The sequence below is a fragment of the Carassius gibelio genome, chromosome B19 (genome assembly GCF_023724105.1).
Source record: "Carassius gibelio isolate Cgi1373 ecotype wild population from Czech Republic chromosome B19, carGib1.2-hapl.c, whole genome shotgun sequence".
Lineage (NCBI taxonomy): Eukaryota > Metazoa > Chordata > Actinopteri > Cypriniformes > Cyprinidae > Carassius > Carassius gibelio.
Genome location: NC_068414.1, coordinates 8,721,046 through 8,793,134, shown reverse-complemented (window position 1 = coordinate 8,793,134; position 72,089 = coordinate 8,721,046). Strand labels below are relative to the sequence as shown.

Below are 72,089 nucleotides of genomic sequence, written 5' to 3'. Positions count from 1 at the left end.
TATGCACATAAACTTCTGTTAGAGCCTCAATGCTCAGGTTTGTCAGTTCAAAGCATTCTGAGATCACTAATGCTGAAACAGTGTTTCTGTTAAAAGGAAGTGGAAACAAGCCCAAATATGCTAAAAACAATCTCTCTCCGAAGAGAATGTTGCTTCATTCAATGTTAAATACAAATCTTGCCAAAATGAAAGATGTCTCTGTCTTGTGAATAGAAATGCTTTTTGCAATGCAGAGAGACAGTTTTTAATGTGTTAGAATTCCTATGCACATACACTTCTGTTAGAGCCTCAATGCTCAGGTTTGTCAGTTCACAGCATTCTGAGATCACTAATGCTGAAACAGTGTTTCTGTTGAAATGAAGTGGAAACAAGCCCAAATATGCTAAAAACAATCTCTCTCCGTTAGAGAATGTTGCTTCATTCAATGTTAAATACAAATCTTGCCAAAATGAAAGATGTCTCTGTCTTGTGAATAGAAATGCTTTTTGCAATGCAGAGAGACAGTTTTTAATGTGTCAGAATTCTTATGCACATAAACTTCTGTTAGAGCCTCAATGCTCAGGTTTGTCAGTTCACAGCATTCTGAGATCACTAATGCTGAAACAGTGTTTCTGTTAAAATGAGGTGGAAACAAGCCCAAATATGCTAAAACCAATCTCTCTTCATTAGAGAATGTTGCTTCATTCAATGTTAAATACAAATCTTGCCAAAATGAAAGATGTCTCTGTTTTGTGAATATAAATGCTTTTTGCAATGCAGAGAGACAGTTTTTAATGTGTTAGAATTCCTATGCACATAAACTTCTGTTAGAGCCTCAATGCTCAGGTTTGTCAGTTAACTGCATTCTGAGATCACTAATGCTGAAACAGTGTTTCTGTTAAAATGAGGTGGAAACAAGCCCAAATATGCTAAAAACAATCTCTCTCCAGTAGAGAATGTTGCTTCATTCAATGTTAAATACAAATCTTGCCAAAATGAAAGTTGCCTCTGTCTTGTGAATAGGAATGCTTTTTGCAATGCTGAGAGACAGTTTTTAATGTGTTAGAATTCCTATGCACATAAACGCCTCAAGGTTACGTATGTAACCCTAGTTCCTTGAGGGAACGAGACGCTGTTTCGAAAAACGCTTTGGGAAACGTCCCTGACGAGACCGACTCTGAATATCGTGTGCAATCTGTCCAATGGACGGGCGTGACGTCACAGAGCAGGTTGACGTAGGGAACAGGAAGCTATATATGCACGTGCCATGCAGCTGGCTTCAGCTTCGAGTAGGGAAGCAAGCGCCGGCAAGGGTGCCGGGAGTATGGCTCTGCGACGCAGCGTCTCGTTCCCTCAAGGAACTAGGGTTACATACGTAACCTTGAGGCGTTCCTTTTCGGGAACTCGAGCTGCGTCGAAAAACGCTTTGGGGAACGAGGTGCCCACGCTGCCAGACTACCAAATCTCTGCCTAGTGTGTATCCGAAGAGCACAGCTGAGGCAGGAGAACAGAAGAGCCCGGAGCGGCTCGCATATCAAGATCGTAGAATCTGACGAATGTAGAAGGCGTGGACCACCCCGAAGCGTTGCAGATGTCCACGAGGGACACACCTGCTGAGAAGGCCTTGGAGGCCGCCATACCCCGAGTAGAGTGAGCCTTGGCCCCCAAAGGAGGGGGAAGACCAGAGGACTCATAAGAGACGTTGATAGCCTCGACTATCCAACGGCTAAGGGTCTGCTTGGTGGCAGGAGAACCCTTGTTAGTAGGACCGTAGCAAACAAGCAATTGGTCGGACTTTCTCCACAGGGCAGCTCTGTGGACGTATGTGTCGAGTGCTCGCACTGGACACATACAGTTTAGCTTCTCTTGGTCTGGCTCTCGAAAGGGAGGAGGACAAAAGGCCTGCAGTACGATAGGCTGTGGTGTAACAGAGGGAACCTTTGGAACATAACCCGCTCGAGGGTATAAGAATGCTTTGGCCATACCAGGGGCAAAGTCTAGATAAGTAGGGGCCACCGAAAGGGCCTGGAGATCTCCAACTCTTTTTAATGAGGTGATTGCCAGTAGCAGGGCAGTTTTGAGTGTCAGATGTCTATCTGAGATATCTTGTATTGGCTCGAATGGAGCTTTACAAAGAGCCTCTAGAACCACAACCAAATCCCATGGGGGAATACGGGACCGTACTGGAGGTCTCAGCCTCAGTGCACCTCGGAGGAAACGTGTAACTAGGGGGTGCCTACCCACTGACTGATCATTGAAAGGGACATGGAAAGCAGCTATGGCCACCACGTACACCTTTAAGGTGGAGTGGGATAACCCCGCAGAGAGCCTAGCTTGTAAAAACTCCAGAACTGTACCAACTGGGCAGTTAACAGGGTCAAGGTGGCGATCTCTGCACCATGAAGTGAAGAGTTTCCACTTCAGGGCGTACAGTTTCCTCGTAGAGGGAGCTCTGGACTGGAGGAGGGTCTCAACAACCTCGGTTGAGAGACCAGCTGCTAACAGTTGTGCCCCCTCAGGGGCCACACCCACAGCTTGAACACCTCCGGGCGAGGGTGGATTATCGTGCCCTGCCCTTGTGAGAGTAGGTCTTTCCTGATCGGTATCTCCCACGGAGAGCCGTCGAGGAGCGAGACTAGATCTGAGAACCATATTCGGCCCGGCCAGAACGGGGCTACTAACAACAGACGGACCCCGTCCTGGCGTACTCTCGCCAGAACTCCCGGGAGCAGAGCGATAGGGGGAAAAGCGTACAGACGAAGCCTCGGCCAGGTCTGTACCATAGCGTCCAGTCCCAGAGGAGCTGGATGAACTAGAGAGAACCAGAGGGGACATTGCGATGTCTCTTGAGTCGCAAAGAGGTCCACCTGAGCTTTGCCAAACACTCTCCATATCTGCTTCACCACCTCGGGGTGAAGAATCCATTCCCCGGGCCTCGGCCCCTGCCTCGACAGTATGTCTGCTCCCACATTCAATCTCCCAGGAATATACAGTGCTCTGATCGAGAGGAGTTTGCCCTGGGACCAGAGAAGGATCTGGTATGCCAGCTTGTACAAGGGGCGTGAGCGCAGACCCCCCCTGGTGATTGATATAAGAGACCACTGATGTGTTGTCGGTGCGCACCAACACATGGTGACCTCTCAGGTCTGGGAGGAAATATTTTAATGCTCGATAGACTGCTAACATCTCTAGGCAATTGATGTGCCATGTCAAATGGCGACCACTCCACAGACCGCGGGCAGGGTGGCCACTCATGACCGCACCCCAACCGGTGAGGGACGCGTCTGTCGCTAGCGTTACACGGCGACGAAGAGCTCCCAGCACCGGGCCCTGATTCAAGAACCAAGGTTTCTTCCATATGTCTAAGGCATGAAGGCATCGCCACGTGACCTTGATAACTCGAAGTGGATTTCCCCTCGGGGAAAAGCCCTTGGACTTGAGCCACCACTCTAGGGGTCTCATGTGCAGCAGGCCAAAAGGTATCACGTTGGACGCAGCTGCAATCAGCCCTAACAATCTCTGGAATTGTTTGACAGTGAGTGACTGGCCTTCTTTGACTCTCTCGACTGACGTGAGGATCGACTCGATCTGAGCAGGAGACAGATGTGCCTGCATCGTGGTCGAATCCCACACTACGCCTAGATAGGTGGTTCTCTGAACTGGAGAAAGTACACTCTTCTTGGCATTTAGTCTCAAACCCAGCTCCCCCATGTGTGCGAGAACGACATCTCGATGTCGAACCGCCATTTGCTCTGATTGAGCTAGGATCAACCAATCGTCGATATAATTTAGAATGCGGATGCCCTGCATACGGAGGGATACCAGAGCCGCATCTACACATTTCGTGAACGTGCGGGGTGAGAGTGCAAGGCCGAAGGGAAGTACTCGATATTGATAGGCTTTGCCCCCGAAAGCGAACCTCAGATACTTCCTGTGTTGTGGAAGGATGGATATGTGGAAGTATGCGTCTTTGAGATCTATGGTGACAAACCAGTCCTCGGATCTGATTTGAGCTACAACCTGCTTGACAGTGAGCATTTTGAACTTCAGTGACATAACTGAGCGGTTCAGGTGACGTAAGTCTAAGATCGGGCGCAACCCCCCATCCTTCTTTGGAGCTATGAAATACCGGCTGTAAAATCCGGATTCCCTGTCTAGAGGAGGGACCACCTCGATGGCCTCCTTCCTTAATAGGGTATTCACTTCTTGTTCCATAACCAGAGCCTGCCGGGGGCCGACCACAGTCGGTGTAACCCCGTTGAACTTCGGTGGTGGATGACCGAACTGAATGCAATAGCCTTTTTCTATTGTACGCAGGACCCAATGAGATACATTTGGCAGTAGCTTCCACGCTGCTAAATAATCTACTAAGGGAATCAGTCTCTCGAGACTGACCTCTGGTGTAAGAGGCCCCCAAAGGGGCGGCGAGCATCCCAGGTCCGCTGCGCTCACGGGCGGAAATAACTGGGAGCAGTGCTCGCTGGAGGCCGCTGCGCCCTGAAGCTCTGGCAGGGTTGGCAGACCGACCTCCTGAGGGCACTGAGGTGAGGCGGGCACAGTATACTGAGGTGGACCGCGCTCTACCCCAGTAGGGGCTACCCTCTGGACCCTGATGTCAGGATCTTTTCGTCGAGGACTTCCGGGCCTCGATAACTGTTCTTAAATCGGGCTTTTTAGCTCTGGAAGTCCCCGACTCAGAGCGTCGCTGGGGCCCTCGGTCCCGTCGTGGGGGAACACGAGCGGCGACACTCTGTTTTTGCGCTTCCCGGTATGAGGAGCCGGTATGTGGCGTGGTGATCTCCCGCCCAGATGCACCACGAGAGCGACGAGGGAGGAAATTCTGGAACGCCGCCGCCTGTTTGCGTGCCTCCTGGAAACCTGTCGACGACAGAGTTGACTGTGTCGCCAAACAGGCCCGAGGCTTGAAGCGGGGCGTCCAGACAGTTTTTAATGTGTTAGAATTCCTATGCACATAAACGCCTCAAGGTTACGTATGTAACCCTAGTTCCTTGAGGGAACGAGACGCTGTTTCGAAAAACGCTTTGGGAAACGTCCCTGACGAGACCGACTCTGAATATCGTGTGCAATCTGTCCAATGGACGGGCGTGACGTCACAGAGCAGGTTGACGTAGGGAACAGGAAGCTATATATGCACGTGCCATGCAGCTGGCTTCAGCTTCGAGTAGGGAAGCAAGCGTCGGCAAGGGTGCCGGGAGTATGGCTCTGCGACGCAGCGTCTCATTCCCTCAAGGAACTAGGGTTACATACGTAACCTTGAGGCGTTCCTTTTCGGGAACTCGAGCTGCGTCGAAAAACGCTTTGGGGAACGAGGTGCCCACGCTGCCAGACTACCAAATCTCTGCCTAGTGTGTATCCGAAGAGCACAGCTGAGGCAGGAGAACAGAAGAGCCCGGAGCGGCTCGCATATCAAGATCGTAGAATCTGACGAATGTAGAAGGCGTGGACCACCCCGCAGCGTTGCAGATGTCCACAAGGGACACACCTGCTGAGAAGGCCTTGGAGGCCGCCATACCCCGAGTAGAGTGAGCCTTGGCCCCCAAAGGAGGGGGAAGACCAGAGGACTCATAAGAGACGTTGATAGCCTCGACTATCCAACGGCTAAGGGTCTGCTTGGTGGCAGGAGAACCCTTGTTAGTAGGACCGTAGCAAACAAGCAATTGGTCGGACTTTCTCCACAGGGCAGCTCTGTGGACGTATGCGTCGAGTGCTCGCACTGGACACATACAGTTTAGCTTCTCTTGGTCTGGCTCTCGAAAGGGAGGAGGACAAAAGGCCTGCAGTACGATAGGCTGTGGTGTAACAGAGGGAACCTTTGGAACATAACCCGCTCGAGGGTATAAGAATGCTTTGGCCATACCAGGGGCAAAGTCTAGATAAGTAGGGGCCACCGAAAGGGCCTGGAGATCTCCAACTCTTTTTAATGAGGTGATTGCCAGTAGCAGGGCAGTTTTGAATGTCAGATGTCTATCTGAGATATCTTGTATTGGCTCGAATGGAGCTTTACAAAGAGCCTCTAGAACCACAACCAAATCCCATGGGGGAATACGGGACCGTACTGGAGGTCTCAGCCTCAGTGCACCTCGGAGGAAACGTGTAACTAGGGGGTGCCTACCCACTGACTGATCATTGAAAGGGACATGGAAAGCAGCTATGGCCACCACGTACACCTTTAAGGTGGAGTGGGATAACCCCGCAGAGAGCCTAGCTTGTAAAAACTCCAGAACTGTACCAACTGGGCAGTTAACAGGGTCAAGGTGGCGATCTCTGCACCATGAAGTGAAGAGTTTCCACTTCAGGGCGTACAGTTTCCTCGTAGAGGGAGCTCTGGACTGGAGGAGGGTCTCAACAACCTCAGTTGAGAGACCAGCTGCTAACAGTTGTGCCCCCTCAGGGGCCAAACCCACAGCTTGAACACCTCCGGGCGAGGGTGGATTATCGTGCCCTGCCCTTGTGAGAGTAGGTCTTTCCTGATAGGCATCTCCCACGGAGAGCCGTCGAGGAGCGAGACTAGATCTGAGAACCATATTCGGCCCGGCCAGAACGGGGCTACTAACAACAGACGGACCCCGTCCTGGCGTACTCTCGCCAGAACTCCCGGGAGCAGAGCGATAGGGGGAAAAGCGTACAGACGAAGCCTCGTCCAGGTCTGTACCATAGCGTCCAGTCCCAGAGGAGCTGGATGAACTAGAGAGAACCAGAGGGGACATTGCGATGTCTCTTGAGTCGCAAAGAGGTCCACCTGAGCTTTGCCAAACACTCTCCATATCTGCTTCACCACCTCGGGGTGAAGCATCCATTCCCCGGGCCTCGGCCCCTGCCTCGACAGTATGTCTGCTCCCACATTCAATCTCCCAGGAATATACACTGCTCTGATCGAGAGGAGTTTGCCCTGGGACCAGAGAAGGATCTGGTATGCCAGCTTGTACAAGGGGCGTGAGCGCAGACCCCCCTGGTGATTGATATAAGAGACCACTGATGTGTTGTCGGTGCGCACCAACACATGGTGACCTCTCAGGTCTGGGAGGAAATATTTTAATGCTCGATAGACTGCTAACATCTCTAGGCAATCGATGTGCCATTTCAACTGGCCTTCTTTGACTATCTCGACAGACGTGAGGATCGACTCGATCTGAGCAGGAGACAGATGTGCCTGCATCATGGTCGAATCCCACACTACGCCTAGATAGGTGGTTCTCTGAACTGGAGAAAGTACACTCTTCTTGGCATTTAGTCTCAAACCCAGCTCCCCCATGTGTGCGAGAACGACATCTCGATGTCGAACCGCCATTTGCTCTGATTGAGCTAGGATCAACCAATCATCGATATAATTTAGAATGCGGATGCCCTGCATACGGAGGGATACCAGAGCCGCATCTACACATTTCGTGAACGTGCGGGGTGAGAGTGCAAGGCCGAAGGGAAGTACTCGATATTGATAGGCTTTGCCCCCGAAAGCGAACCTCAGATACTTCCTGTGTTGTGGAAGGATGGATATGTGGAAGTATGCGTCTTTGAGATCTATGGTGACAAACCAGTCCTCGGATCTGATTTGAGCTACAACCTGCTTGACAGTGAGCATTTTGAACTTCAGTGACATAACTGAGCGGTTCAGGTGACGTAAGTCTAAGATCGGGCGCAACCCCCCATCCTTCTTTGGAGCTATGAAATACCGGCTGTAAAATCCGGATTCCCTGTCTAGAGGAGGGACCACCTCGATGGCCTCCTTCCTTAATAGGGTATTCACTTCTTGTTCCATAACCAGAGCCTGCCGGGGGCCGACCACAGTCGGTGTAACCCCGTTGAACTTCGGTGGTGGATGACCGAACTGAATGCAATAGCCTTTTTCTATTGTACGCAGGACCCAATGAGATACATTTGGCAGTAGCTTCCACGCTGCTAAATAATCTACTGAGGGAATCAGTCTCTCGAGACTGACCTCTGGTGTAAGAGGCCCCCGAAGGGGCGGCGAGCATCCCAGGTCCGCTGCGCTCACGGGCGGAAATAACTGGGAGCAGTGCTCGCTGGAGGCCGCTGCGCCCTGAAGCTCTGGCAGGGTTGGCAGACCGACCTCCTGAGGGCACTGAGGTGAGGCGGGCACCGTATACTGAGGTGGACTGCGCTCTACCCCAGTAGGGGCTACCCTCTGGACCCTGATGTCAGGATCTTTTCGTCGAGGACTTCCGGGCCTCGATAACTGTTCTTAAATCGGGCTTTTTAGCTCTGGAAGTCCCCGACTCAGAGCGTCGCTGGGGCCATCGGTCCCGTCGTGGGGGAACACGAGCGGCGACACTCTGTTTTTGCGCTTCCCGGTATGAGGAGCCGGTATGTGGCGTGGTGATCTCCCGCCCAGATGCACCACGAGAGCGACGAGGGAGGAAATTCTGGAACGCCGCCGCCTGTTTGCGTGCCTCCTGGAAACCTGTCGACGACAGTGTTGACTGTGTCGCCAAACAGGCCCGAGGCTTGAAGCGGGGCGTCCAGGAGGCAGACCCTGTCTCGTTCTTTTATCTCCGACAGGGTCAGCCACAAATGCCTCTCCGCGGCCACTAAGGCTGCCATAGACCGCCCAATCGCGCAAGCAGTCTCTTTAGTGGCGCGGAGGGAGAGATCAGCGGTCTTTCTGAGTTCTTCAATATCTTCTGACTTAATCCCCTCTCCCTCATCGATATCTCCCAGCAGGTCGGCCTGATAAGCTTGAAGGACTGCCATGGTGTGAAGGCAAGCCCCAGCCTGACCTGCTGCCACATAACCTTTGCCCACAAGCGATGATGTAACTCGCAGCGGCTTAGTGGGCAACGCCGGAGCCTTTAGGGACGATGCCGAGCCGGGTGACAGATAGCCAGCGAGCGTCTGTTCAACCCGTGGCAACGTTCTATAACCCCGCTCTCCCAGCCCCATCACGTTGCCATAATATAGTGAATCGGGGCCAAAGAGGCGGGTCGAATACGGGTGCTTCCACGATCTCGATAACTCATCATGGAGATCGGAAAAAAATGGTAGACTCCGGCGTGGAGGTGGTTGCCTCGGCCGCAGAAAGCGTTCATCTAGCTTGCTTTTCTGCAGCTCAGTATGTTTCTCTGCAGGCCATTCGATTTTTAATCTATCAACTGCACGTGTAACCACCTCCAACAGCTCCTCATACTGGGGCGACAGGGGTGGCGAATCCCCAGCAACAGTCTCCACATCAACCTCCTCGGAGGAAGAGAGGCGAAGAGCTGATCCCTCACCCTGGGGGGAAGAAACCGACGAGCGTGCTTCCGAACCCAGGGTTTGGGCGCCTGATCTGGCAGATGTGGAAGGAGATAAGGACTGGCCCATCTCCATTCCCTCTGACAGATCCACCTGCGAACCCCACGAGTGCAGCAGCCGCTCTGCCTCGGCAGAGAGCCGACTCAGCGTGCTTCGATCCCAGGCAAGACACGCACAGACTGTGTGTATCCCCGCTCGTAATGTAGCGAGAGCAGGGAGGAGCACACAATCTGTAACGTGGCTTGGAATCGCCCTTTAAATATTTGGTCTTTTGCTTTGCTTTTGGCATTATTGAGCTGTATTAGCGATCTTTTAACGGCTAAGAGACAGACAACAATAAATAGGACCAACGGGACAGACTTTTTAACATGCACACACAGAGCGCTTGCTGACAGAGTGAAGCTGAAGCCAGCTGCACGGCACGTGCTTATATAGCTTCCTGGTCGCTACGTCACCCCGATCCGTGACGTCACGCCCGTCCATTGGACAGATTGCACACGATATTCAGAGTCGGTCTCGTCAGGGATGTTCCCCAAAGCGTTTTTCGACCCAGCTCGAGTTCCCGAAAAGGAACTTCTGTTAGAGCCTCAATGCTCAGGTTTGTCAGTTCAAAGCATTCTAAAATCACTAATGCTGTAAAAGTGTTTCTGTTGAAATGAAGTGGAAACAAGCCCAAATATGCTAAAAACAATCTCTCTCCATTAGAGAATGATGCTTCATTCAATGTTAAATACAAATCTTGCCAAAATGAAAGATGTCTCTGTCTTGTGAATAGAAATGCTTTTTGCAATGCAAACAGACAGTTTTTAATGTGTTAGAATTCCTATGCACATAAACTTCTGTTAGAGCCTCAATGCTCAGGTTTGTCAGTTCAGAGCATTCTGAGATCACTAATGCTGAAACAGTGTTTCTGTTGAAATGAAGTGGAAACAAGCCCAAATATGCTAAAAACAAACTCTCTTCGTTAGAGAATGTTGCTTCATTCAATGTTAAATACAAATCTTGCCAAAATGAAAAATGTCTCTGTCTTGTGAATAGAAATGCTTTTTGCAATGCAGAGAGACAGTTTTTAATGTGTTAGAATTCCTATGCACATAAACTTCTGTTAGAGCCTCAATGCTCAGGTTTGTCAGTTCACAGCATTCTGAGATCACTAATGCTGAAACAGTGTTTCTGTTGAAATGAAGTGGAAACAAGCCCAAATATGCTAAAAACAATCTCTCTCCAGTAGAGAATGTTGCTTCATTCATTGTTAAATTCAAATCTTGCCGAAATGATAGATGTCTCTGTCTTGTGAATAGAAATGCTTTGTGCAATGCAAACAGACAGTTTTAAATGTGTTAGAATTCCTATGCACATAAACTTCTGTTAGAGCCTCAATGCTCAGGTTTGTCAGTTCACAGCATTCTGAGATCACTAATGCTGAAACAGTGTTTCTGTTGAAATGAAGTGGAAACAATCCCAAATATGCTAGAAACAAGCTCTCTCCGTTAGAGAATGTTGCTTCATTCAATGTTAAATACAAATCTTGCCAAAATGAAACATGTCTCTGTCTTGTGAATAGAAATGCTTTTTGCAATGCAGAGAGACAGTTTTTAATGTGTTAGAATTCCTATGCACATAATCTTCTGTTAGAGCCTCAATGCTCAGGTTTGTCAGTTCACAGCATTCTGAGATCACTAATGCTGAAACAGTGTTTCTGTTGAAATGAAGTGGAAACAAGCCCAAATATGCTAAAAACAATCTCTTTCCAGTAGAGAATGTTGCTTCATTCAATGTTAAATACAAATCTTGCCAAAATGAAAAATGTCTCAGTCTTGTGAATAGAAATGATTTTTGCAATGCAAACAGACAGTTTTTAATGTGTTAGAATTCCTATGCACATAAACTTCTTTTAGAGCCTCAATGCTCAGGTTTGTCAGTTCACAGCATTCCGAGATCACTAATGCTGAAACAGTGTTTCTGTTAAAATGAAGTGGAAACAAGCACAAATATGCTAAAAACAATCTCTCTTCGTTAGAGAATGTTGCTTCATTCAATGTTAAATACAAATCTTGCCAAAATGAAAGTTGCCTCTGTCTTGTGAATAGAAAGGCTTTTTGCAATGCAGAGAGACAGTTTTTAATGTGTTAGAATTCCTATGCACATAAACTTCTGTTAGAGCCTCAAATGCTCAGGTTTGTCAGTTCAGAGCATTCTGAGATCACTAATGCTGAAATAGTGTTTCTGTTGAAATGAAGTGGAAACAAGCCCAAATATGCTAAAAACAATCTCTCTCCATTAGAGAATGTTGCTTCATTCAATGTTAAATACAAATCTTGCCAAAATGAAAGTTGCCTCTGTCTTGTGAATAGAAATGCTTTTTGCAATGCAGAGAGACAGTTTTTAATGTGTTAGAATTCCTATGCAAATAAACTTCTGTTAGAGCCTCAATGCTCAGGTTTGTCAGTTCACAGCATTCTGAGATCAATAATGCTGAAACAGTGTTTCTGTTGAAATGAAGTGGAAACAAGCCAAATATGCTAAAAACAATCTCTCTCCATAAGAGAATGTTGCTTCATTCAATGTTAAACACAAATCTTGCCAAAATGAAAGATTTCTCTGTCTTGTGAATAGAAATGCATTTTGCAATGCACACAGACAGTTTTTAATGTGTTAGAATTCCTATGCACATAAACTTCTGTTAGAGCCTCAATGCTCAGGTTTGTCAGTTCAGAGCATTCTGAGATCACTAATGCTGAAACAGTGTTTCTGTTGAAATGAAGTGGAAACAAGCCCAAATATGCTAAAAACAAACTCTCTTCGTTAGAGAATGTTGCTTCATTCAATGTTAAATACAAATCTTGCCAAAATGAAAAATGTCTCTGTCTTGTGAATAGAAATGATTTTTGCAATGCAAACAGACAGTTTTTAATGTGTTAGAGTTCCTATGCACATAAACTTCTGTAAGAGCCTCAATGCTCAGGTTTGTCAGTTCACAGCATTCTGAGATCACTAATGCTGAAACAGTGTTTCTGTTGAAATGAAGTGGAAACAAGCCCAAATATGCTAAAAACAATCTCTCTCCGTTAGAGAATGTTGCTTCATTCAATGTTAAATACAAATCTTGCCAAAATGAAAGATGTCTCTGTCCTGTTAATAGAAATGCTTTTTGCAATGCAGATAGACAGTTTTTAATGTGTTAGAATTCCTATGCACATAAACTTCTGTTAGAACCTCAATGCTCAGGTTTGTCAGTTCACAGCATTCTGAGATCACTAATGCTGAAACAGTGTTTCTGTTAAAATGAAGTGGAAACAAGCCCAAATATGCTAAAAACAATCTCTCTCCAGTAGAGAATGTTGCTTCATTCAATGTTAAATACAAATCTTGCCAAAATGAAAGATGTCTCTGTCTTGTGAATAGAAAGGCTTTTTGCAATGCAGAGAGACAGTTTTTAATGTGTTAGAATTCCTATGCACATTAACTTCTGTTAGAGCCTCAATGCTCAGGTTTGTCAGTTCACAGCATTCTGAGATCACTAATGCTGAAACAGTGTTTCTGTTGAAATGAAGTGGAAACAAGCCCAAATATGCTAAAAACAATCTCTCTCCAGTAGAGAATGTTGCTTCATTCATTGTTAAATTCAAATCTTGCCGAAATGATAGATGTCTCTGTCTTGTGAATAGAAATGCTTTTTGCAATGCAGAGAGACAGTTTTTAATGTGTTAGAATTCCTATGCAAATAAACTTCTGTTAGAGCCTCAATGCTCAGGTTTGTCAGTTCACAGCATTCTGAGATCACTAATGCTGAAATAGTGTTTCTGTTGAAATGAAGTGGAAACATCGCAAACATGCTAAAAACAATATCTCCGTTAGAGAATGTCAACCCATTCTCACTCCAATGGCGTCAAAAACCGAAGCATGGTCAAGCGCCCCTAGCGTCACTTTTATGACGCCAAATGTGCCTCTTGGCGTCGAATATCGAAGCACTACGACCTTCATTGCTTTCAGTGGGAAACTTTTGGCGTCAGAATTCGGACACGAGGACATGAGATGTTTATTGCTGTGAAATCACGTTCAAGAAGTCTCATTCAGCACACATCGCGATACTTGCTATCAGTGACAGTTCCACAGTTTGGTTGAGTAGTCGTAAATACGCTCTTTTAATGCCTTTTATAAAATGTATTCTGTCTTCTTTATTAATCAGATTAGTGCCATATGTTTAATCGCTGTATTATATCGGTCATACACGGCTGTCTTTGAGTTTCATTGCTTTTAAATAAATGAACACAGCTGCTAATTAGTCTGATTAAACTCTATCTGTCACGTGACGTGCCATAGACATTCGATCCGTTTTATATTATTATTAATTTCAGGATCAATGATGTAAGTTGTATTTGTAGTAAAATCATGGTAATCACGACACTTACAATAGTAATAAATGAAATGTGAAGTTAAAACACAGTAAACGGGACATTAGTAACTATAACTGTAGTTTTACTATGGTATATTAATAATCAGTACAACAATACAATAATCACCAAACCAGCCATGTTTGTATCACTGTAATGTTAGTGTTTTTATGTGCTTTTATATGACAGATATCACAGTAATCATATGTTCTGTACCATGCTTTTAATACCTTTTAATGTAAATAAAAAATAAAAAAAAAAAAAAATCAAATTAAAAATAAATAAATAATAAAACATGTATTTTTCCATCTTGCAGTTCATTCATATCAGTTTATATATATATATATATATATATATATATATATATATATCTAAATATTTTGCTCACAGATCATTATTAACATTCTGTATATAATTCAATTTTATTTTCTCTCCCCTTTTTTATTATTTTTATTTTTAGCTGAAAAGACGTAAAGGCAGTCAGCCCAGTGGTGTTTCTGGAGAGGGGTTCCTTCAGAAATGGAGAAGACAGAAAGCTGCGGAGGCAGATATATGCAGCAGTAAGTCTGTGATAGTTTGTCCCTTTTATCAAACATTCCTGCTGTTATAATTTGTACAGCATTTGTTGTTTCTTAAACTGTTGCACTGTCCAAATACCCACACTTGCCATCTTTGCACTTGACCACTTGATTACTTATTTGACGTCTTTCCTGTATTTGGCCTAGTGTTCAAGTGAGCATGATGACCACAAGTGTGTGTCGAACTTTTCATGACCTGATGACTGTGTTTCCCAATCCTGATCCTGGAGAACCCCAGCACTGCACGGTTTTGGCGTCTCTCTTATCTGCCTTGGAGTCTTCACTGATGAGCTGATGAGTTGAATCAGGTGTGTTTGATCAGGGAGACACTTATGTGTTTACAGAGATTTTTAATATCTAATTATCAATATTTCACATACTGTACATTGGACAGCTTTCCGTGACCTCTTGTGAGATCTCGGGAAAAAGTCTGACGATTTATTCCAAAACATGATGCATGATGGGATACACTAAGCTTTGTATAGCTCTCTTGAGCAGTATTGGAGAGGTTTAGTGTGTGTGTAAAGGACGCTGTGCTTTGGCATTATTAAGACCGGGGACAGTGTCGTTCACACACTGTCATGTACACACACTCTCAAGTGGCCAAGACTGCAAGTGTGGGTATCTGGACAGGGTCAAAGTCTTAAAAATGATCCCTAAACACAGTCGCACATCACAGTCTTAATAATCCAGTTTAACACTTGTATGATATTGTACAAGCCCCAGGACGGTCTCATCTGACACTATCAAAAGAATTCATATGACTATAGCTTGCTATTAATTACTTGCTTTCAATAATGGATGCATTTAACATTTAATTATACAGCATCTTTACAGAGGTGTAATGTACAAGTTGCACGTAATTAATAATATTTCCTTCCTTCTGTCTTACAGGATTTTTAACAGATAATGCTGTTCTTCTTTTTCAGGTCTAAAATATCGAGCTCAACAGCTATTTTAAGAGCCAACCCTCACAAACCTTCCTAAAAACTAAAAGAGCTATTAATGAGTCTCAGCGAATCTTGCCATGATCAGCTCTTCCCAGGTACATTTGTTTAGAATATTTTTTAATCAACATTTACTCATCAAATGCTCTGGTCTGAATCTTACTTTAAATTAACTTAATTATGTTTAATGAGCAATATTAATTGCACACAGAGTAAGTAGAGATTATCTTGTTTCACAGAAGAGAAGGAAGACCAAGGAAATGATTTGCTCAGGATGAGGAATGAAGATGGCCATCTTGTGCAAACAGAAGTCCTCTGGTATGTGTGTGTTGAAGCAATGCTGTGTTATACAACATTTTATGATGATCTCTCACAGAACTGGTCATGTCAGCCTTGATTTCTTTTTATACTATTACATTTACAGCATGTTAGCAAAGTGTGACTGGACATTTTTAATATTATGTTTTTAAAAACACACCACCTGTTTTAAAAGTAGACAAGTATCATGAAATTGGTTTAGCTGATATAAACACCAATTTACATTATTTCATTGTTTTGTAAATGTTATGTTATAAATTGTGAATTGATAGTTGATTGGTTTGAAGCCAGGCCTTACACTGCACAGACTAAAACACATTTGTGAGAGAAGTCAGGAACTTTGGAGAAAGATTCTAGAGGAAGAAAACACATTTACTGCAACAATAGATGAATTCTAGAATCTCTGAGAACTACACATGCTAATGAAGTCTCATGAGCAAGACCTTTGCCTCTGTAACTTTTTCTTAATTCTTGCAGAATGACATTTTTATTGCAGTATTTTAATTTGTACAGATGATCTCATCAGCCAAATGAGGGGTTTTGACCAAGTGATGCTCTTGAAAGGAGTGAAAGAAGAGGATGTGGTAAATTGTCTTCAGAGAAAAAGCTTCTCAAAAGGTCTCAAAACAGCTTGAAGAATGGTAAGGGTAAAATCACACAGAACATAAGATGAGCTCTCTGTCCATTAAACAACTTCATCTGGATTGTTTGTTTCACTTTGACCAGGTCTGGCATCTTAGGACTGAGAGATCCTCTGGCTGAGAAACAAAACTGCTTTCCAGACACGAGAGAAGAAGATCATGATGGGCAGATGAAACCAGTTTAGATGTGATGATGGGAATCATTATTTTCTGGAACAGTATCTCATGTCTTATATGTATCACATGATCTGTATCACAGTTGACTGGATGGGACTGTGTGACTTTTAAGGACATTTCATCACTCATCTGTGTGAACTGATTTATATATGAGGTAAATGTATTTTTGATGATAATTATTTTCATTGAATCTTATTTGTCTTGATGCTACTTTATCAACTCTATAGTCTATGCTTCAATAAAATGAAAATGGTGAATATTGTGTTCTGAAGATTCTTGGTAAATACATCATTTTACTAGGTAGGCTGATATGTGTTTATTTTAGACTTGGAAAAACTACATATTAATTATTGGGATTATTTTTTATTTAAGACATAAACATTTTTGATCCGATTAATAACATCTGGGACATCAGTACACCAGAAAGTAATTTTTTGATATATTAGTAGCAAATATGCAAATTTTTTGTGAAATAAAGGGAGTTACAAGATTAATTATTTTGCATTACAAGATGTTGCCATGGGCTTTTTTGTTACAAACACTTGAGGGATAACTGAGAATGTAGCGGGAATGATCAATGTTGATCTTGTACTGCATTAAAACCAAGAGCAGGCACATTACTGATGTCCAGCACCTGAGGAGCAAGATACGGTGAGGGTGAGGAGGACATTTTTACACTGATTTTTGCTAATTAGTTATACAGTATTGTTCAAAATAATAGCAGTACAATGTGACTAACCAGAATAATCAAGGTTTTTCGTATATTTTTTTATTGCTACGTGGCAAACAAGTTACCAGTAGGTTCAGTAGATTCTCAGAAAACAAATGAGACCCAGCATTCATGATATGCACGCTCTTAAGGCTGTGCAATTGGGCAATTAGTTGAATTAGTTGAAAGGGGTGTGTTCAAAAAAATAGCAGTGTGGCATTCAATCACTGAGGTCATCAATTTTGTGAAGAAACAGGTGTGAATCAGGTGGCCCCTATTTAAGGATGAAGCCAACACTTGTTGAACATGCATTTGAAAGCTGAGGAAAATGGGTCGTTCAAGACATTGTTCAGAAGAACAGCGTACTTTGATTAAAAAGTTGATTAGAGAGGGGAAAACCTATAAAGAGGTGCAAAAAATGATAGGCTGTTCAGCTAAAATGATCTCCAATGCCTTAAAATGGAGAGCAAAACCAGAGAGACGTGGAAGAAAACGGAAGACAACCATCAAAATGGATAGAAGAATAACCAGAATGGCAAAGGCTCAGCCAATGGTCACTTCCAGGGTGATCAAAGACAGTCTGGAGTTACCTGTAAGTACTGTGACAGTTAGAAGACGTTTGTGTGAAGCTAATCTATTTTCAAGAATCCCCCGCAAAGTCCCTCTGTTAAAAAAAAGGCATGTGCAGAAGAGGTTACAATTTGCCAAAGAACACATCAACTGGCCTAAAGAGAAATGGAGGAACATTTTGTGGACTGATGAGAGTAAAATTGTTCTTTTTGGGTCCAAGGGCCACAGGCAGTTTGTGAGACGACCCCCAAACTCTGAATTCAAGCCACAGTACACAGTGAAGACAGTGAAGCATGGAGGTGCAAGCATCATGATATGGGCATGTTTCTCCTACTATGGTGTTGGGCCTATTTATCGCATACCAGGGATCATGGATCAGTTTGCATATGTTAAAATACTTGAAGAGGTCATGTTGCCCTATGCTGAAGAGGACATGCCCTTGAAATGGTTGTTTCAACAAGACAATGACCCAAAACACACTAGAAAACGGGCAAAGTCTTGGTTCCAAACCAACAAAATTAATGTTATGGAGTGGCCAGCCCAATCTCCAGACCTTAATCCAATTGAGAACTTGTAGGGTGATATCAAAAATGCTGTTTCTGAAGCAAAACCAAGAAATGTGAATGAATTGTGGAATGTTGTTAAAGAATCATGGAGTGGAATAACAGCTGAGAGGTGCCACAAGTTGGTTGACTCCATGCCACACAGATGTCAAGCAGTTTTAAAAAACTGTGGTCATACAACTAAATATTAGTTTAGTGATTCACAGGATTGCTAAATCCCAGAAAAAAAAAATGTTTGTACAAAATAGTTTTGAGTTTGTACAGTCAAAGGTAGACACTGCTATTTTTTTGAACACACCCCTTTCAACTAATTGCCCAATTGCACAGCCTTAAGAGCGTGCATATCATGAATGCTGGGTCTTGTTTGTTTTCTGACAATCTACTGAACCTACTGGTAACTTGTTTGCCACGTAGCAATAAAAAATATACTAAAAACCTTGATTATTCTGGTTAGTCACATTGTACTGCTATTATTTTGAACAAAACTGTATATATATATATATATATATATATATATATATATATATATATATATATATATATAAATTAATATTCTTAGCACTGCATGAATTTGTCCTTGTGTAATAGTGAAGTATCACAATGTGTATACATTGTCCTTGATTACTGCTTTACAGTGGGGAATAGATAAAGGCAAGTTGTTGCAGGTTCATCCATTATATTTCTTGCCATTTACTTCAAAAATCAAAGAAATAATCTATTATTTTCATTATTAAATCATTTCTTTCTAATTTTTCCATGTTTCATCAGATGGCCTCACAATGTCCTGTCAAAAGGTATACTAGCAATGATGTAAGAATTAGAAAACAGAGGACTGTGAAAACTGTCAGATATAAATGTGACTCAGCTCAGTTTGTTGTCCATGATGAGGAGAATACATATATGTAGGTTTTACTGCCCTTCTACCCCCAGGGGCCCAGTAGCACCCCCGGGAAGAGCCCAAAACTGTATATTTCAAATGGCTGTAAATCAGAGTCCAATTAACGAATCAAAGAGGAAATGGGCAGGATTATTACTTATGCTATGCTGATAAAATAATGTTGAGCTCAGTTTTCAGAAATAAATGGAAAGCTGGCATAAAGGCATTTTAAATATTGCTCACTGTAAAATACCACATTTCAGCCTGCCTCTCAAATATATCATAGAGGTTTGCACAATGAACATATTTAGATATCCAGTTTTCCTTAAAATAAATAATTTATTTCGTTTCGTTAATAAAAAGTTTTAAACTACATTACCCACAAGCCTCCGTCGTTCTATCTATGGAAAGGCAACACTAGGGGGCTGTTTTTTTTGTAGTTCATTGAAGTTATGCTTAGGGTTAGGATTAGGATCTCGCTAAAGATGTCATTTTTCTGAAGATAGCAGCAATTCGTTGTTGACTTAATATATTACTAATGTGATGATAGCAGCAAAACATACAGTATTGTTCAAAATAATAGCAGTACAATGTGACTAACCAGAATAATCAAGGTTTTTAGTATATTTTTTATTGCTACGTGGCAAACAAGTTACCAGTAGGTTCAGTAGATTGTCAGAAAACAAACAAGACCCAGCATTCATGATATGCACGCTCTTAAGGCTGTGCAATTGGGCAATTAGTTGAAAAGGGTGTGTTCAAAAAAATAGCAGTGTCTACCTTTGACTGTACAAACTCAAAACTATTTTGTACAAACATTTTTTTTTCTTGGATTTAGCAATCCTGTGAATCACTAAACTAATATTTAGTTGTATGGCCACAGTTTTTTAAAACTGCTTGACATCTGTGTGGCATGGAGTCAACCAACTTGTGGCACCTCTCAGCTGTTATTCCACTCCATGATTCTTTAACAACATTCCACAATTCATTCACATTTCTTGGTTTTGCTTCAGAAACAGCATTTTTGATATCACCCCACAAGTTCTCAATTGGATTAAGGTCTGGAGATTGGGCTGGCCACTCCATAACATTAATTTTGTTGGTTTGGAACCAAGACTTTGCCCGTTTACTAGTGTGTTTTGGGTCATTGTCTTGTTGAAACAACCATTTCAAGGGCATGTCCTCTTCAGCATAGGGCAACATGACCTCTTCAAGTATTTTAACATATGCAAACTGATCCATGATCCCTGGTATGCGATAAATAGGCCCAACACCATAGTAGGAGAAACATGCCCATATCATGATGCTTGCACCTCCATGCTTCACTGTCTTCACTGTGTACTGTGGCTTGAATTCAGAGTTTCTGCCTGTGGCCCTTGGACCCAAAAAGAACAATTTTACTCTCATCAGTCCACAAAATGTTCCTCCATTTCTCTTTAGGCCAGTTGATGTGTTCTTGGGCAAATTGTAACCTCTTCTGCACATGCCTTTTTTTTAACAGAGGGACTTTGCGGGGGATTCTTGAAAATAGATTAGCTTCACACAGACGTCTTCTAACGGTCACAGTACTTACAGGTAACTCCAGACTGTCTTTGATCATCCTGGAGGTGATCATTGGCTGAGCCTTTGCCATTCTAGTTATTCTTCTATCCATTTTGATGGTTGTCTTCCATTTTCTTCCACGTCTCTCTGGTTTTGCTCTCCATTTTAAGGCATTGGAGATCATTTTAGCTGAACAGCCTATCATTTTTTGCACCTCTTTATAGGTTTTCCCCTCTATAATCAACTTTTTAATCAAAGTACGCTGTTCTTCTGAACAATGTCTTGAACGACCCATTTTCCTCAGCTTTCAAATGCATGTTCAACAAGTGTTGGCTTCATCCTTAAATAGGGGCCACCTGATTCACACCTGTTTCTTCACAAAATTGATGACCTCAGTGATTGAATGCCACACTGCTATTTTTTTGAACACACCCCTTTCAACTAATTCAACTAATTGCCCAATTGCACAGCCTTAAGAGCGTGCATATCATGAATGCTGGGTCTCATTTGTTTTCTGAGAATCTACTGAACCTACTGGTAACTTGTTTGCCACGTAGCAATAAAAAAATATAAGAAAAACCTTGATTATTCTGGTTAGTCACATTGTACTGCTATTATTTTGAACAATACTGTACTTTTTAACATGATGCGCTGTTTAATATGGGTCAAAAGATAGTCCAACCACAGACTGTCCTGAAAATTCATAGCCAATGACATCAAAGCTGAGCAGCAGCGTCACACTTCCTTATCCATTTATGACAGATGTCTTTCGTTTTTCGGCTGAAAGGATAGATTCGGTTAACAATAGATTAAGCTTGCTACTTATTAGATTCTGTTTTATTAACGTCTACACCTTTCTCCGTTGTTCAGCTTGACCAAAATTCGGCAATATTGATGTGCACATGCCCAGCAGTCGCTGTTGTATCCAACAGATAGATTCCTCTCATTAAATATGACACATTTTCAAGATTTTTTTTTTTTTTTTTTGACCAAAGACAAATATATTTACTAATCAAATGATGTGCTTCTAAAATTTACATTGTATATTACAGTGTGTTTTAAAGTTAAAATTGTTCACATTTTTGTTTCTGTGATTTACCATTCTCTACCATTTGAACTCTAGGAATAAAAACAGAAATTATAAATGAATGAATGAATGAATGAATGAATGAACAAATAAATACATAAAGCATAATAAACATGCATATTTTTGTAAGGATCTTCCATTATTTATTGATATGTCAAACTCATTTAAAGACAACATGCCCAAATTACTACACTGCATCCTCTGTCACCAAGCTCGTTTTTTTCTCACAAGAGGTCACGGAAAGCTGTCCAATGTACAGTATGTGAAATGTTGATAATTAGATATTAAAAATCTCTGTAAACACATAAGTGTCCCATAAGGCAGTGGCTCCCAATCCTGGTCCTGGAGAAGCCCAACACTGCACATTTGAGATGTCTCCCTGATCAAACACACCTGATTCAACTCATCAGCTCATCAGTGAAGACTCCAAGGCAGATAAGAGAGACACCAAAACCGTGCAGTGCTGGGGTTCTCCAGGATCAGGATTGGGAAACACAGTCATCAGGTCATGAAAAGTTCGACACACACTTGTGGTCATCATGCTCACTTGAACACTAGGCCAAATACAGGAAAGACGTCAAATAAGTAATCAAGTGGTCAAGTGCAAAGATGGCAAGTGTGGGTATTTGGACAGTGCAACAGTTTAAGAAACAACAAATGCTGTACAAATTATAACAGCAGGAATGTTTGATAAAAGGGACAAACTATCTCAGACTTACTGCTGCAAATATCTGCCTCCACAGCTTTCTGTATTCTCCATTTCTGAAGGAATCCCTCTCCAGAAACACCACTGGGCTTCCTTTACATCTTTTCAGCTAAAAATAAAAATAAAAATAATAAAAAAGGGGAGAGAAAATAAAATTGAATTATATACAGAATGTTAATAATGATCTGTGAGCAAAATATTTAGATATATATATATATATATATATATATATATATATATATATATATATATAAACTGATATGAATGAACTGCAAGATGGAAAAATACATGTTTTATTATTTATTTATTTTTAATTTGATTTATTTATTTTTTTTATTTACATTAAAAGGTATTAAAAGCATGGTACAGAACATATGATTACTGTGATATCTGTCATATAAAAGCACATAAAAACACTAACATTACAGTGATACAAACATAGCTGGTTTGGTGATTATTGTATTGTTGTACTGATTATTAATATACCATAGTAAAACTACAGTTATAGTTACTAATGTCCCGTTTACTGTGTTTTAACTTCACATTTCATTTATTACTATTGTAAGTGTCGTGATTACCATGATTTTACTACAAATACAACTTACATCATTGATCCTGAAATTAATAATAATATAAAACGGATCGAATGTCTATGGCACGTCACGTGACAGATAGAGTTTAATCAGACTAATTAGCAGCTGTGTTCATTTATTTAAAAGCAATGAAACTCAAAGACAGCCGTGTATGACCGATATAATACAGCGATTAAACATATGGCACTAATCTGATTAATAAAGAAGACAGAATACATTTTATAAAAGGCATTAAAAGAGCGTATTTACGACTACTCAACCAAACTGTGGAACTGTCACTGATAGCAAGTATCGCGATGTGTGCTGAATGAGACTTCTTGAACGTGATTTCACAGCGATAAACATCTCATGTCCTCGTGTCGAATTCTGACGCCAAAAGTTTCCCACTGAAAGCAATGAAGGTCGTAGTGCTTCGATATTCGACGCCGAGAGGCACATTTGGCGTCATAAAAGTGTCGCTAGGGGCGCTTGACCATGCTTCGGTTTTTGACGCCTTTGGAGTGAGAATGGGTTGAGAATGTTGATACATTCAATGCTAAACACAAATCTTGCCAAAATGAAAGTTGCCTCTGTCTTGTGAATAGAAATGCTTTTTGCAATGCAGATAGACAGTTTTTAATGTGTTAGAATTCCTATGCACATAAACTTCTGTTAGAACCTCAATGCTCAGGTTTGTCAGTTCACAGCATTCTGAGATCACTAATGCTGAAATAGTGTTTCTGGTAACACTTTAGAATGTTTCTTACTTACTATATAACTAATAAGGAATTATTGAAGAACTAACAGGTGATTATTCATTAACTCTTAACTCACTTCTGTTAACTACTAAGAATGATGTGTTAACCAGCAGTATGTAATACAATTTTATGATTGTGTTAAGTAACAATTACCTAATCAGTAACTAATATATTATGTGATACCTCCTGAAGAGGTATCTACTGGTTAAGGTTCAAGAAAAATAACTATGACATAACTACTAGTGAACAGTTATACGCAAAAAAAAAAATCACTATAATAATCAGGATGTGTCCCACATATCTAGTACTTGAGTAAAAGTACAGATACCCCAATAAAATATTACTCCAGTAAAATTATAAGTAGGCCAATTCATTTTTAAAATTACTTGAGTAAAAGGACATGTACAAAGTACTACTACAGTAGCAACTTTGTTACAGCCCAATTATTAGCCTATAATGGAAATGAAATATAGATTTTGTTTGCTTCTAAATGTTTAACTTTTGATTATGAAATGTTTGTTAAATTGGTTAAAATGTGGGCAGCATACATGTTAAAATGGAATAATAATGCTGTATTAAGAAATGTTCTCATCTGAAATGAACAGATGAGAGTATTTTACAAAGTTTATGATCACTTTTATAGTTTTTTTTTAGTCAAAATGATGTAGTCTATTATTATTTACTAATAAGTTCACTTTAGAATTCTTTAAGTCCTGCAAAATTATCTGATAATTCTTTATTAATTACTAATGTTTTCCCTATGTTTTCACTTTAGAATACTGTTTCAGATTCTAAGTAATCCTTGAGGAATTATCTAATAATTCTTTATTAATTACTAATGGGTTCCCAAAATTTCCACTTTAGAATAGGCTTAATGTTTCAGGTTCAAAATAAGTCCTGCATAATTATTTGATAATTAATTATTAATTAATAATGGGTTGCTTATGTTTTCACTTTAGAATACTGTTTCAGATTCTAAGTAATCCTTGAGGAATTATCTAATAATTCTTTATTAATAACTAATGGGTTCCCAATATTTTCACTTTAAAATAGGCCTAATGTTTCAGGTTCAGAATAAGTCCTGCATAATTATTTTATAATTCTTTATTCATTAAAAATTGGATACCTGTATTTTAACTTTTCCTCAGGCTTTGCCTTACATACAGAAATTTAATTAATGGTAATGTGGTATATGCTGATGAGGCACACATACAGTACTGTATATAAAATATAAAAACTAAGGCAAGTTATCGCAAGGCACTGTAGTGATGGTAGGGTTCCTATTGGAAGCTGATTTCTTACAAAACACACTCACAAAACAATTTACTACATAGGCAAAACCTCTATAAAATGTATTGCATTTATTAATATTGCATTTTCATACTACTACTATTGCTAATAACATTTATATGAAAGAGTCACAATTCAGTGTAATGGTGTAAAACGGTTTAGTAGTAGTTACTTCATAACTATTTTTCTTGAACCCTAACTAGTAGATAATTAATAGTAGTTCTTCAGGAGGTATGACAGAATACATAAGTTATTGATTATCTAAGTGTTACTTAATCATAAAATGATATTACATACTGATTAGTTAACTCACTAGTATTAACTACTAAGAATGAGGTGTTAAGTGTTAATGAGTAATCACCTGTTAGTTCTTCAATAATTCCTTACTAGTTATGTAGTAAGTAAGAAACAGTATTCTAAAGTGTTACCGCGTTTCTGTTTAAATGAAGTGGAAACAAGCCCAAATATGCTAAAAACCATCTCTCTCAGTTAGAGAATGTTGCTTCATTCAATGTTAATTACAAATCTTGCCAAAATGAAAGATTCCTCTGTCTTGTGAATAGAAATGCTTTTTGCAAGACAGAGAGACCGTTTTTAATGTGTTAGAATTCCTATGCACATAAACTTCTGTTAGAGCCTCAATGCTCAGGTTTGTGATGGTGATGACTGGGACTTTAGCTTGCTTCTGAAGTATATACACAGGACGTGTAGACAAAGATGCTTTGCTGCATATGTGGGCTCGCATTCTCTTCATTTGCTTAAACGTACTAACACAGTATTACTCTTCATAGAAGTTCTTAACTAATCTTGCTAAGCATAGGAGTTAGATCATAAATTCTTATGCACAAAACTTCTAACGCATTAGGAATCTTGATATTAATTGACTGTTTACTGTCATGCATTGTTACAATGCAACTATTAGTGCAAAAAAGCTGAGATGTGTGTTGCCTTACCTGGTGGGGGCACTACAGTTAAGGTTTGACTGGAGCCAAATAAAGTTCAGTAGTTATTGACACAAGTCTATTTTATTACAGAATAACATTGTATAGGCCAAATAATATGCTTATAATGTTAAGAGTATTTCACATGTTTTTGCACCTCTTTTATAGGATCTTGAGTATGACCGCATTCTAAAAGATGTACTCAACTCAAAAAGGTCAAAAGCACTGCCACATCTTCCAGTTTTAAATTAACAAAACCACACTCTGATTTTTGAGTGACTTTTACAAGTGTTCTATGATTGGGGCCCCCAAGCAATGCAGGGGTGTCCCATTCACCTGTGCCGCACAGCTGAACCCAAAGTACTAGTTACTGCAATTTTAACCCCCCCCCCCCCCCCCCCCCCCCACAACAGCTTGATGTAGCAATGGGAAATGCCAATAAAAAAATTAAAAAAGTCCCAAGGCCTCACAGTATACGCTTTCAGAGCTCACCTTCCTCCCCCCTCAGATGGCAAAAACAAGTGAAAGCTTGTTCAAATTTAATATTTATTCAAGTCTCATCTAATTGGAAATGCATTCATACAAGAAATTGCTCAATACCCAATTACACTTTTTCCCCAAAATGTTTTCAGCTGATTTGGTTGAAAATTTAAAGACAAGTCATTTTCATTATATTAATCTGAGGAATTACAGTATTTTATACAGCAAGATCAGGCAAGATTTTCTAGCAGAAAGAATTAAATCCATCTGGTCAAAAGCATAACTTACAGCAAACAGTACTGACGCGCATAATTTACATACAGGTCTATTAAAATTGGGAAACATTCTGTACTAAATTCTATTATGTATGTCAAAGTCGCTGATTATCTTTCAATAAAAAAAACAACTAATCTTTTAAAAAGGGGGAAAATATTTTTAAAGACATCTGTTCATTACACATATGGAGAGTATTTTTGATAAACATACCTATTTTTAAATAAAACAAATAAAAATGAGGGTGGTACGGCTTTAGGAATATCACAATTTAAAGCAGAGAAACTCCATTCCTACATTGCCTTTGAAGTCTGGTTTATACTAAAATTCACAACAGTTACATAAAATATAATTATATACATTAACCATACTGATATGCCTTAATTCATGAGTTTTGCTAACAGAATACTGGCATATCACAAAACACAGGACTTCCATCAACACCACAAATCCAGGTTTTCAGTGCTGGCAAATCCTGGATTTTCTCGAATCTTCCAGTAGGTTCCATTTGTCACCCAAGCCTCTCTTCCAGCATGATCTAAGGTTTTTCTGATGAAAAACATTTGTACATCGCTTTAAATAAGGTTTTTACAATTCATTATTGTAGTTCATGAATCATCTATGTTAATTCACTCTGAATATGCAGACATTCATGGCCATTTTAAACATGTTAACTGTAGATTATATTCTGTTAACATATGTGATCCTCTGGCATATTTAATTAATCTGAATTAATTGCTTCAGATTGCCAGCATATTCTAGAAGCAGAAATTTTGAATAAATACTGGGACTCACAGAAAGAAACGTGGAACATGATCTTCACCCCTCTTGGTCATTGCCTTACGTCTTTCACGTTGTTTCTCCTCGATTTCATCCTTACGTTTATCAGCTTCTTCTACTTTGCCTTCTTCAAGAAGCCTGAAAGGAAAATAAATGGCTAACTCAAATACATTTTCCAGCCATCTCAATATCTTAACTTGCCATGTTGTAGGGACTGAAACAATGACATAAGTAAACCTGACCAAAATGGCAATATATAAAACTTTGATAACTGAAATGCTGTTCCACATATATAGACTTTTCTTAGATGTAAATAAACAAGAACTGCAGAACTTTTTTTAGAAAATCTTGAGTCCATATAATGCAAGTGTATGTGTCAGAAGTTCAGGTGAGAAGTGATGCAGAAGAACGGGGGATTACTACATTTACAAAACATTTCTTCACACTTCTTTGGGTAAAGTATTTCTAAGTATCTAATAGCGTAAAGTCAGTTGATTAACCTGCAATAAAGTACAACTGTTAGAGGAAAGTGATGCTGACAAACAAGTTTATATGGATTTTGTTCTGACCAAGGTTTTGGAAGCGGTGTTGGAGAGCAATGTTAATGTTAACTTGTTACATGCTAATTACATGGTTTAATTACAAAAATGTAACTAGTCTTTTACGGTTACTGAGAAAAAAATTTGATAGATTCTTTCCCAAATTGCATTGACTATTCAAAATTTCAGGAGTTTAGGACACATGCTTATTTAATAACTGCTTTATTTCCTATTTGGTTTTGTATATATGCGCTTTAAAATTAACAGTTTTTTCCCCAAAGAATTGTTAGATGCCAATGCTGCCTTTGATTTGACTACAAAAACAGTATCATATCTTTTAAATATCTTATTTCAAAATCAGTATTTACCATCAGTGCGATAAAGTAAAAAGATTTTTAAAAACTTTAATAATCAGTGATCAGATTACTACCGTAAGATTAACCCTGACTGCTTTAAATGTTTGCTTTCAAAGAATTAACAGTTGAAAACATTCAATAGTATAGTAAAATGTTATATGTTATACAAGTAATTGAAATGGTTACACTACTTATTTCATACTAAATGGGGTCATCTGTAACCTATAACCCACAAAATACTAAGATAAAATTACTGTTCTGGGAAAGACTAAGGACCTGAAAGGCACCAACATTACGTGAACGAGGACTATACTGAAGCCATCAGGCAAAAGCGTAAGGAACTCAATCCAGCCATGAAAGCTGCCAGAGAACCAGGTGACATAGCCTACATCCGACATGACAAGCTTATTGTCCATCACCCTGCCCGAAAGCATAGGGTAGGAAAGGAACTAACAGCCAGGAGTTTGAGCTAAGAGCTGAAGTGAGAGACTAGTTCTCTGGTTTCCTTAAAATCAGATCAGTCTGTATGAGCTCAAGTTAAAGAAAAATAATAATGGATAATAGGCCTATTGGTGATTAGCATCTTTCGGTTTCAAAGGGTCTTATGGCTCATTTGAATATCTGCAGCTTCAGAAATAAGGGATTTGAACTTTATCTAACTACAGAAAACACCATTCATATCTTGACAGTATCGGCAGGCCCGGCGCCACAAGGGGGCAAAAGGGGGCAATGCCCCCTCAGATCTGACTTGTGCCCCCTCTGTTTCATTTTTGTATTTCATGGTTAAAAATAAAATGTTCAACCTTTTGAGTTAAATAATAATTTAACCTTATCCCCATGGGATTTAGAATGTTCAGTGTTGTGACTCGTGACATTACTGCCAGATTCAAACGTCTTTTGCGTTGGTTGGCGCTGAGCCAGAGACGGACGAGCTCAACGCTGTCATATATTACAACTATGCAGTGTTTTCAACCTCATAATGTTCATTTTAGATTTCATACATTTAAATAGGCTACACATAAGCACTGGTAAAACAATAGCCTACATTTGGAGTCTGTGAAAGCAGCAAAAACAATATTTTCAAATATAATTTGCCGACGTGTTTTTCATATCAGATAAACAGTGGAAGTAACGTTAGGCTAACTATAAAGTTTACTCCATTGTTATACAATTTTTTAAATGACACTCACTTACACATATTTGAGAATCGGAATATAGGATAGTTGGTGACATGGTAAGTTTGTGAATATTTCAAATAAAAAAGGAAAAACGAAATGAAGGGTAGCCTACATCTGTTATACAGTGTTATTATTGTGGCTGCGGTGTTTCACGTGACAAATATGATGCGTTGCCATTGAAACATTAAGGGGGAACGTTCTAAAATAACCGTCGCCCTCAAAAAATCTTATTACTCTCGGGAGTCAGTTAGAATATTTTAAACTTAAATGATTCAGTGCCAAATCAAGAAAACTGCAGCTCTTTTAAAAAGGTATAGGACATGATCTATCATCATTACACGGTTTAAAATTTGCTAGTCTCTGGTTACCTGCAGTTGCAAATGGAGTGTTTTAGGGAGCGCTGTATTTAAAAATCTGTCGTTGCAAAGCGAGATCTCAGTGTGTATTAATCATTGATGGTGTAATAAAGTTAAGCCCCAATTTCACATGCCCCCTCAGTAATTTCATCCTGCAGCCGGGCCTGAATATCGGAGACTCATCTGGATGCTACTGTTCTTGACACAGATTTCCATTGATGGCTATAATATTTTTTAGAAGGGACAGGAAATAAATATGGGGTGGCATAGCATTATATATCAGAGATAACTTTCCGGCAACACTGTGCTCTCAGTTTATCTAAGATGGTTTAGAATCGTTATGGGTAAAAGTGCATCTTCCTCACCTAGAGCCGGTGCTAATAGGTTGCTGTTATAGACCTCCTGGAACTGATGTGCAATACCTGATTGATTTGTGTGTGTTAATTGACAGTTACAGATGTGAAGTGTGATATTTTTTTACTTGGGGATATGAACATTGTCTGGTTTGCGAATCAATGTCCAATGAAACAAACAAAAAAAGTTTCATTGATCGCTGCTTGTAATCTGTCTGTGATGATCTCTCAACCAACCACCAACCAGAGTCTTTACTAACAGTGCTGGACATACTTCTGCCACTTGCATAGACCATATTTATACAAATATTCCTGAATGTTGCACTAAACCAGTTTCTTGATCTGTGGGTTTTAGTGACCATAATATTGAGCAATTACCAGAAAAACTAAAATTCCAAACTGTAAGGCTAATATAGTACATAAAAAGAAGGTTTAAGAAATGTATTCCGGAGTTTTTTGGCAGATGTTGGTGGTATTGATTGGACTGATGTGTATGCTGCTGAGGAGCCTGAGGCCGCCTTAAATATCTTTATGGAAAGATTTATGAAGATTGTTGATAGGCATGCCCCTATGAGAAGGTGTATTGTAAAAGCAAGATGGTAAAGTGCTTTGGAAAACCCTCAATGAAATAATGGGGAGGAGGACATTTGGAGGGGCTTCCTTTGTGGAGTCAGAAGGCAAGTTTTTGACCAAACCATCTGATATGGCGAATTATTTTAATGATTTCTACATAAATAGGGTACATGCACTAAGGCAGAATATGGACAATACTGATTCTAATTGGTTTATAAGTTTATTAAAAAAAAGATGTGATGTTAGATAAGAGTTGTACTTTCCAGTTTAATAATGTTGAGGAAAAGTTGTTGAAGTCTCTGCCCGAACACAGCTCAGTAGCTACTGATATGCTGGACAGTAAAGTACTTAGCCTGGCGGTTGACTAGGTTTGCGGTCCGTTTTGTCAAATATTAAATGCATGCTTAATGAAAGGTGTTTTTCCCACTATTTGGAAAGAAGGTAAAATTATTCCACATTGTATTATGATGCAAAAACTGCCAGTGAACTGAATTGTTTTATCAGCAGAGTTAAATATGGTTTCTGATTGGATAAAACAGAATAAGTTGGTGCTGAATCTCTCAAAAACCAAATCAATTATTTTTGGATTGAGCCATAAATTGTCATTAATACCAAAGATGAGTTTGAACTTGTGTGGGGAACCTGTAGAACAGGTAGATAAAGTAAAATTACCAGGCACAATAGTGGATAGTAAGCGGTCATGGGTAGAATATATTGATATCATAGTGAAGATGATGGGTAGTGGTATCTCTATGGTGAGGAAATGTCTTTATGTCCCCACACACATTGTGGAGCAGGTGGCTAAATCTTTATGTCATTTGGATTATTGTGCCTCTGTATGGTCATCTATATCTAAAGGTCAACTAAAGAAATTTCAAATGACCCAAAACAGAGCTGCTAGGTTAGTATTACATTGTCCCATTAGAACAAATACTGTTAGTATGCACTGTTCAGCTATCATGGTTAACGGTGCAGAAGAGGCTGGTTTTTAATACAATTAAGTTTTGTAGAAACATTGTCTATTCTTCTCAACCAGTTTTTTTTTTTATATAACCAAATTGTTAGGTGTGATCAGGTACATTCTCATGTGACTAGGTCTGTGGACGATGGCCTGATGATGTTACCATGCCCAAAATCAAATGCTTTAAAGAGAACTGTTATTTATCGTGCCATCAATCATTGGAATAATTGCCCATTGAATATACGTAAAATGAATGGCAAAGACTCTTTTAGGTACCATCTGAGAATGCACTATTTAAAATTGTGAGTAAGGAAAGGACATATTTATTTTATGAATGTAATACTGTAATCATTTATTCAGACTAATTTATGATTATGTGTATTGATGTATATAACGTTATAGTGCTATACTGTTTTTCTTTTAACATTATGTGATCTCTTTTTGTTGTGTACCCCAGGAAGACTCACCTCGTTCACCTTGGTGACGGCTAATGGGGATCCATTTTACAATAAACAATAATCCATTACATTTCCAAAGTAACCACCCAACACCGTTTGAAAGCACACATTACAGTGCAAATGGTCAAACATATATTTTTCTGTCTCTAACTACTGGCCACATACCTTTGGTCTGGACGGAAACGAGTGTCTGTCGGGGGCAATTTATCCTTTATGTCAGGAGTCAGTTCATTGAGCTCTCTGGCATACTGGGAGAAGCCATAGTAGTCAAAGTAATCATCTGGTTGAGGATCTGTGAATTACGATATAGACAGACAATCTAATTCAACATCAAAAAAATGTAAATTGGTTAGGACTACCGTGTGCATGGTCACTTACTGGGCTTCCAAATGCATCGGGGGTTGGAAAGTGTATCACAGAAGATGCCTTCATGCCATGATCCCCCAAAGCGGTGAACCACTTTGCCAGAACGATCAAGGACGGTGCCCTGCACTTCATTCTTGCTGTTTTCATCACCCCAGTAACGCGACTAGATAAGAGAATTCCATTAGTGTCATATACAATTTACATCTGATGAAAGGGATGTACATCTGGTCAAGAGGTGAGCAGAGAATTAGCATTTTTTGGTGGACCATCTCTACATCGATATCATTGACTTGATTGCAAATAAATGCACAGACACCATTTAAACTGAACAGAGATGACATCAGTGAATTCAATGATGAACTGCCTTTAACTATCATTTCGCATTGACACACTGTTTTCCCAATGAATGTTGTTCAGTTGCTTTGACGAAATGTATTTTGTTTAAAGTGCTATATAAATAAAGGTGACTTGACTTTAAGAATCTAATAAGATAAAGTCAGTTGATTAACCTGATGAACACTATGCCCATTTCTATGGAACCCAAGCGTAAAAAAAAAAAAAAAAAAAAAAAAAAAAAAAACACCTTACAGGGTGCAACCAATGGCTTGTTTATAATGGCTTTGTTTCTGTCTTTTCACGCCACTGTTCTGACCAGACATGCATCACAGTATGGCAAGGGGTGTAAACATTTCAGGTCACATGCTTGAGGTATTTGGCCAATCACAACACACTGGATAGCCGGCACCTCTCGTTTCAGAAAGGCAGGACATAGGAGGAGAAACGATGGACAGCATGTGGAGAACAATTTTTTTTTTACCTTAATCATTACACCAAATATGCAAAACATGCTAACTGTTCTGCCTTTGTCTGCACAGACGAGCACTGAACACTGTTTAGGAGTCCCAGCCTTAGAGGAGACAGAGCAGCGGACTAATTTACTGTATATTGCTGCAGCCACACAGATCTAAAATAAACATGCAATTTACTTTCCAGCTGTTTGCCTTCACAGACATAACCGATTAGGTTTGTAACTTGTGATTTTAACAAATGTGTTTGAATGAGAACTTCGTTTAGTGCTGCGTAATCGCCGTTTTCTGTCTGTGCGCTTCGGATGTGTGCCCTTAAAAACCATATATCAGGAGTTTAAAATATTTCAGTGCGATAAACAATCAGAACCAAAATAGATGTTTTTTGCAGGTCCGAGCTGTAGTGGCACAGCTTTTTTTTTATTATTATTATTATTATTTAATGATCTGTGGAGGGTCCTCCCATAACAAATAGTGATCCCCAGTTACACAGGAGTAGAGCTGCACAACTCTGGATAAACTGAGAAATAAATTTTTGCTTCAAATAGAGATCAACCCATGGTTATGAACAAAACACCAAGCAAAATACCATGTAACTAAGTAAAGGTTCTAAAAAAATGTTAAAGAAAATGGGGGCATAAATTAAGAGTATACACGTTTTGGTTAACTGTATAACTAAGGGATGGTGGTTTATGGTGTGCATTGATGAGCTACAAGCAGGAGACAAGGTTATTTATTAACATGTTAGCATTTTTTTTTTTTAATTCACAGTAACTGAGTTTCACCATTAATTTTTCTTTAATGAGATGACTTTGCCTTATAGATTGTATCATGTAATTAAAGTGTCAACCTTTTTTACTCTGGCTTCTAGTTTAAGCAAAGTTGATTGGACAGTACTTCATATAGTGCAAACAGACGAGGACCCAAAACATGCAGCAAAAGCAATCCATGAGTTTTTGAAGGTAAAAAAAAAATGAATATTCTGCTATGTCGGAGTCAATCTCCTGATCACAACATGATCAAACAACTGAAGTCAGCTGCAGTAAAGGCCTGCAAACATCACAAAAAGCTCCCGGTTCCACCACATCCCAAAGATGCTCTATTGGGTTGAAATCTGGTGACTGTGGGGGCTATTTTAGTACAGTGAACTCATTGTCATGTTCAAGAAACCAGTTTGAAATGATTCAAGCTTTGTGACATGGTGCATTATCCTGTTGGAAGTAGCCATCAGAGGATGGGTACATGGTGGTCATAAAGGGATGGACATGGTCAGAAACAATGCTCAGGCAGGCCGTGGCATTTAAACAATGCCCAGTTGGCACTACGGGGCCTTAAGTGTGCCAAGAAAACATTCTTCACACCATTACACCACCACCAGCACCAGCCTGCACAGTGGTAACAAGGCATGATGGATCCATGTTCTCATTCTGTTTACGCCAAATTCTGACTCTACCATCTGAATGTCTCAACAGAAATCATCAGGGACTCCGACCAGGCAACATTTTTACAGTCTTCAACGGTCCAATTTTGGTGAGCTTGTGCAAATTGTAGCGGAGATGAGTGGTACCCAGTGGGGTCTTCTGCTGTTGTAGCCCATCCACCTCAAGGTTGTGCGTGTTGTGAAAATCCAAGTAACTGAGCAGATTGTGAAATACTAAGACCAGCTTGTCTGGCACCAACAACCATGCCAAAATAAAAAATTGCTTAAATCACCTTTCTTTCCCATTCTGACATTCAGCTTGGAGATCAGGAGATTGTCTTGACCAGGACCACACCCCAAATGCATTGAAGCAACTGCCATGTGATTGGTTGATTCGATAATTGCATTAAAGGCGCAATATGTAATTTTTCTGCTTTAAAATAGCAGAAATCACTACATGTATGTTACATATATTTTTCAGTTGTGTACTTACATCATCCCGACAGTTTCCACGAACTTTCAAATCCGGAGAAAATTATAGTTTAATTAGAAGACACGGCACGTTTCTTTATTTCCGTTTTGTTGCCCGTCTATGGCGTCATATAAACTTTGACCCCTCTACTTTTTCTAACTTCCTGCGGAACCGCCAAATACAAAGGCGAACAGAAACAAAGACGAGACGAAGAAGAAAAAGTAGTAGCCTTGATCGAGACTATTATATTTTATATTTATATTGTTTATATTCATATTTAAACCTCAATCAATAACTTAGTTATGGATCATGATTATGCTTTGCCTGCACGTTCTGTGAAGCGCAAACGCACGGGTGAAATAAATGACCCGAGATGGTTTTGGGACAAGAGAAGCAACAAGACACGGGTAAATATTGGAGTTGCATTTCCAAGATAGAGAGAGCTTCGTGACAAGCTGAAACTACAGAGAGATGCCGAACTCGCTTGCATTCTGATAAACAGGTATGCATCCATTCAGCTAACTCTATCTATCCGTATATTTTGTGAAACGATGATTTCTTGTGTAAAACGCAGACGGACTAGCTCTCATGTAAATCTACATTTGTTCTACATCTAGCTGAATAAAGTAGCTTCAAATGCAGTTCTCCAACTTGTTCGATATCATAGTTATAACGTAATTATAATTATTAACGAAAGGCGACCGTGTTTTTTTAACATGTATTACTACTAGCTAGATGGAATAATTCATATAGACGGTTTCAACGGGTGCACACGCGCCTGGACCTAAGTTAACTTCCGGTCTGTGTTGTGTAAATCGGTCTGGCTGCGGTGCCTTCGACAAACGCAGTTAATGGCAAGGTAACGAGTAGACTGAAGTTGGGCTCCGGTGGTTAATAATAATTCCTTACATTTATATTTTTAAATATCAAAGCGAGGCACAGGTGTTTTTATATCGCTGTATTTCTGAAGGAAGACTTGCATGTTATATGTCTGATAAAGCAGCGTGTGAGCGTACCAGCTCTGCTTCGTTTGCAGCTGTTACTGGGGAAACCTCCATTTCTAGCGCTTTATGTCTATGCTTTAAAACATCTCCTGTTGACAAATAATGAATTTGCATTTTCATTAAGTCTGCCTGATCCACGCAGCAAACATTTTGTTTGTTATCAAAAAATATCTACTCTAGAGGGACTTGGCTGTTGTTATTGATTCTATTTGGAAGTCTACTGGAAGTTAAGTTAGGTCCGCAAAAGCGCTCATGCGCAGTAACGTTTGTTTATGTTGTTGCGGTTGAAACAGTCTCTCCGTTCGAAAAGACCTGATTGTCAAAATACTAAGTTAGAATGAGTGAGGAATGACAGGGAGCGACAGAGCACGTGTTCCAATGAACAACTCCTCCCATGAGCCTTACGCTCTTTCCCAACGTCATCAAAGTACGTCTTATGTTATTATTTTGATTGAGTGACCCCTGGTGGCCAAAAATTCCATACTACACGTTTAATGAGAAATTGAACAGGGGTTCCTAATAATCCTTTAGGTGAAGGTGAATGAATATATATTTTATGAAAAAAAAAAAAATAATAATATATTATATATATATATATATATATATAAAAATCCTCTGTTCAAATCAAAGGCATCAAGCTTAAAGCATTATGGCAGAGGATTAGTCTGTGCTACCCCTTTTATATACTCAAAATGTAAATACTTTTTGGTTGTCATGTTTTCGGTGTCGTTTAGATAAATCTTGCCTACTGAACACTGTGTGCACTAGTGTGCTGTGCTAATGACCAACTGACCATTCGCAAAGGCCAGAATTTGCAAAGTAATACTATATTTTGTAATTTTTTTTAAATTAAAAATCAGTTTTTTTTGTGGTCTGTAAAAGAAAGCATTAAAACATCACCAGGGTGAGTAAATAATTTAGGGAGAACAACTCTTAAGTGAAGAGAACAAAAACAACTAAAACTCACTTTGACAAATGTGATCTTGCAGGTGCACTCATCGTCATTGAGGTTACGAATGATGACGTCACCGTAATGCTCGAGCCATCTCTGCTGAGTGAACACATTGTGGATGCAAGTGACTGCTTTATTCCACTCATAATGATCACCATAGCTGAAGAGAGAAGATCAGAAGAAAAAAAAAAAAATCATAAATTGAGCAAAATACTCTGGTCATAGTAAGGAAAACAATCGTACGCTACTTGTTAATTCAAAATATAACCGTTTCCTTGGATTTCTTTGGATGATACAGACATGGCCTTTAAGAATGCACACTTAGTTTTTTTTTCCTCCACGTCAGAACACAATTAGTCAAGTGTGAAGCACCCGAGAGACAGGCTTCTTAGAATTTAAATAATTTATTGTGCATCACACGAATCTCTACACGTTGGAGTCTAGAGAGTAAGAGATGGACCAAAAATCTTTTTTCCTGTTATTCCACCAATATATGGCGCCATCCTGTGTGCTTTGAGAATTGCGATTAATACCCCATTATAGCTATGCATCTAGAAGAGAGATCTCTGCTGGATATGATAAAGTAGATCATTTAAAGCTATGCACAAATGAGAGATGAGTTACATAAATTACCAATTTATTTTTAGCTTGGTGTTGAGAAAAAGAGACAAACTCATGCATGCATTACAAGTCCCAAAGATGCAACTTCACATTAGTTAAATAAGACGGACCAAATAAAAAATATAAATAATTTTGAACATTTGAAAAAAAAAAAAAAAAAACTACCAAGTTTAACTCCCGTTTATGCAGTAGACTCTTGACAGGTGGGGGGTGGTAGAGGGCGCGAGGGACAGGATTAAGGACATTGCCAGTGAAACCATTAGAAAACAGAAAACGAGGTTCATGTGAGACCCTCTTAAATTTCTGGGGAATATTTTTGGCAATTGCCAAAAAAAACACATGGTATGGGTCAATTATTAATTTATGCCAAAATCATTAGGATATTAAAGTAAAGATCATGTTCTATGAAGATTCTCTACATTTCCTAATGTAAATATATCAAACCTTAATTTTTGATTTGCAATATGTATTTCTAAGAATATATCTGGACATCTTCACAAGCCTATTTTCTCAAGTGTTTTGATTTTTTTTTTGCACCCTTAAATTAGATCCATGTATACGAGAAGTTGAGAGTTCCATTGAGATAATATCCAACTAATACACAGTCCAGGTTCATACTCTAGTTTTACTCTAGTGATGGGAAGTTCGATTCTTTTCCGTGAACCGGTTCGATTCAAATAAATATATATATATATATATATATATTTATTTGAATCGAACCGATTCGAAACGCCAATGACGTCATTAGGTCGAGCGTAAAAGAACCGCTGAACCATTTTTTTTTCAACCGGTTCATTGAATCGAACCGTCCGAAAGAACCGGTTTGCGCAAAAGAATCAAACTTCCCATCACTAGAGTAAAACTAGCGTCACATCACAGACACAGAACTATAAAGGTACGTCAACCAGTCAAAATAAAAGTCAGTAATCATAACTTTAGTCAGTTAAAAATCTCATAATCATGAAAAGTTTACATTTGAGTTTTTTGCAACAAACGTACCCAAACAGTAACAGCAATAATGTGCATACGAGGATTTAAGTCTTGAAGATATAAAGTAAATAAATTAGGTGTCATCAGCGCAGAAACCATGATGCAGTTACTATACATAATCCATTGTGATGTATTTTTTATTAAATTAACTTACGTTTCACCAGATTGCCCTTCATCCAAGCCCTCGGTTTACACGCGCTCATAACATTACCCGCTCTGTGTGTCGGTCTGCTTCACACTGAATCACACTTGCGCAGTATCAGCTCCTCGGCTCTCGAATCGGATGCGCCCAAAAGAAACACTTTTCGGTTCAGTGTACTGATGATCCAAAAACCGATGCAACCGGTTTTGACTTGAGAACGAGAAATCGCTCTAACCGGCACGTGCTGCAGTTCAGTTTCATCAGCTGCTCTACTCGTGTTCATGTTCTATTTACTACAAACTCAATTTGTGAATGTGTCATTAACTTTATACACAGTACAGATTTTTCCAAAATCATCCCTTATTCCTGTTTAACAGTCTTCTTGTCCAACTTCACAGAAAACCCCTTTGGCCTAGGTTTTTAACTGACTCTATATCTACGATAGACGTGATGCCATAACGTCATCACCAATGACGTTATTACGTCGAGTGTAAAAGAACCGATGAACCGCTTTTTTTTCAACCGGTTTATCGAATGTGCATATATATCCGTCAATGTGCATATATTAAATGCACTGGCTTACACACAAAGACCGGTGTTAGCTAAGTCCAAGAATAAAACGATTTACCATGTTAAATTTGATTTACAGAATTTTTCTAACAGTTTGCAAGAGATGTTTTCGTAATTCATATCGTATCGTGAGGTAAAAGAAAAAAACAAAATAAAAAACAAAAAGTTACTTAACTTCAATGTGCTCTTTATATTTGATTTGGTCATGAATTGCCTTTTTGAGCTCAATTATTTATAATATATCAGCAGACTGAAACTGAAGCATTTTAACAGAAAAAAAAAGTAACAAAATATAAATATAAAAAAAAAAAATGAATTCTTAGAACCTATAATTATCAAAACATCCCCATGCAGTAGAGTTTGCACACTACACCTGTATGTTAATTGTAGATTTCTTGTTTTTGTTACCATTTAATTACCATTCTGTGTCCATACCCCATTTCCAACACTGAAGCCATTCTTCTTTAAAACTTGAAGTTTTTTTTTTTTTTTCGATGTTATGGCATTGCCTTGAGTTTTCACATTCTCTTTCTATGAAACCTGTAAACAACTAAAATATTTTGCCAGAGCATTGCAATTTTTACATATATTAATCTTAATTAGGCATTTATTAAGATTAATACCGATTACTTAAACAACCCTGACTGTTCACTGTGTTCGCATGCTCAACAGATACGACTGTGATTAGGTTCAATGATGACCTTTTACATTACATTATTTATTTAGCTGACACCATTTATCCAAAGTGATTACAATTGCTATATATGTCAGAGGTTGCACACCTCTGGAGCAGCTAGGGGTTACGTGTCTTGCTCAGGGACACATTGGGGTCTCACAGTGGATTCGAACCTGGGTCTCTTACACCAAAGGCATGTGTCTTAAACACTGCACCATCAATGTGCATTTGAAATTACTACATCTGGATATATAAGTCAAAACTGAATGGAAATGAATATTAACAGCTCTCAGTAACTGACTATTTTAAGTCTCAAGTTAAATAAAATGATTTGATTCACAGCTGTGTAGAGAGTGCAGTTGAAACATACTCACTTTGGCAGAGTGACGTTAACCATTCCAGATGAAACGATTTCCACTGACTTCCCCCAGAACTTATACTTCCATCTCTGGTCTGAAAATGTAGAATGACTGAATGAGTGTCTGAATGAATGATTGAATGAACAAACAATAAAATAAAATAAAATGCATGCGTTTATATTAGAAAATATTTGAGGTGTGCGATTCAGTTTGGTAGTATCAATATTTTAAAGTGGCGGCTCATCTGCAGAATTTCAAAAACAGTATTAAAAAAAAAAGATATCAGACTGGGTGGCCTGGTAAGATGATGCTGTAATATCTGCTTAATTATTCATGACAGAACATGGCGCTAGCCTGTGACCATCTCTAAACTGAGAACTCATGTGCAGCTGTTGACAAGATCAATGACAATAGAGAAAAACCATGCAATACCCTTGAATTTTTTTAACAATTCTTAAAGAAAAAAAGAAAAAGAAGCCTTATGAAATGTTTTGGTGGTAAGTGCCCCATATGACTCCACCCTATATGATGGAAACTTGCTGGTATGCAAGATGCAAGGAGGATTGGCTGTCGTGTACCAGCCAAATGTTGCATTTATGCAAAATGCATAAGCAGTTAGCAAACTATGAATGTCATAGCAAGAATAGTATTTTTTTTGTTTTTGCTAGTGGCAACGCAACAAATGCACCGGTTGCACTTTATTTTACAGTACGTGTACTAACATGTACTTATAGTGTACTTACAGTGTATTTATCTAAGAAAGTTCTGGTAATACAAGGTAACAACGGGGGGTAGGGTTAGGTTTAGGGGTAGGTTCAGGGTTAGTACCTAGTTATTACATAGTTATTGTAATTACTGTAATAAGTACATAGTATGTACATGAGGAACAGGACTGTAAAATAAAGTGCTACCAATGCACCACTGGTAGGACAGTGTGCAGTACTCGACAATGGGGATCAGTCACACATTTTAAAGGGGGGGGGGTGAAATGCTCGTTTTCACTCAATATCCTGTTAATCTTGAGTACCTATAGAGTAGTACTGCATCCTTCATAACTCCAAAAAGTCTTGAGTTTTATTATATTCATAAGAGAAAGATAGTCTGTACCGATTTTTCCGGAAAAACACGACCGGCTGGAGGCGTGACGTGTGGGCGGAGCTAAAGAATCACGAGCGCGAGTAGGCTTTTGCGTTGAGAGCGTTTGGAAGCTGTGATCATCCCAAACAAACCATGGCTAACAGTCAGATTCAGCGTATATTTATGATCCAGAATCAGATCCAGAGGCTGAAATTTAACAAGAGCAGCATCAGCAACGACGTCTCTATGTGGTATGTACTGAAACTGTATATATTTGCTTAGCGGTTTTGGAAAATGAATAAGTTCCACTTTGTCGTCTTTTTTTATTTTTTTAAGCTGTACATGTGGAAAGTGCAGTTTGATGACAACATCGCATGTTGTTTACGCGTCGATAGCTAAATTAACACAGAGATTTTCCCCCTTTAAGATTATCAAATAGAAAGCACTTATTTTAAATTGTAAAAATATCGCACAATATTACTGCTTTTGCTGTATTCTGGATCAAATGCAGACTGTGTTAGCAGAAGAGACTTCTTTATAAAAAAAAAAAAAAAGAACCATTAAAAATCTTAACGTTACCATTCAAAAACTTTTGATTGGTAGAGTAATCCCTTAAAATACCTTACTGGGTTATGATAATCAAAACAGTCCTGAGCTAGATAAGCTTTGATCTCTGCAAAACAAACCATCTAATAATAATAATAATAATAATAATAATAATAATAATAATGTAAAGCTGCTTGATTTAAGGTATTGCATAAAATACTATAGACCAGACATGAATGCTTTACTGAGCTCGTGCAAACATCCACATTGGTTTAATAAGATGCAATTTTAACTGCTGCTTTCACACCGATGTGATTTGTTGTTTATTTCGTTATTGATAGAAACACACCCGAGCCGAACGCTTTCCTATGAAGGAGTGCTGACAGAGCGCTGTATCTCTTCTCTTGAATTGCATCGAGGAGGGCTGAATTACAGTATTGCGCTACAGCGCCACACTGGTCAAACTGCATTATTGCAGGCTCTAAATTAGGTAAAATTAAAATCAAACAACTACTCAACAAAAATGTCAAAAAAAAAATGACATTAGTGCTGAAATGTTAAGTCTACATCATCGGCAGATATGATAGGGCTACAACATTTAATACTTTAAATACAAATATTAAAGTGGATTCTATACTGCACAGGTAACCAATGAAGAGATGCTAGGACTGGGGAGATGCTTTCCCTTCTAGTGCCAGTTAGCAACCTTTCGGCTGCATTTTGAACCAACTGTAAGCACACAGTTCAGTGACAGCGGACTACTGAATATCAAGAAGGGTTTGTTGATTATAGGAGAGCAAGGTACTGATTCCTTGTGCACATACACACATTTGATAACATGAATAACAGCAAAGAACATGCGCAACGAGAGGCCATAAACCACACTGGCACTATCTTGCTCAGCAGGACACCTCAGCCTCCATGTTTCAGATAGACACTATGCTAGTAGTTACAAAAAAAACAAGTTGACTCCAACTCGTTCTAGAGCTTTGAAGCTACAACCACCATCAGAGGAAGAAGAATGTTTAAACAGCATGTCAGTATGTTGGCTATCTCAAGCCAACATAATTAGTCAATACCAGGATTTACCAGCACAAAATTTTGCCAAGGATCCTGCCTAAACTTTTCTTTCTAAAACTTTCATTGTAGCACTGACTTCACTGGCAGTTTCACACTGCGTGAAGCAGGACTGGAGCGCAACCATTGCAACTGAGTTGGGTGTGTTAACACGTTCTGACACTTCACAGAAAATAAAGACATTGCTGGGAAACTTGGCCAAATGTCTTTAATTACAGTCAAAATTAGAAAATGGTTTTGAGAATGGGGTAATTGAGAACCATTTTAAACTTTACAGGGTCTTTGCATGTTCAGTCACCCTGCATAGACCTGTAAGAGAGACATATTCCCAAATAATTGTTAACTATTGTAATTTTATGCCACTAACTATATAATATTTTAGCAGTACCTATCAGCAACCTCAAAGCATCCCCTAATGCTGAAGATGATATTGACATCAATTCAATGCACCAAGTAGTGCTAATGCCAGTCATGGGGAAAAAAGGGTTTGCTACAAAAACAAGATATCACTTTCATCTGACAACTGATGGCAAACTGTTTTTTTCCCCATGAATAAACTGACCTCAAGACTTGACCGCACACACTCAGTCCCACCACAGCGGCAGAAATATGGCTAAATTTGAGAAATGTATATATTTTACATAAACATGTAAACACAATGGCTGATATATTGCATCACTTAAGGTCACATTCTTGTACTGTGTGATAAGTCAGTATAGCGATTAACATGACAGGCCTAGCTCTGCAGGACCTACTCTTTACTTATTTTCCTGTGTCAAGTACAGAGCCATCTGTAACAGCACAGATGCTGTAGAGAGAGCCTTGAAGTGGCTATAAAGAAGTTGTTTTTCCTCGACAATTGCTGCTAGCGGAGAAGCTAAGATCTGATCAGCTTTAGCTAGGCTAAAAGAGGGTGTCTGATATTCAAAAGACCCAAATGCACCAAAAGCCATAGGAAACACTGCCTGGCATCAAAAAGTATTCCATTATAACTGCTTATTGGGTATCCATGTTTTGAATTCGATATTAAACATAACACCCCACAAGAAGAATTTTGAACTGTTACCTTGCCAAAAGCTGAAGTTATTAGACTCTGCGTGGCAGGCAGACAGAGGTGGATGATGACTGACCTAGAAAAAAAGGGTAGTGTTAAGGTGTAATTATTTCAAATAAAATCCTTCATACTACATGTCCTGTATATTAAGTTTTTATACCTGCTCAGCAATATAACGGAAACCACGTTCCTCCCGCACATTCTCATAAGTTTCCCCTAGAACTGGGTTAAAGGGTTTGTAACGATTACGCCAGCTGGCCCAGGCATAGCCCGAAATAGAGAACACAGCCACATAAACCTGAAAGAGAGGAGACAAAAGGCACATTACAAATAATACCTCAGACCAGTGGTTTTCAACCTGTGGGTCACGGTGGTATTGTAGGTGGGCCGCAAATTACTATTAAAAGGAATAATATTGTTCATGTAAAAATGTCTAAGGCGTAACATATCATTTCATACATATACACATACATATATATATATATATATATATAATTAAAAAAATATATTAAACTATGCTTCCACTATCCGAGCTCGCTGATTGGTTTAAGAATAAACCACCAATTAATATTTTTGCTGCATATGCTACAGAACAACAGATTCAAACATGCATAAATCAAGGCTGTCAACAACATCAACATAAATGGCTGTCAACATGTTTCCTCCCGACTGCTTGCTCCACTGACTGTCTACCCGCTGCCGAGCTCTGCCTGGATCTGATTATCCCGTTTTGCTGAGCGGTGCCAGCCAGAGTTATTTTCTGTTCATTGCCAGTTCATTCTAGGGCTGTGATATTACTAAAAATAGTCATAAAAATCACGATTTGAGCATGCACAATTTTTAAATCGCCTTATAGCACGATTTTCTCTCATCTCGGTCCTCCCGCAGTATGCTATCCGCAGTTTGAGTGAGCACACTCTCTCCAGATGAGAGCAGCGTGTATCCGAGCAAGCGCGGTTTTGTGACAGAGCAATGGAAATTTGCGCTCATGCATTATTTTAAAAGTTCTTTCGCGTTACAATAATGCGCTCTCGCTGCTGCTTCTGCTCCGCATACACAGGCTTACTGCAAACGGAGTAGGCCTACGTGTGAACCTGGATAATGTATAACAAATCTATTTCAACACTTGAGGCACCGCTACAATGAGCTCTATGAAAACTCAACACTGCATGGCAAAAAAGAAAAAAATTCCCTGGACACCGGTTTTATATATATATATATATATCTTTAAATTGTTACTCCTTTACTATAGTGATTATTTTGACATATCCGTTCTAGAGATGTTTCAACTTTTTGATAAAGCTCTTATTGTTTTTTTGGAAATAGGTTTCAAATCCATCTTGAATTAATGACTAAAGCATACCTGTGTGTGTCAAAATTGTGATTAAAATCGAAATCGCAAAATTGATGAAAGAAATCGCGATAATTTTGGGCCGTGCAAACTTGTGTTTGGTTGTATGGGCCGAGAGTTGAAAAATGTTGGGAACCACTGCTTCAGACTAATGCTGCAAATGCAGTAAATTCCACTTATTGAAGGTTATCTTCATAAACTGAAACAAAGACAATTTAAAATACAAAAACAAAATACAATATACATTTTCATGATTTAAAAAAAAAAAAAAAAATCTATAAAGTTTTTGTTGCTGCAATTTAGTTATACAATTTGGATGGGGCATTTTAAAGTGAAACCTGTCAAAGTTCTTTTACACACATGCCACTGTACTTTAAAGTTGCTTTGCAAGCCGGTCGCTCTGCATATCATGGCGATACATTGCCTCAGAAATGATCATGATTACCAATATTACCCTTTATCAATTATTCTATACCACTGACTAGATTTTTCAAGTCATTAAAACCAAAATTGATGCATGACATTACATTAGGCATGGACAAGACCACAGGAAACAGATGATTCTTCTGCACAATCTGACTTTGCTGCAGCCTGGAATTGAACTACTGGTTTCGTCTGGTCAGAGGAGAACTGGCCCCCCAACCTTCTCCCAAGGTTTTTTTCTCCATTCTGTCACCGATGGACCGCTGTCGCCTCTGGCTTGCTTAGTTGGGGTCACTTCATCTACAGCGATATCGTTGACTTGATTGCAAATAAAATGCACAGACACTATTTAAACTGAACAGAGATGACATCACTGAATTCAATGATGAACTGCCTTTAACTATCATTATTGACGCACTGTTCTCCTAATGAATGTTGTTCAGTTGCTTTGACGCAATATATTTTGTTTAAAGCACTATATAAATAAAGGAGACTTGACTAAAAAAAATGTTATCCTCTCGATTGGTCACAGTTTGAGTTTTAGTTCTGTGTAACTTCACAGATAAACCTATGCTGTCAGCAGGCATTCCATAATCTAAAATTACAAAACAATTATTCCAGTTGAGAAATGCAATATTCCAAAGAAAATTCAGTGAATTAACATTATCCACCATTAATTATTCTCAACTCTGTAGCCATTAAACAGCTTATAAACCTACTATAATAAGTTTAAAATGAAACCGATATGACTCCTGTCCTACATGTTCTCCATTTGAAAACATTAACAAGCAAAATAAATGAAGCTTTAATCACAAACTACATTTCCTGTTCATCAATTAGGCAAGAACCAAAGCCATTATAAACCTTAATATTCTTGACTGAATTAAATTGAAGTGTAGTGTAACAGTAGTAAAATATGTTTGTGGTCATGACGACAGTAATGCACACAAAATAGGATCTGTTCCACACTCCGGTGCCGTTAGCGCTCACACTGCATGCGTATCACGCCCTGGCCCAAAACTAAACTAAACGAGCCAAGCACTGCACAGTGTTCACACTAGTCAAACGAACCGGGCTTTCGGGGTGAAAAGCACTCGGGAATGGTTCAAAATGCCCAATGTTAGTGAGATTGCCTTGTGTGAGCACACCCTAATTATTCTCCCGTATCCCGCACACAGGAGTCTCTACCCTCAAATCAACTGTTGTCCTGCGATCATGCAGGTCTCTAATAGGAAGGTGCCTGTTAGAATGTTTAAGGAATACTACTGTAAAGAGAGAGAAAAAAAAAAAAAAAAAAAAGCACCTTATTGGTTTAAAGGGCTTTCAAATCAAATGTTAAATGCACTTTTGTTCACATAGCAGTACTTTTAAATGAAAACAAAAGCACACAATACACTACTTTTGGATGCATTATTAGTTGTGTGCATATTGCGGTAAAACTATCATGTGATTAATCGATAAAAAAAAAGAAAAGAAAAAAGTAACATTGCCCAGCAATAGTTTTAATTTAATAAGAAAGAATGAACAGCGGTCTATACCAATGACTCAAGGACCTGTACCCCCAACTGTTCCCCGGGCGCTGGATATATATATATAGCTGCCCACTGCTTCTGGTGTGTGTTCACAGTGCGTTCACTACTCACTGCTGTGTGTGTGCACTTGGATGGGTTAAATGCAGAGCACCAATTCAGAGTAAGGGTTACCATGCTTGGGGGGTAAAAAAAAAAAAAAAAAAAAGTCGTGACATTTGCCATGTTGTAAATTAGGATGAACATTTCCATGAGAAGAAGTTCAAATGTGCATATGAATACGAATAATCTACAAAATTAGTGAATGAGACCCATTCTGACTCAAGAAGACCAAATGGGTTGATTTCTCCCACCAGGACAGAGCGTCAAAACCAGACTTCATCTTAAAATCTTTTGACCTCTTCCTCACACAGGGAACCTTTAGACTTTTTTTTTTTAAGATTCATGCTTTGATTGGGGGATTTAAGCTCTGACATCTGGAAACCACAACCACCAAAGCTTGTGGATGATTGTTTCCATAGCATGAACATAGAATCAAATGGATGGGAATATGCATATGTAAATCATATTTAAATGGTGGTTATACACAAACTATACTCTAAAATATACTATAAGCTCCATAGTTTATGTGGTTATTTCAGCAAGGAAATGAGGCAGGGAATAAAGTGCGAGTTTAAACACGTGTACATAAAAGATTGCATACATTTTATCCTAGCTGTGTGTACCAACAAAAGGCTGATTTTGCATTACTTCAGTTTTTATGTACAATGGTCTGGGCTCTTACCATTCTTTCGAAAGGGTCATCTGTGTGGTTGGCAAGATCCAGGAGTTCAGAATATTCCAGCTCTTCACTGACACGCTGTAATAAACTAAGCGGTTCATTGAGAGCCACCGGCATGGAGATCCGTGACAAATCCTTCCCAATGTTGTTGTACAGGATGTTGAGGATCCCAATATGGCTGTTATCAGTGCTGTGTGCAGGAAGAGCTGTGCGGCGCCCACTGACCTGGGCATTAGAAGCCAAATCATTTGTGTTGGAAACACTGGCTCTGTACTTCATATTTGCGGTTTCTGAAAAAAAATAAAATAAAAATAAACCCACTAAATGGGTGATTGTGCACAACTAAAATCACCAACAAATAACATGAATGTAGGACAGGAACTAGGCTTTTTTTGCTAACTGTAGACGTACTGTGGCCTTCCTCTGGTTCAGAGTTGCTTGTGGTGACATCACTCAATCCAGATTCATCAGATGTTTCAATCTCAGACAAATTCTCACAAACCACCTCACTGGCATCAAAATACTCTGCTGTAGAGTCCGTTACTGAAGTTGCACGATATAGCTTACGGTCCTGAGAGGGGGTGTCCTGCTTAATGACAACAGATTTATTTTAAATAAATAAACTTTGACTTTAAAAGTTCAGATGTGGGCAAGCACTCACCTGATCCTGGCGCACAGTACAGTAGGACTCATCGGAGGAATCAGATGAGAGTGACACAGAGTGAACCCTGGTTAAACGTGACTGCAGCTCAAGCTAAACAAGTCAGTAACAATTTAATCAAGAGAGGCAAGATACAGCATACACGCTAGACAGTAAATATAGTTTATAGTTTAAAGTAATTTAGCAAATATCAGGACATAAAATGGTATAACACACTCACACACCTCTTACTGGATGAACAAGTGATTAAAACATAGGCCTGCATTTCTTTCAATTACCACAAGCTTATCCCTTAGACTGAAATAACAAATGTTTATAAGGGATACTAGTAGGAGCAGCAGCTCACAGTGCAAGTAAGAATTGTACTTGTACACCAGCACCATCTTAAAAGATGTACCTCCGAGAGTGTCGAGCATAATGTGGCCAGCTGATCTGAGGTAGACTGCCGGAGGTCAGGTCCGGCCCAAGCCTGTCTGACACGCTCACGCTCCACAGCCAGGGACTCATGGATGGATTTTAAAGATGATTGTACTGCAAAAAGACAAAAAGGGAGAATGAAAGATGATACAAATTAATTAAATTTACACATTCTCAATGAATCCAGTAGCGGTTAACCTTAATACTGCAAGATACATCTAATGCCACCAACACTCGGGTTGGTCTCTCAAATTCTGAGGTCTTCCAATGAAATCTGACACATCTCTGTGGTTCTTCTCAGGAAGAATATAATTTTGTGAAAAGATGCCACTTCAAAGCATTAATTTATCTTGCAGAGTGATATTGTTTGTGCCAAGATTCACTTCCACAAATATGATCAGACATTGATAGATCTCCGTTCTTTACATAGACGGGCCAGGCACTGACACCTAATATTCATACCAACACCTCTGAACAGACATACTCTACTTTTGCTACTCAAAGATGTACATTATATTATATCATTTTTCTGAATCAAATAACGACAACGTATATATTTTCGTCTCATCTGTTTGATTGGGTTCTCTCTTTGACTACATTTATACTGCAAGCCTTAGTGCTCAAATATCACATTATTGGGGTCGCTTCAACCCATGGAGCTGAAAAACAAGCCCGAGTGACAGTGAATAAAGTAGCCCGATTCTTCAGGAAAACTGAGCTTGGCAACACTTGCACAGCACGCCGTCATACAGAAGTAAACATGAAGGACAGAGTAAGAGATTATGCTTTTACAGTGTGATCTGCTGCAGAAGCCAGCAAATTGACGAACAGGCAATATGAAAAAGACAAGGATGTGATAAGAGTCTTAAAACCTATGATATCAGCCCTCATGTTTTGCTTGTATAAAGCGGTCACTGTAATAGTTATGGTTTTAACACACTCTACTTTCACCAACTACCTTACACAATTGTATTGAAAACTTATATTATTACTTTGCCTGTGTTAATGCCAACAGCCTAAATTTGGGCATTTTTGAAAAATATTAAATTAATTTCACATTATTTTCCTTTAACTTAGTGCTTCTATTGAGATTTATTACACTCAGGACCTTAAAGGGACAGTCTACTTAATGAAAATAGTGTCATTGCTCACCCTCATGTCTTTCCAAACCTGTAATACCTTCATTCATCTTCAGAACACAAACTAAAGTGTTTTGGTGGAGCTCTCTGACTCTCCATAGACAGCAAGGATATTACCACGGTCAATGCACAGAAACATGGAAAGAATGTCAAAAAAGATCTGTGTGACATCAGGGGTTCGACCATAGTTTTACGAAACTGAGAATACTTTGTGCGCAAAAGAAAATAACTATTTATTCAGCAATTCTCCAGAAGTAACCATCTTCTGCCATTTTGGAGAGTATCCACAGAACGTAGTCAACGTAAATCAGCATCGTTTGCATTCAGCATTCACGTGCGCTCTACTGAACATAAACAGTGCAGACTATATATAATTTAAGTATAAAAATTTTGGTGAACTAACCCTTTAAAGGAAAAATATCCCTATTCAAACCAATTTAAAAACCAAAAACGTTTTAATCCCAAGGCCATTTCACTACAAAAGTATGCTTTCTTAATAGGCATTCAATTCTGTAAGGCCTAAATTTTATTTTTTTTCTTCTTGTACTAGTTGGTGCCGTTTTCTTAGGTTTGGTCTATAAAGAAAACACTTTCCTCTTTCCTGCTTTCGCTTCATTCGAGCCAGCTGGATAAATAATGCAGCTATAATCTCTTAGGTGTGTTGGCATGGATGTCAGGGTGCCGTTTGTATGAGTCTACTAAAATATCCGCATGTACACACCTTTAATGTTTGAGAGAAATCAAACTGCATTGCGAATATCAAATCCCCACCGCTGAGTACACTAGCAGAGCCTTGCTGGCATATATTATGGAGAAAAAAAAAAGAATTTCTACCTCGAGTTTGGAACAAAAACTTTAGATTTGTGGCTTTTCTAGCGATCGTTCGTAATTTGCATTAAAGTGTATATAGGTTTTAGTTTGTTATGATTCAATTGCATAGCCAGGTATTTTTTCTTCTACCTTCTCAAACTTTTGCCCGAGCAGCATTCGTTCCTGCCTTCTAAAAGCTTTTCATAACATCTCTTAATCTTCAGTAAAGAATTGAATTGCAATGACTTGAGACGTGAATCAAACTGTGGCAGTGGAGTAGACATAGCGCTTATATCGAGCTTTGTGAGCCCACTGAACCTGATCTAAACCAGGCTGTGTTTGTTTGTCAACTGTAAACCTACTCTGAAACAGAGCTTGTTCAGCTAGCTGCATGCAACAGGCCACTGTGTTTGCTTTTTGTCACCATTAACCAAACCTTAGAATGTCATTCTAAAAAAAAAAAAAAAAAAAAAAACTTGATTCAGTTATTTTTTTTTAATGTAATTTCACTATGCCAAAAGAATAAAACAATATTTTGTTTTTCATCATGGTTACTTCAATGCAATTTAAAAGTTGTAACAAACTGCACACAAGTTTTTTTTTTTTTTTTTTAAAAAATGAGAACACATTTGTATGACAACAGGCATATTACAGCAATAAGATGTTTACAAGGACTTCATAAGCCCTAGTAAACTAAGTGGCTTAAGCATTCTAAGCAGTGTTAGTAAAAAAAAAAAAAAAAAAAAATATATATATATATATATATATAAAATAATAAGCAGAGGTTTTCTGTGAGGCTATGTTTGGGGGTGGGCGATAAGGTCTATGGTGATATGGGCTAAATTTCATAGATCACAATATTTTACTGTCCTGGCGATATCAATATTATATATAAAAAAAAAAAAAAAAAAAGGCAAAATATTTTAACCTCATAACTAGAAACAGTGAGGGATTGGAGATGGACCTGAAAATAATTTTATTGTGGCATAGTTTTTTTTTTCCAAAAAGTGCAAACATGCACCATGAGGGAAGCCTGTATGAATTTAATATTGTACGTTTAAGTTGGCTAAAAGCTTATTTTCGTGATTCTATTGTGAATATTTGAAATGGTCATTTGTGTCAGAATTATTTAGCCTAATATAACTCAGTTCAATCGCGCCATCTAGTGGTCTGTAATTGATACAACCAAAACTTCTACAACTGATAAGGGAGCGCTCAAGCGGGTACTGAGAGCAGGGCTGCTGCTGGCCAAATGTGTGCCCTAAGCAGGATTGTATTGTTGTGCCCTCCTTCCTCAAATATGATGACGGAAGAAAAAAAAAAAAAAAAAAAAAAAAAACTTAGTATAGGGGTGAAAATAGAACTTTAAATCAAATAAAAAAAGTAAATGAATAAATTGTATCATTTACAAATTACAATTGTAGCTCTTGACATTTACCTATGGCTGTAACTTTATTATGACTAATTTATTTATAGTCTCAAGAATTCAGAAATCATGCAAAAGGTTGTGATATGCATGTTTTTTGTTGAAGAAATTATAAAGCCTGTGTCATCTATAGCAAAAAGGTGTCCAAAAATGAAAGATTAAGTGAATATTTGAATTAAATGTTTGGTCAGTATCCTAAACAAGGATTTTATTGTCCTGTAAGTGTAACAGCAGCAATTACATGGCATTTGGCTCCCTTTGTAGGAATTTGTAATACAGTACATAAATGGATTATTTTGTATTTGCCTACATTATGTATTTTAACAGTGTTATTAAATCAATAATTATTGCCTCTTTTTTTATATAATGCATTTTAAGTCAATTTAAAAGCTATTAATGGCTTAGGTCTGTTTTTATAGCAACAACATAAAAAATATTAAGGATGATTTGTGGTGTTATTGTTAAAACCATGGGTAATTTTGTAAGGGAACCTGAAAAACAAAACAAAAAGGAATGGTGCCTTAAAGTGATAAACGGACCTTGTTTTTACCTAAATGATTTATAATTTATTTTAATATATTAAAAATCTATAAGGTGTGCATTGTAGCTGACACCTAAATGAACACATTACAGTTGTTTTTATGACTGCAAGTTTTTCTCCTCAAATGCTATTGAGCTTCAAATTTGCGTTTAAACCCATGTGAAAAAGTTGTATAATTTACATATGATGGTTGCACTTTATTTTACGTGTACTAACATGTACTTAGTGTACTTACAGTGCATTTATCTAAGAAAGTTCTGGTAATACAAGGTAACTACATGGGGTACGGTTAGGTTTAAAGGGTAGGTTCAGTACATAGTATGTACATGGGGAACAGGACTGTAAAATAAAGTGCTACCCGTATGATTTACAGTTTATTTTAATAAATGGCTATAATGCACAATTGAATTCAATGTTTGATGTCACCTAGATGAACAATTGGTTGTTTTTATGACCAAGTCATTCTACTCAAATGCTACTGACGTTAGAAAAGTGTATACCAATATCACTTGTAACTTTAGAGACGGTCCCTAAATTTGGGACTCCCAAACGTCAAGACAACTTTATGCCTGTTTTTTTTTTGTTTATTTTTTTTGTTACTTTTAGTTTTCTTTTCTCTGCGCCGGATTGATGTCCTTTACCCGGCCATAGATGTTCATCCATTAATTAGGAACATTCAGCCGAAAACATGAGGTGCGAGCGCGGATGGGAGAATGGCCAAGAGGGTCTGGCTGCAGACAGGCACTCTCAGACACTTGCACTTCCGCTAGTGACGTCACTTGCAGTCTTTATTTTTTATTTTAATGAATTTAAAAACTTTGTTTGAATTTCCCAACATTTTATAACAGTAGCCAGATTGCGATGACAAGAAAAAATTAACTAAATTACAATGTCACTTGCAATTGCTACTTACACTCTCTGCTACCTGCGACACTTGCAATCGACACAAATCATGCTTGTTGCCAATGGAGACAAGAAGCTGTGGTGGTGAATAAACGCAACACACAAAGTTTCACATTAAGCATTTTTCCATATAGAACTGTCTACAACTCGTTTGTATCACTGTCTTTGTCCATTAAGCTACATTATGCATTTTATTTATAATGATTTTCTATAGGAGAAAATTGTTTAATGTACAATTTAACGCACCGCGTTCTGTACTCGTCTGCTTGCCTGTACGGAGTTGATCCTTTTAAAATCACTTAATGTTTTTCATAATGCCCGTTCATATTTGCTGGTCTGTATTTACGTTGAGTCAACAAGACATATAGGCTAGGCCTACTGAATTGTCTTTATCGTCTTAGTCTGTTATTAGGCCACATTAAGCGTTCACATTTTGTTCATAGTCATCTGCTTGCCTTGTAAAATATCAAAATAATATTTTTCGTTCAATATTTTACTCATCAGGCAAGTGTCCGCATAAGCGGGACAGTTATACGTTGTAGTCGATCACTAAGCAAAGGTTTCTTTTGCAAAATGATCTGCTGGCTGTACATGATCCGTCAGTTTGAGAACCACTGGTGTAAGTTAGGTTATTTCCGATATATTAGTTTGGTCTTTTACGATGATCTACGTGTTTGATTACTGAGGTGTTGCATACAGGGAATAAAAAACATTTATAGGAATTTGTGTGTGTTCTTGTTTTTGTGTCATATCAGGACACAACTCTGTATAATGACATGGGTATGACACAGGTATTACAAGGAGAGGGTGACTTATGAGTACATAACCCATGTCCCCATTTTTTAAAACGCTTATAAATCATACAGAATTTTTTTTTTTTTGAGAAAAATGCAATGTTTCCTGTGAGGTTTAGGGTTGGTGTAGGGCCATAGAATATACAGTTAGTATATAAACATTAAACCTATGGGATGAACACACTTCACAAAAACAAACGTGTGTGTGTGTGATATCACACACGTTTGTTTTTGTGAAAAGTGGGGTCATCCCATAGGCAGTGAACAAAAATATAAATCTATGGACAGTTACCACAAACTACACACAGGTCCTTCTCAAATTAGAATTTTGAGGAAAACTCAAATTGTGAAACTCATGTATTAAATTAAATGAACAGACTAAAGTAGAATAGTATAGAATAGAATAGTATCTTTGGTTCTTTTAATTGTGATGCTTTTGACTTCCATTTAACAAAAAAAAAAAAAAAAAAAAAAAAAAAAAACACACCAATTCACTTAAACTAGAATACTTAAGAAAAAAAAAACACTTAGTGAAGTGGTGATCTTCTAGAAAGTATGTTAGTTTACTGTACATGTACTCAATACTTGGTTGGGGGTCCTTTTGCTTTAATTACTGCCTCAATTTGGGGTGAAATGGAGGTGATCAGTTTGTGGCACTGCTGAGGTGGTATATTTATTTGACAGTGGACTTCAGCTCATCTGCATGGTTTGGTCTGTTGTTTCTCATCGTCCTCTTGATAACTCATAGATTCTCTCTGGGGTTCAGATCTGATGAGTTTGTTTGATGGTCATTTAACCAACTTTTGGTGCTTTTGGCAGCGTGGGCAGGAGCCAAATCCTGCTGGAAAATGAAATCAGCATCTTCAAAAAGTTGGTCAGCAGAAGGAAGCATGAAGTGCTCCAAAATATCTTGGTAAATGGGTGCAGTGACTTTGGTTTTCGAAAAACACAAATGGACCAACACCGGCAGATGACATCGCACCCCAAATCATCAGACTGTGGAAACTTAACACTGGACTTCAAGCATCTCGGACTATGAGCATCTCCACCCTTCCCCCAGACTCTAGGACCTTGGTTTCCAAATGAAATTCAAAACTTGCTCTCATCTGAAAAGAGGACTATGGACCACTGTGCAACAGTCCAGTTCTTCTTCTCCTTGTCTGTGGTTCAGTAAATCTCTTGACACGTCTGTGTGTGGTGGCTCTTGATTCCTTGACCCCAGTCTCAGTCCATTCCTTGTGAAGTTCACTCAAATTCTTGAATCCATTTTTACTTGTAAATCCTCATAAGGCTGTGGTTCTCTCGGTTGGTTGCTCATCTTTCTTCCACTCAACTTTGTTACTTGGATACAGCACTCTGTGAACAGCCAGCTTATTGGCAATGCATTTTTGTGACTTGCGTTTCTTGTTAAGGGTGTCAATGATTGTCAAAGACCATTTTGAAAGCTCAGGAAACCTTTGCAGGAGTTTTGAATTGATCAGCTGATTGGCATGTCTCCATATCCTAATTTGTTGAGGTCGTGTATTGGTGGGTTTGTCAAAAGTAAGCCAAATCACCACAATTAAGAGAACCAAAGACTAAAGACTACTTAAGTCTGTGTGCATTGAATACATGAGTTTCACAATTTGAATTACTGAAATAAAATGAATTTTTCCTCGACATTCTATATATTGAGAAGCACCTGTATACAAGCGTGTGCATTGTGAACACGAGTGCTCCATAAGTACACTGTTGACAGGGAACTACACTGAGACCAAAATGCTCGCATATGCGACCTTTTGAAATGCCATTGCAACCCTAATTTTTATGGGGTCGCAAACGTATCACTGATAATTTTTGTACCTACCTTATGTTTTAGGCAATATGCCACAATTTAATATGAGCATTTATTAAAACAGAAATGAGTATTTTAAGAATACGTTTTATAATGCGCTCCAAGCCTTCAATACAACAAGTTGGCTTCAGCCCCGCAACCCCCCTGACGTGCCACTGCTGCTTGTGGTCACGAAATCTTATTTTCACGTGTTTTTAAACCTTGCCAATTTAAACATTCAAAAGAGTTTAAAGCATTTAAACACAAGACTCAGGAAAGCTGAACTGAGTAGCTGGTGACTCGCGCGCTGTGTTCGGTGCGCACGAGAGAGCCGCGTCTCACAGACAGCAACACCGAGCTTTCCTTCAGGACATTCGCGTCCTCCTGTACCTGAATGAATAAATACAAACTGCAGTTTAAACAAAAAAAAAAAAAAGGATGCGAAAGAGCCCAATTCAGCACCGCGTGGTTCAGGTGTTCAGGGCGCAAACAAAGTCGCGTCTCAGTCTTCTTGCATTTGTACAGACAACAAATACAAAGTATGTCAAAATACCCGTCTTGGAAACTGTGTTCGAAAACGTATGTGGTTATGTCTTAAGTTAAAGTAAAGATTTGAGAAAGAAATTGGATGTGTATCATTATAATGGATGTATCTTAAAGGGACCGCACCTAATTTACTAACTCTGCTGTCAGTGTCTTTAATGTATGAAAATGAAAGTAAATCACTCATTGTCATTGTCAACCTTTAAGCATTATTGCAAGTTTTAAAAACTCAAAAAAACTTCCTTGTAAGTGCAAAAACAGCTTTTACTGAAACAAAGCTGTCAAACAACTAATTTTGTACTTCCTCCTCTATTACGTAACCATGATAAATATCTCAGCACATGATGTGAAAGAACACCTACTTCAGCATCACCACTTTGGGATTTTTTTTGGGGGGGGGGGGGGGGGTGGGAGAGAGAAAAAAAACCTGTACAGTCTGTACATTTTCAGTACTCTGCATACTATTTTTTTTCTCTTCTCAGACCATTGCGTAAAAGCCAGTTTATGATTCTTCCTATTACTTGAAGGTTTCACCCCCTTCCCAATAAAAAATTTGAAAGGCCTGCATGTCTCTTCTTGGACACATACACAATTTGTTCTATACTAATTTACATCAGCATTTAAAATTGTAGAAACAAGGAATGAGATTGTGTACCTTTGTCACACAGGGCACAGATGTCTAACTGCAGTTGCTTTCCTTCTGGTGAGGAGACCGCAGGTGTGGACAGCTGGGAGTAAACGTAATCTGGAATGGACTGAAGGGAAGCTGCCAAACCAGTTGATGTGCCCAACTGGGTTGAGGAAAGCTGCTCAAGTCAGAGATGGAAATATAATTATTACAACAGGTAACAGAAGCAGTAGTTCAGAAATAAAAGATGGAAAGACATTCAACCTATTTTTATTCATGATTTGAAATTTTACTGAAACATTATTTTGACATTAAATTATGACAATTTCTTTGCTGTAGTGGAAATACGGTCAGAATGGAAAATGTCTGCCTTTCCTGCGCTATAAAGAGTTGAAGAAAAAAAAAAAAAAACCTCATTTTTCACACTGGCCATTGAGAACAGCTATAGCAATTTTGACGGTTAACAATTTTTACGTGGTCTTAAGCTGAACAACGTAAACAATGTATCAACATTCAATACGGAAAATGAAAAACATAGTATTGCCATTTAACGGGAAATGATCCCACAAACTGCATGCTCGCTTCACTTCATTTAAATCAAATGATATATCAGCTGATATTTGTCATTTTTCGAAAATATCATCATTGTCCGAGAAGTTTTTCCTTCCTGGCCGATAGTGATGTGTGGGTCGTCTCAAAACCCATGAACCCTGTGAATCGGGTTGGGGAAGGTAAAGAAATCTTTTTTGTGTGGCAAGGCAAATAATATCATAAAAGCAGGACCCGCTGGTTGAGAAGAGGAAAAAAATAAAATGAAAATAAAAACCAGGGCATATTTATTGGCCAGTGTGTTTGAGGCAGGACTTTTATTTTGACGTCACAGAACAGCAGCGCCTGAGCGCACACAAGGCTCACACTCTCGTCCGTCATAGTCCTTAACAGTTCTGTCTAATACGGATACAAAGAAATGAATGTGTACAGAAAGTATTATAACCATTGATTTTATTAGGCCTATTAGTAATAGAAAGGCAAACATTTTCTCGTTTGCCGTCAGCACTAAGCGTATATCCATTTATATAACAAATATTTGAATGACTAATGCACATTTAACATCACAAACCTTGGAAACTTAGCCGAACACAGTGGTGATATATTATAAAGTGTGTATTTTTATCTAGCATGATAGAGTGTTCTCTGTGTGACGTTCGGTCCGTGTGAAATTAATGCTTTAAACTATAAACTCATGATTTTAAATTATGCTGCACTTCATGCATTTGCCCACGATCATATTCAAGTCATTTTCTCTGTGTGCTGGATGTAAATTTGTTTATTTGAAAAATTATTCCTAGTACACACAAACTTCCCAGAATACTGAGTGCCCCGTTGGTAACGATGTTTACTTTATTTTATTAAATATCTGTGAAAAATACAGTCAACTAAAATATAAGCCGGTTTCTTTAATAAATTTTTTTAATCCACTGTCAAATGATTTTAAATCCCCAGCTTTCCAAGATATTGGCGTCGGCTGTCAAAAAAAAAAAAACCTTTTTGGTTGACCACTACAAATGACTCCATTTACAATACTACTAGACTTTTTAGACTTAAAAATAAATATTTGCAAAAATGAAGAAACTTGGCTAATTTGGCTTTTTAAAATGGCATTTGCAAATTTGGTTACTGTTGATTAAATTAAAATTTTATGCATTTATCAGACACTTTTATCCAAAGCTACTTACATTACATTCAGGCTAACAATTTTTCCTAACATGTGTTCCCTGGGCTATGAACCCCAACCTTGCACTTACTAACGCAATGCTCTACCACTTGAGCTAAAGGAACACGTTCACATTATATGCCACCACAGTAGATACTTCTTGCATTTAAGTTATGATTAATCAATCGATTGTTAATTTAAGGTGACTAGATTAGGTGACTAGAAATGGAAGCTAGGGACATTTCTTACTTGAAAGTTCAAAAGTTCATTAAAATTGCTTTTAAACCCAGATGCCTACATTCCTCAATTAGTGAATGAGAACCACTATTTAAAATAGTCAGGCATAAAAATTTGTGCTGGGCAATGATCGATCACACCCAAAATAAAAGCTTCCGTTTTTATATATAAAAAGAGACTCATATACATTTAAAAAATATTTACATGTATTTGCATGTATATATATTCATATAATTTCTATGATAAATTTAGAATAAAAACTCTTAATATATAAATGTACACATGCATGTTTATATACACAGTACAAATATTTTTTGGATGCCATTAAACATTATGATTAACCATTGCCCAGCACTAGAAACATTTCTAAATCTCAAACAAGGAATACCATTATGAACTTACAAAGCCAAGCGATTCGCCTCTTGACAGTGTTCGGGAGTGACCCCAGATCTTTCCAGACCTCTTTTTGGGTTTCTCAAGACTAATATTCTGGAAAATAAGCACCATGTTTACCTCTTTGTTATTTATCACTGCTACCGTCATAATCACCATTTGTACTTCTCACATCTGCTTTGTGCAGCATGCAGTAGTACACAAAGACAACATATGTCCTTTCTGTGACAGATTTACAACAGCAGACTCACCTGCATGCTGATTCGATGTTCAAGGTTCGTGTTTGTGATGGGAAGACCACCCTCATGCCAGTGAAGCTTCTGGATTAAATTCGAGAGCATAGCTAAATCCAGCTGACACCTGGCAAGTTCTGTGCATGAGGGATGTATGTGAGAGGAAGTTAAGCACATTCAAAAACAGTCTTTTTTTTTTATATATGGAATGAAAGTAATTGTTCCGTTTTGTTTTTAGAAATGTTCCATATAACATTACACTGAATAACCTTTAATAAAATAAAAATCACTTCAGCAGTTTAAGATAACTGCAAACACTGAAGTTTCTCACAACCTTTCAGCTACCAATTTAAAATTGTCTGAAGACCTGATTAAGCTTTGATTTAATATGTTACTAAATAGACCATACTGAAGAATTAGTAGCCATGTCCCACACTGGCAAGGTTCATACCTTGTTGGCACAAGTCAGTTTCCGGTGTCTGTTTGAGCCAATCAGATACTTTAGTATTTCCTTGAGATGAAGAGACTGATGGGGATTCAACACCCTGGATCTCCGACTCAACCAATGATACTGAGCTCGGATAATATGGCATCTAGAGAAAAAAAAAAAAAAATACAACAGCTCATTGTGGAACACTTTAAAGCAATGAAAAAAAAAGTAACTTGTTAAAATGTTACATGAAGATTGCCTAAAACAATCACATTTAAAATTGTGTTCTGCAAGTGACCATTGCTTTGTTAATCCCAAAGAGACAATCACTTTCACAGACCTGTACATTATATGTTCCCTCCTGGTAAAATGTCCTGCCCAACTCAATCATTCCTTATCCAACTTCAAGAAGTGACTAAAAACCCATCGCTTCCATCTTTATTTAACCATCTAACTAAAGCACTCTCTAATTCTATTCTTTAAAAAAAATAAAATAAAAAGCCTTGTCCCTTTTAGGCTTGCACTATTCATTTTACCAACTGCTTGTTTTCTTAAATTAGTTTTGTATTCCATTTATGTGTTTTCATTTAATTTATTTTTCAAAAGCAAAAAATAAACTAATGCCAACCACCACTCTGTTTCTCTGTGCAAGACTCGCCATGGCAGGCAAAGTGCTGCTGGTTCCTGTCGAGAGGGCTTCACGGAGCACTTGGTGTAGGTTTATAGCCTCGTTTTTCTTGAAATGCCGGTGGGCAGTCAGTTTGGTGAGCCAGATGTAGAACATCTCGTCATTCTTTGCCTGGAAGGAGAAGATAAGTTAATGCCCCCACAAACAAATCTTTACAATTAAGAGTTTTTCACAAGCAGATTTATTGTGCTACGATTAAATTCTATTCCATCACTTTGCATGCCATTGCTATCACTCGCCACTCTCCTAAGATGGGCTCACCACATTAAAAGACCCAAGTATAAAGAGAGTCCACATTGGACCCAGGCAAATTTGTAAAGGTGTTTTTTTTTGGAGCATACATACCACTCAGACTTTTTCCTGATGCGCCACCCACAGATAGTCATTAATATTCAAAAGAAAATTGGGAACAAATATAGGCCTAATGCACATATTGGCTTCATCCTAGGCTAGAAGATTGTGTATTTCAGGAATACATTTGTATTTCTGTGGCTTTAAATAAAAAGTATGCTTCATACAAAGAGAAATATAAAAGATGGTATCAAAGGTTTCTGCGTTGAGCAGTCACACATGTCTATTAATCTTTTGAACAAAATGGCCAATAAAAAAAAAGCGTTTAATTTATTCAGGTAATGGCTCTTTTACTCTGTTGAAACCCCTAGTGTTTGATAAATGATGCATGTCCAAGACTTTTTTTGCAAAGTGCCATAATGCTTCCAATGAAAAACATTATGTAAATTTTCTGGTGCAAAATGCATAGGAATTTTATCATCATTATTGTCTTCATGTTTAGAGACAAGATTTTCTTTATTAAATGCCTTAACGGATTTGACTTTAATGCATTACTGGACTAATTAATGGAGGTGATTGTGATGTAAAAAAAAAAAAACTGTCACTTTGCATTATTGACAAACCGTTTTCCTAATGAATGTTGTTCAGTTGCTTTGACAATGTATTTGGTTTAAGCGCTATATAAATAAAGGAGACTTGACGCAAGTTAGGAAACGCATGATAACTTTGTTAATTGGCAGCCTGTCTAGTAATCTTTAAACGGTTAGTTCACTCAATAATCAAAATTATGTAATCAATAACTCCCCCTCATGTCGTTCCAAACCAGTGAGACCTCCGTTTATCTTTGGGACACAGTTTAAGATATTTTAGATTTAGTCCGAGAGCTTTCAGTCCCTCCATTGAAACTGTGTGTACGGTCTACTGTCCATGTCCAGAAAGGTAAGAAAAACATCAAAGTAGTCCATGTGACATCAGAGGGTCAGTTAGAATATTTTGAAGCATTTGAAAATACATTTTGATCCAAAAATAGCAAAAACCATGACTTTATTCAGCATTGTCTTCTCTTCCGTGTCTGTTGAGAGAGAGTTCAAAACAAAGCAGTTTGTGATATCCGGTTCACAACGAATCATTCGATGTAAACGGATCTTTTTGAACCAGTTCACCAAATCGAATTGAATCGTTTCTAAACGGTTCGCTTCTCCAATACGCATTAATCCACAAATGACTTAAGCTGTTAACTTTTTTAATGTGTCTGACACTCCCTCAGAGTTCAAACAAACCAATATCCCAGAGTAATGCATGTACTTAAACCGTACACTGACTGAACTGCTGTGAAGCAGATGCCGATGCAACCGGTTCTTGACTCGTGAACGAGTCAATCTTTCCTTCATTATCTGGCTCGGCTCGGTGTTCATCTTCAGTTCTCTCTTCACAGCAGTTCAGTCAGTGTACTGTTTGAGTACATGAATTACTCCGGGATATTGGTTTGTTTGAAAAAGTTAACAGCTTAAGTCATTTGTGGATTAATGCGTATTGGATTTGGTGAACTGGTTCAAAAAGATCCGGTAACATCTAATGATTTGTTCGTGAACCGGATATCACAAACTGCTTTTTGAACTCTCTCTCACAACAGACACAAAAGAAAAGACAATGCTGAATAAAGTCATAGTTTGTGCTGTTTTTGGACCAAATAGTAATTGATGCTTCAAAAAAATATCTTAAACTGTGTTCTGAAGATAAACTGAGGTCTTACGGGTTTGGAACGACATGAGGTTGAGTTATAAATGACATAATTTTGATTATTGGATAAACTAACCCTTTAACACGTAACCATATACTGTAAATTCGAAATGGACTATATTTGGAAATAAGAATTAGATATTTTGAAATAAGAGAAGTCAATTTTGCAACAGGATGGATTTATTTTCAAACAATGATTGCGTCACAAAAACAAACCAGATAATAAACTGCAACTTTGATAATCTGGTGTATTTGTTTTGGCTAGTAAAAGTTCTGAATGGCAGCTAAATTAATGAACCAAATCAGCTGATGGAAAGAAAAACCCCTGACAATGAAAATCATACTGAATTTGTGCAAGCAAATATTTAAAACTCTTGTCATTTAAATTGTGATAGACAAAAACAGTATATTTTAGTTAAAAGACTGATGCATTGTTTCTCTTGAAGCACAGAATTGATGTACTGTTTTAATGTACGGAGTACAGCCGGGCAATTTGAACACTCTTGATTTATTCTGAGCTGGATTTCGCAACATGAGCTTCTGTACAATATCAAACACTACTAATATAACACTCTTAGTTACACATATACACACCTTGACATGGTACAAGCTGTGGCCAGCATCAAGGTCGATGCGCTTCGTTTTCCTGTTCACAGACATGACCGCAAGACTAACATCTAAAGATCCGTGAACCTTGCCTCTTACAATCTGAGGATGTGAGAAGTCACTTTTAGAAAAAAAACTGGAAGCAGATATTTAATTACTGCAAAAAGTTTAACTAATTTTGCTTACATCCTGTTGAGACTTTGAATATCTGAGAGTCCCCTTATCCAATACAAAATATCTCTAAAAAGGGAAGAAAAAAAAAAAGATAATTGCATTGGGACAGGACACCAGAAGTCATGGTGGTCATTCTTTTCACTGATATTTTCTTAGTTTATCCAACTCACCTTATGCCAGCCGCGGAGAGGATACTTGCGCTTTTTCATGAGGAATCCCTCACAAATGCCTGGAACAGTGTTATTGGCCATACTCGTTCCTGCGACAGATGCAGAGCATTCTACATCTGATATTACTTCCCAATCCCTGGAGTTCTGTATTGGGAGAAAAAAATTGTTTTGTTGTTTATAAGAGTAAATTACAAACAATTCAGATATTAGGAACCAGAACAAAAGAAAAACAGAGCGCGGTTCACTGACCTGTCGTGAGTGGCGTAAAGATCCTGTGCTGCCATTACGGGAGTGTGTGGGTTTAACAGCAGAGATGGCCACTGGTTTATCCAGATCTCTCACTGATTGGCTGCTCCCCACAGGATGTCCGTAGTCAGCCATTGATGCAGTCAGTTTATGTTTAGACAGTTTATTCCAAGCTGGATGCTCCCATCAATTAACAAATACTCTGAGAAGAATTACACAAACAAACAAATTAGTGGAAATAAGGTAACAGTTATAGCTAATCTAAAAGTTCAGCTAATCTAACAAAACATGTAAAAGACAAGAAACAAAAAAAATGAAACATTTATGCTACAATGCCTTAAGGTAGAAACAAAGCTCAAAATAAAGCCAACATCGAATCGGGTTAAAAAGACAAAATGTGTAAACAGTGTTTAAACTACACTTATTGTAGGCCTGTCTAACATCGGTGACTCTTTGACTCTGAATTTGAGCAATGTGAACAAACAGGTTTAGGCAGAAAGAAAGAAGTTGTTCCTCTTAAACTATTTGAAACCGTTTTTAAAGCTATGGACTATCTGCGGAGTTCACCAGGAACTGATTATAAAGCTTCTGTCCCACTTTTTCACAACAAAACTGAAGTAGAAAAGATACAACATGTTATGATGAAAATATCACTGAGATTGTGAATGCTCCATTCATGCAATGAATAAAAAAAAACAAAATAATTAAATAATTAAAAAAAAAAAGTGCTTGGCGTGACTGGTCTGATGAGTGTGTGTGGAATGTGAGCAGACCGCTCAGATGAGTTCAGGTGTAAGGGTTTCACTGCACATCTCTCGCGCTCTCTCTCTCTCTCTCTCTCTCTCTCTCTCACACACACACAAACAGTTTACCGTCTTATGGTATCATTAAAACCCCTTAATACGCTCATATGTCTCTTAAATACACAACATAAAACAAATAAATCGTTTGACACCAAGTAGAGAGTCTTGAAGACATTATAATTAGATTATAATTAGATGCATCAAATGACTATAATCTTCCGATATAAACGGTTTCGATTAATTGCTTGTTATAAAATGTAATAAGTTGCACTCATTTAACCGGAATGACACGAAGAGCTCGTTCAAATATAAAGCTGAAATATGGACGGCTCAATTGGCTTCAGTATTAATTACAACAAATCAGACAATTAATTAAGTTTCACAAAATACGTCTTGTGTTTGTCAGTATCAATACATACATGACAAAATCCGAAGCGAAAACACATAAACCAATGCTCCACTACTCATAATATAAAGATACATATGTTTGTGCACAAATCAGTTGACTCTTACCTCACACGGCTGGACGGTTTCACGAGCTCATCTGAATCACTGCTCACGCGCTCTTACCGAATCACGACCATGACGTCACAGAGGTGTGTTCACTCCTGCGCGATTAAGAGAACAATTTTGCAACATCAAAATCCTTATCATTTAGTTTTGAGCTGGTATCTCTGTGTAGTAGGAAACAGAACATAATATTTTAAACACTCTTTTATTTTATTTATGTAAAGTAATCTCTTATTGTATAAAATAAAAATCAGAACTCTCCAACAAAAGCAAATTTCTTTCTGTTTAGTTTGATCAGTGGTGATGTAGACCTATTTTGTTTGTGTTTTCCAAATATTTCAAAAGAGCAGACTCCAGGAATTGATCTTTCATAAAAAAAAAATACACAAAATTCTAGAATTTCATTGAAGTAAAGCAATTGAAAGTGGAGGGATAATCTCATTGTGAAATAAATGTTCTAGTTTATTTTGGCCAAAATTATTGGCACCCAATTATTGCAACATCCTTTTCCAAAGACAACAGCTCTGAGTTTTCTCCTATAATACCTGGAGAGTTTGGAGAACACCTGATAAGAGATCAGAGACCATTCCTTCATGCAGAATCTCTCCAGATCCTTCAGATTCACTGCTCCATGTTGGTGTTTCTCCTCTTTGGTTCACCTCACAAATTTTCTATAGGGTTCAGGTAGGGGATTGAGACAGACATAGCAGAAGCTTTGTTTTGTGCTCAGTGACACATATTTGTGTTAATTTTAATATTTGTTTTGGATTATTGTCCTGATGAAAGATCCAGCCACTACCATTATAAGATTTCTAATGGAGGCAGTCAGGTTTCGATTTTTTATCTTTTGGTATCTGATTGAATCCATGGCATCATGTATTCATGGCCTTATGGCAAACCTGAAGCACGCATGCACACACACGTATGCAACTCCTTCAAATGAAACTTTTTTTTTTTTTTGATGTAACATTTTTCACTACAACAAAAAACAACCAAAAATGTACTGGGCAATCTTAGTTAATTTAATTTATATTTTAAAGCATTTATTCTTGTGTGTCGTTTTAAAAGCATGTTTAAAAAAGCATCAATCAATTTCTTTGTTTTGCTTTTCAATAAGTGATTACTTTAAAAAAAAAAAAAAAAAAAAAAGATTGGACACGTTATAAAAAATATTTTGATTTGGTACAAAAAAAGATATCTCAAATAATATGCACACATATTTTCTTCTAGAAAAAAAAAGAAACAAATTAAGTTTTTAATTTTTTATAATATACTTTATTAAACAACTGGATAAATTATGGACCAAACCTAACTGAAAAATAATAAATTATATATGTATATATATATATATATATATATATATATATATATATATATATATATATATATATATATATATATATATATATATATATATATATATATATATATATATTAACAGGAATAAAATAGGGATTGAACATTGAGTAACAGGAATGTGTATCTGTATTTGTGAGAGAAAATGCTGAAGAAAATTCAGTAAAAGATTTGTAAAACATTGTAAGTACAAATTTGTCAGGAGAAGGGAGAAGGACTGAGAATACAGTATTTTGAAAATTAGCTGCTCAAGTGTCTTCATTTAAGAATGCATTCTCTCTGCTCAACCTTTGCTCAGGTTAACACTTCTGGCACGGGTGCAATGATTAGTTTATAGAATCATCTTTGTGATGATTCATGCAATTCCATTTATAAATATTTGCACTTTGTTCTCATAAATCACATCAATCCTTGTAATGTGATTTTAACATGATAAATTAATTATGAGTTTTTAATGTACTGCCCTCAAGGTATGAGGTGCAAACAATTCTTGTTTTTTATTGATAACATGAAAAGAGCAAGAGCTGTGCTTCCTAATATCAGCACATTTGCAAATGCTGTTCAAAAAGCAATAATTTAATATTAAATGTGATTTAAAAAAAAACAAGGATTCACTGAACCATCCACTTCGAACGAATCAGCATTTTTGAGGAGGTTCCTTGCTAAAGAACATGGAAAAACACTTTTATCCACAGCAACTTACATTGCATTCAAGCTAACAATCTTTCCTAAGATGTGTTCCCTGGGATTCAATCCCCAAACCTTGCACTTGCTAATGCAGTGCTTTACCACTTGAGCTACTGGAACACTCTTATTTATCTATTGGCTGTCAGGCAATGTCATGCTACTGCAGGTGCATCTCAATTAAATAGCTTGTTGTGGAAAAGTTCATTTATTTCAGTAATTCATCTCAAATTGTGAAACTCATATATTAAATAAATTCAATGCACACAGACGGAAGTAGATTAAGTCTTTTGTTCTTTTAATTGTGATGATTTAGGCTCACTTTTAACAAAAACCCACCAATTCACAATCTCAACAAATTAGAATACTTAAGAACAATAATAATAAAAAAAAACATTTAGTGAATTGTTGGCCTTCTAAAAAAAGTATGTTAATTTACTGTACATGTTCCAATACTTGGTAGGGGTTTCCTTTTTCTTTAATTACAGCCTCAATTTGGCGTGGCATGGAGGTGATCAGATCAGGTGGTCTGGAAGCCCAGGTTTCTTTGACAGTGGCCTTAAGCTCATCTGCAGTGTTGTCCTCTAAGGGGTTCAGGTCTTGAGAGTTTGCTGGCCAGTCAAGCACACCAACACCATGGTCATTTAACCAACTTTTGGTGCTTTTGGCAGTGTGGGCAGGTGCCAAATCCTGCTGGAAAATGAAATCAGCATCTTCAAAAAGCTGGTCAGCAGAAGGGTAATTTATTGGTTAACGGGTGCAGTGACTTTGGTTTAAAAAAAAAAAAAGATGAAACAACACCAGCAGATGACATTGCACCCCAAATCACTGTGGAACTTAACACTGGACGGCTATGAGCATCTCCACCCTTCCCCCAGACTCTAGGACCTTGGTTTCCAAATTAAATACAAAACTTGCTCTCATCTGAAAAGAGGACTTTGGACCACTGGGCAACAGTCCAGTTCTTCTTCTCCTTAGCCCAGGTAAGAAACCTCTGATGTTTTCTGTGGTTCAGCAAATTTATGTTTGTGTGTTGTGGCTATGGATGCTGTGACCCCAGCCTCAGTCCATTCCTTGTGAAGTTCACTCAAATTTTTGAGTCAGTTTTTCTTGACAATCCTCATAAGGCTGCGGTTCTCTCAGTTAGTTGGGCACCATTTTTCTTCCTCACTTTTTCTTTCCACTCAACCTTCCGTTAACATGCTTGGATACAATACTTTGTGAACAGCCAGCTTCATTGGCAATGAGTGTTTGTGGCTTATCCTCCTTGTGAAGAGTGTCAATGATTGTCTTCTGGACAACTGTCAGATCAGCAGACTTCCCCAATATTGTGTAGCATAGTGAACCAAACTGAGAGACCAATTTGAAGGCTCAGGAAATCTTTGAAGGTGTTTCACAAGATTTGAAATTTGACTTTCACAATTTGAGTTGAATTGCTGAAATAAAGATGATTAAATTGCACATCCATATATTTATTCTGTCTTTAACCCTTTGCAACCTCCAGTCCTTTACTGCATAAAGTACTGGAGACTGCAAAAATATGACGAAATATGAGGAAGTGGCCTACAAATTTTGACAGCACCCACATTAACTCTCTATCAGCATGGCCATTCTGTCACGGTTGGTAAACCGTGATCTCTGGGTTTTGCACTTTGTGGGTAAAGTCTGTGTGTTACATGTCAGCACTGATTAGTTTGTGGGCGTCTCCGTTAATTGTCATCAGCCACAACTGTCACTCATTACTCATCCCTATATAATGGCTTGTCTAACATCTTGTGTTTGTGAGAGCGTTGTTTCCTGTTTGTAACCCGTGCCTTACTTTCTTATGTGTTTCTGCGTTGGATGTCCATGTCTTCCCCCGGAACCCCGTCCACTCTTCGCAACCACCATCAAGCAACACTACTTACCTTTGGCTCGCTTCCCCGCAGTTCCTGTGCCACCCTCTCCTACTGCCAGCTCACCTCCGCCTTCTAGATTCATCACTTCCCTCCACCATCTTGGACAGTACCTTCAGCCCAGCGTTATTTGTGTTCCAGTTTTGTATTGTCTGCCTTCTCTCATTAAACATTGTTAAACTCGCAAAGTGGACTTTGGACCACTGGGCAACAGTCCAGTTCTTCTTCTCCTTAGCCCAGGTAAGAAACCTCTGATGTTTTCTGTGGTTCAGCAAATTTATGTTTGTGTGTTGTGGCTATGGATGCTGTGACCCCAGCCTCAGTCCATTCCTTGTGAAGTTCACTCAAATTCTTGAGTCAGTTTTTCTTGACAATCCTCATAAGGCTGCGGTTCTCTCAGTTAGTTGGGCACCATTTTTCTTCCTCACTTTTTCTTTCCACTCAACCTTCCGTTAACATGCTTGGATACAATACTTTGTGAACAGCCAGCTTCATTGGCAATGAGTGTTTGTGGCTTATCCTCCTTGTGAAGAGTGTCAATGATTGTCTTCTGGACAACTGTCAGATCAGCAGACTTCCCCAATATTGTGTAGCATAGTGAACCAAACTGAGAGACCAATTTGAAGGCTCAGGAAATCTTTGAAGGTGTTTCACAAGATTTGAAATTTGACTTTCACAATTTGAGTTGAATTCCTGAAATAAAGATGATTAAATTGGACATCCATATATTTATTCTGTCTTTAACCCTTTGCAACCTCCAGTCCTTTACTGCATAAAGTACTGGAGACTGCAAAAATATGACGAAATATGAGGAAGTGGCCTACAAATTTTGACAGCACCCACATTAACTCTCTATCAGCATGGCCATACTGTCACGGTTGGTAAACCGTGATCTCTGGGTTTTGCACTTTGTGGGTAAAGTCTGTGTGTTACATGTCAGCACTGATTAGTTTGTGGGCGTCTCCGTTAATTGTCATCAGCCACAACTGTCACTCATTACTCATCCCTATATAATGGCTTGTCTAACATCTTGTGTTTGTGAGAGCGTTGTTTCCTGTTTGTAACCCGTGCCTTACTTTCTTACTTGTTTCTGCGTTGGATGTCCATGTCTTCCCCCGGAACCCCGTCCACTCTTCGCAACCACCATCAAGCAACACTACTTACCTTTGGCTCGCTTCCCCGCAGTTCCTGTGCCACCCTCTCCTACTGCCAGCTCACCTCCGCCTTCCAGATTCATCACTTCCCTCCACCATCTTGGACAGTACCTTCAGCCCAGCGTTATTTGTGTTCCAGTTTTGTATTGTCTGCCTTCTCTCATTAAACATTGTTAAACTCGCACTTGCTTCCAGCCCCTCCTTCACTCAGTCGTCACAGAACGCTCTCACCAGCGAACACCATTTCACTATCGAATTTCATTTATTCACCACAGCGTCAACCGCATGGATCAGCAGCAGGAGAGCTCCATGAACACTGGACGCGCAATCCAAGCGCTTGTGACACAGGTGTCCGAGCTCACCCACCTCTACCACTGCGCCCACCGCACAGCCTGCGCCGCCCGTCCCCCGGAGACCTCCCAGGACCACTTCAAGCCAGAGCCGCGACTTCTGGCCCCAGAGAAGTTACTCCAGTGAGCCAAACTTTTTTCAAGACTTTCCTTAACAAATGTTCCATGCATTTTGCATTACAGCCCTGCACCTTCGCGACCGAGGACATGGTGTGGGAAAATCAACATCCGTGTTGCGCCTCGTTCCACGCCCGATGAGATGAAATGGGTCTTCGATCGAGCTGCGGCCGGCAGGGAA

At 38.6% G+C, this 72,089-nt stretch overlaps 1 protein-coding gene across 4 annotated transcripts; it reads right to left on the bottom strand.

The window, feature by feature from the left end:
• Positions 1–26,448: 26,448 nt before the first annotated feature.
• LOC127979188 (oxysterol-binding protein-related protein 6) lies at positions 26,449–66,457 on the bottom strand. 4 transcript variants are annotated; one of them, XM_052584453.1, is made up of 22 exons: positions 66,356–66,457; positions 65,043–65,241; positions 64,794–64,937; positions 64,636–64,689; positions 64,438–64,551; positions 61,753–61,923; positions 61,146–61,287; positions 60,713–60,831; positions 60,471–60,557; positions 58,145–58,295; positions 49,501–49,634; positions 49,104–49,196; positions 48,854–49,031; positions 48,446–48,732; positions 44,519–44,656; positions 44,371–44,434; positions 40,620–40,698; positions 37,262–37,406; positions 32,605–32,755; positions 32,392–32,518; positions 27,468–27,590; positions 26,449–27,221 (listed from the first exon to the last, which is right to left on the bottom strand). In XM_052584453.1, the coding sequence occupies exons 2-22, from the start codon at positions 65,172–65,174 to the stop codon at positions 27,110–27,112; spliced, it is 2,745 nt and encodes a 914-aa protein (XP_052440413.1). In that variant the 5' UTR covers positions 65,175–65,241; positions 66,356–66,457; the 3' UTR covers positions 26,449–27,109. The 4 variants fall into 4 exon arrangements, with proteins under 4 accessions (XP_052440413.1, XP_052440416.1, XP_052440414.1 ...); XM_052584456.1 differs by having other exon boundaries at positions 48,854–49,028; positions 61,783–61,923; positions 66,356–66,413; XM_052584454.1 differs by having other exon boundaries at positions 48,854–49,028; positions 66,356–66,379.
• Between the last annotated feature and the right edge of the window lie 5,632 nt (positions 66,458–72,089).

Coding starts and splice junctions, on each gene's coding strand:
- LOC127979188 (XM_052584453.1), bottom strand. CDS start 65,174: ATGGCTGACTACGGACATCCTGTGGGGAGCAGCCAATCAGTGAGAGAT. Junction 60,832..61,145: donor AACTGACTTGTGCCAACAAG/GTATGAACCTTG, acceptor CCTCATGCACAG/AACTTGCCAGGTGTCAGCTG. Junction 49,635..58,144: donor CTGTGCCCTGTGTGACAAAG/GTACACAATCTC, acceptor GTCTTTTTGCAG/TACAATCATCTTTAAAATCC.